Below are 72,089 nucleotides of genomic sequence, written 5' to 3' on the forward strand. Positions count from 1 at the left end.
AATACTACTCAGCAATAAAAATGAATGAACTACTGATATGATGTGAATGAATCTCAAAATAGTTGAAAGGACACATAATGTGTGGTTGAATTTAAATAGAATTACAGGAAATGAGAGCTAATCTGTAATGAGAGAAAAAACATCAATGATTGCCTAGAAAAGGGGGACAGGGTGGGAAGGGGCAGGAGAAGAAAACTATAGAGGCGGGGGAAAATTTTGGCAATGATTGTACACTTATGATCTTGATTGTGGCATTCCCATATCTGAAAACTCATCAAATCATACACTTTAATATGAGCAATTTATTGTGTGTCATCACTATGATAAAACTGTTTTAAAAAAAAAGTGAGAGTTTCCCCTTCTGATTGGCTGCTCTATCATCTTAATATTGCAATATTTGCTGACATTCACCCTTCTTGTACAACTTTTCAATGTTAAATTACTATAAGACTTTCCATGTTTAATTTATTACAAGCATTCTCATTTAAAAAATATTTATCTTATATCGGCTCTACTGTATAAATAAGCTACTATACAAATGGAAGAAACAGTAGCTTACATGTGGCTATGAGGATTAATGAGATTATGTTTTTGTAAACTCTAAAGTGCTACACAAATGAGAAATTGCATTGTGATTACTATAATTAATGACCATTAGCATAATTGTTATCATTTCTAGCCTTTAAACAGTTACAGGTTTTCATTAACCAATAGCAACAACACTATAAATTCTTAGCTGGCAGGAACTATGCTTTATATTTCTTTTTTTTCCTTTTTGAATCTCTCGTGGCACCTCATATAATTCTCAATAAATAGTAAAGATTCAATAAATACTTGAGTGATTAATATTTTTTCCTTTTAATACATAAAAGAGGAAACCAAAGAAGGCCATAGAAGGCTTTTATTACATTTTTTCCCTAAAAATTATAATTATATTGAAATATTGAGTATGGTCAGAAGAACATTAGAATGAGACTATAAAAGCCTGGATAATTTTTCTTATAACAGACTTGGTGGCATTTTATAAAAGCCTGCCTTGGGCTCTTTAGATTTCAAAAATTCCTCACCTGAAACAGTGTATAAATCTCTCAAACTTAAATGCATAAATTTCTTATCATTACAAACTTTCATCACTTGTTCACTAATAAGAGGATGCTAGAGTGTTAATTTTATAACCAACATTTTGCCACCTTGAATTCTGAAAAACTGCATGTTTATAGGGCACTAGCAGAAATTAATTTTAAAAATCAAATAAAAAAATACATCTTGGCCAGAACCATCATCCTCCAGTAATTCACCAAAATGACAAACACAGAGGGAAAGAAGAGAGGGACCCGATGTGTGTTCTCTAGGCCTTTTAAAACATAGAGCTGTTTCTTTGGCCACATGCATAGGAATCGATAAGAAAGGTGATATTATAGACATCAAGAGAATGGATACTGTTTAAAAAGGAATGTCCTGCAAGTGTTTCCATGGCAAAACTGGAAGAGTTTACAATGTTACCCAGCATGCTGTTGGCATTGCTATAAACAACAAAGCTAAGGGCAAGATTCTTGCCAAGAGAATTAATGTGTGTATTGAGCACATTAGACATTCTAAGACCTGGGATAGCTTCCTGAAATGAATGAAGAAATTGATAAGAAAAAGAAGGACGCCAAAGAGAAAGGTACCTGGGTTCAAGTGAAGTACCAGCCTGCTCCACCTAGAGAAGCACACTTTGAGAGCCAGTGGAATGGAGCCTAGCCTGCTGGAACCTATTCCCTATGGATTCATAGCAGAATAGCATGATAAATAAATAAATAACCTCTGGGCTGTGAAAAAAAGAGAAGGAGAGGAGAGAAAGAAGAAAGAAAGAAAGAGAAAGAAAGAAAAAGAAAGAAAGAAAGAAAAAAAGAAAGAAAGAAAGAAAGGAAGGAAGGAAGGAAGGAAGGAGAGAGAGAGAAAGAAAGAAAGGAGAGAGGGAAAGAAAGAAAAAGAAAAGAGGAAAAGAAAGAAAGGAGAGAGAAAGAAAGAAAAGACAGAGAGAAAGAAAGAAAAAGAAAGAAAGAAAAAAAAGGAAGGAAGGAAGAAAGAGAAAAAAGGAAGGAAGGAAAGAGAGAGAGAGGGAGAGAGGGAGGGAGAGAGAAAAGAAGGAAGAGAAAGAGCAAGAAAGGAAAGAAGGAGAAAGAAAGAAAGAAAGAAGGAAGGAAAGAAAGAAGAAAAAGAAAGAAAGAAAGAAAGAGAGAGAGAAAGAAAGAAAGGAGAGAGAGAAAGAAAAAGAGAAAGAAAGAAAGAGAGAGAAAGAAAGAAAATACAGAGAGAGAAAGAAAGAAAGAAAGGGAGGGAGGGAGGGAGGGAAAAGAAGGAAGGAAGGAGAGAGAGAGGGAGAGAGGGAAGAAGAGAGAAAGGAAGGAAGGAAGAGAAAGAGCAAGAAAGGAAAGAAGGAGAAAGAAAGAAGGAAGGAAAGAAAGAGAAAGAAAGAAAAGAAAGAAAGAAGAAAATACATTTTAAACAGATTTTTATACCTGATAGTTTTTTTTTAAATTGAAATATACGTAACAGGAAAAAGCAGAACTTTGCTTCCTTTTGTTCTTCAGTTTAGTCCTTTAAAAAAAATTTGAACTATGTTTCTGTGGAAAGGGCCACTTCAAACTTTTTAGCGCGTAAGGCCTCTACCGACTTGACTGGAGAGCCCAGTCACATAACAGAGCTACTTCTTGGATAGAGAGAGCAGGATGTCATGTAGCAGATACTTGTAACAGTTAGATTTAACTGGCCCAAGATCAGACAATCTCATATATCTCTCCCTAAATCTCCTATTGTAATTGTTTATTATGGCATACATGCGTAGTGTTAAATCATATTAGAAAATCCCTTCATTTATTTTCTACTAAAATTAGCAGCAATTAAATGGCATTAAGCAAGGAGAAATTTCAAATGAAGTGTTGATGGTATTAAAAATTCAAACACTTCAGGCTTGGTAAAGGGCAGAGCTCTACAGTTTTGGAAAACTCATGACTTCCCCATTTGTTATAAGAAATACTTCTAGTCTTTAGTCCTACAAATATGTATTAAATACCTACTGTGAGCTAAGAACTGAAGATACAGAAATTAATGGCATTTTTCCTGCCCAAGGAACATACAGAAGACATCAGAGAGATGAATAAACAAAATGTAACCCTATGAAAATCATAATCGCATGTGGTCCAGTCTCAGAGTAGTTACAGAAGCATAATGAAATATACACATTTGAAGTGAGTCGACTTGTGTATCTCAGGGTCTAAGAAATGAAGTATAACCCTCCTTTTAAAAATCCCTTTCTCATCCATTTCACCCTCACTGCGGCTGTTCTTGCCTTTTCCTCAAACTCCCTGAACATTTCTTTCTCACCTTCCCTCCACTCTATAACCCTTACTAAATTTTTGCTTCAAAAAATTTATCCCTGGCCAGGCGCGGTGGCTTACGCCTGTAATTCCAGCACTTTGGGAGGCGGAGGCGGGCAGATCAAAAGGTCAAGAGATCAAGACTATCCTGGCCAACATGGTGAAACCCCATCTCTACTAAAAATACAAAAATTAGCCAGACATGGTGGCACACGCCTACAGTCCCAGCTACTTGGGAGTCTGAGCCAGAAGAATTGTTTGAATCCGGGTGGCAGAGGTTGCAGTGAGTGGAGATCATGCCATTGCACTCCAGCCTGGTGACAAAGCAAGACTGTCCCCCCCCAAAATTTCTCATCTCCTCAGTTATCAAATCTACCAGAAAAAAATTCTTAGCAATAAGGGAAGAAAAAGATCTGGCTAGGCGGATAATCTCTTTAGCAACCAGAAGTAGAGAAAAGGCTGAATTGTTTTCATGGTACTATTGTCTGATGCAAGGGTATCACAAAATAGTGTGAAAGGTCTTGTATTAGAAATACGTACGAGGAAGAGTACCAGTCCCAAGGCAGTACAAGAGACACTTTGCCAAGGAAAGCTTAGGTTCTGATGGGTCTTAAGTTTTTCAGGCAGGTGAGGAGGGATAATAGAATATGTTGTAGGAAAGGATAAATTTCATTTATATGAATCTTTGGATTTGGGTAAGTTAAGAAGAACCAATAAAAGATCTTGAAGATAATCCATTTCTTCCAATATGAATTTTTCTTCCTGGCTGAGGACATGTCAGAAACATACAAGATAGCAAATGGGACATTCCCTTTGGAACAGAAATTTTGTAGGGTTTTGTATGGTTTCATAGAAAATATGATGATATGAAGATGTTTTGAACATAATAGGATGAAAAGAAAAACAGGAACAAATAAGAAAATCTCTCTAATTCTAATATGTCATATTTATTTATGTGATTCTGAATGTCATTGTAACCCACATGACATAACTGGAAGGAGATTAAATGTAGTGGCATTGAGAGACTTCAGTTATCAGGGGAGCTGCTAGGAAAATCAGTCTGCTAAAAGTGGAATGTCTGATAAATTCTTGACTTGCCTTCTGACAGTGTCATTTCACAGAAGCAGGAGGTAGTGACAGAGAGGGAGTTGCATGCCTGAAATGAATTCTGAATACCAGGGAGAACTATTTGATCGGGTGGGCATCACAGGGAATTTAGGAGAAAATAATTATGTCATTTAGAACTCATGGCAACCAAATAATGTGGCGTATTATTTATATTTATGTCTACCAGTTGAATTTTTTTACTAATTCAATAATTTTTATTAAACACCTACTACGTGCTATACTTGCCTATTTACCAGTGATGTGTATGTGCATGTTTAAAATGAGTCTTTATCCTTGAAAACTTTTGACAAGGTCAAAGAAAAAAACAGATGACCCCTCTCAACCCGAGATTCACCATGCTGTTAAATCAAAGGTATCACATTAATAATAATAACTCGTATTTTCCCTGGATCTGGCCTTTAAGCTGCTTGCTGAAGACTTTGGACTGGGCAATCCATCCCCTCCAAACACATTTAGGCACACACACACACACACACACACATACACGCACACTCTTCTTGGAGTGTTCAGAAATGACCCAATTCTAAGAATCTGCAGAAATCAAAAGAGGATTTGGGTTTGGATGTTCTCATATCATGGAACTGGGAGTTTGAGGCAAGTTTATTTATATGTCTGATAGCCTCAGCTAAGAACTCTCTCTCTCTCTCTCTCTCTCTCTCCCTGTCACACACACACACACACACACACACACGGGGAGGGGGAGAGAGAGAGAGAGAGAGCGCGCACTAGACAAAGGACAGGAATCAATTCAAGTGACAGCCACCACCCTACACATACTCAGGCATATCTCCTTTCCTGAACAGGGTTTTCACCTTTGGGCCAAGCTGACATGCATGCCTGCCTTCATCTCCTCATAGGTAACATTCAGTGCCATAAAGCTCCTCAATCCCTCCCTCAATAGACTTCTAGCAGTCCTGCCACACCAGCTTACTAGATTTGTTCCAATGGCAGTTTAAGCTCAGGATGAAGGTCTCACCACAAAGAAATCAGCTCCGTGGCTCAAGTTGGTGAGGATGTGGGCACTCTCAAATATGAAGATCTCAAATTCAATTTTTAATTATAAAAACATATGACAAAAGGGAGGGAGGGATTGAAGGAAACTACTTAGGCTGCTGGGGAGTTTTGTTGAGTTTGTGTTTAAAAAGAACACATGTAAAGATAGTGATACATAACCAAGAATGAAAACAGAATAAAAAAATAAAGCTAGAGAATTTGATCAAAACTGAACCTCAGGATAAGCTTAGGTATGCAAAAAGGCCAAAGACCAGGTGGAAAAAAACTTTTAAAGCTATCTTAGAATGAAAAAAGAACAAGGAAAAACAGATTCAGTATTTGATTTTTCACCTTATTATGCTAACAAATTACACAAAGAAAGATGAACTACTCATCTCCTAATTTGCTTCTATTTTCTCTATCGAGGAAAAAGGATCTTCAAGCAGAAAAGAGTAGAATAAACATGGTTAAGAGGAAAATGAAGCTCAAATTAGGTGAAGAGATGATGAGACAGCTCCTGGTGTTTTGAATAAATTTAAGTCCCCAGATTAGAAAAATTATTCCCAGGGGCCTGGGGGCTGCACAGGTGTGACCTCAGAAACACTGGCAGAAGTAGTCATTGAGTATTTAGGGAGAAAAGATGTGATGGCAGAAGACTGGAAATAGGTAAATGTCCTAATTTTCTACACGTGGAAAATGGTATACTACAAAAACAACAGAATACTGCCCCCAACAACAATCCTCAGAAAAGTGATAGAGAATATTATTAAAAAGCTCTTTTGAAAGTACATAGCCATTTTGGGGAATCGGCAAGGATTCACTGAGACCAGAGCATACCAAATGACACTGGGATGTTGTTTGGAACATGAAGAGGAGAGGGAAGTGGTGAGATTTAGGATGATTTAAAGAAGTGAAAAAAAGAAGAGGTAGAGGAGAAAATAGAAGATCAAATTTGTACCTGCTCCAAGGTTGTGTGCATCTGTCTGCTAAAGACAAAATTGTTCTCTTATAAGCAGGAGCTAAATCATGTGTACATAAGGCCATGTGGTGGAATAATAGACACTGGAGACTTTGAAAGGCAGGAGGGTGGGGAGGATGGTGAAGGATGAGAAATCATCTAACAGGTAAAATGTCCACGATTTGGGTGATGGTTACACTAAAAGCCCAGACTTCACCATTACAAAATATATGCATGTAAGAAATCTACACTTACACTCGCTAAATCTATAAGAATAAAAAAAAAAATCAACAAAAATCAAAGTTGGGATAGGAGTAGAAAAAGGGAACTGCAAAGCAAGCAGCCAACTTGAGTGATGGAAAGGCAAGAGTCTGGGTGAGCGCTAGCAGAAAATGCTAAAATAAGCAAAGGCATGCTAATGCCAGATTGGAAACAGAGTGGATAGAGTATTTATCAGTAATTCCTGAGAACCGAGAATCATTTCGTACATATGCCCCACCCCTGGCTATTATCATGTGTTAATAATGTGGGGGAGGTCCTCATATTTCTCTGGACTATTTATGGGGATAATAAATAATAATCAATTAGACCAGAGCAGTAAATTATCTTAACCTACAATTTTTGTGCTAAAAGAGGTCTTTGTACTACATGAAGTAGCAGAAGCAAATCAGGGCAAGTTTCAATTAAGATCACACAGGCCGAGGGCTAAATTCATTTAGTTTGTTGATTGATTGATTGATTAATTGACACAGAGTCTCACTGCATTACCCAGGCTGGAGTGCAGTGGTGCGAACTTGGCTGTCTGCAACCTCCATCTCTCAGGTTCAAGTGATTCTTCTGTCTCAGCCTCCCAAGTAGCTGGGATTACAGGTGTGTTCCACCACATCCAGCTAATTTTTGTATTAACCAAATACAAACATGGTGGTGAAACTGGTCTCGAACTCCTGACTCCACCCGCCTTGGCCTCCCAAAGTGCTGGATTACAGGAGTGAGCCACCACACCCAGCCAAAACTCATTTAGTTTTTTCTGATGTGCTTACCAGCTGAAGTTCAGGCTGATGCTTTAGCATTATCTAGATTTCAGGAGGGCATTTTAAAAATCTCTCATGCTTTGCATTTATAAATTATTGTCATTTTTCTAGGTCTTCTGTATGTCACACACTGGGCTAACCTCTTTGTGATTATCTCCAACACTTATGAGAGTCCTATAAAAATACAGTATCTCCAAATTACAGATGAGAAAAATGAGACTCAGAAAAGTCAAGTGATTTGCCGAGGTTTTCAGCTATCAAGAAGTGGAGATGGGATTTGAATTGAAGTTCCCCGGCTCTAAACCTATGCTCCTCCACTAGACTGTATGATCTCCATCATGAAATACATGTGTAAATTTGGACAAGTTGATAATATGGTCAGGAGAATTTCTAAATAAATAAATGATTATACTAAAATAATTTTGATAAATTTCAGGTATGAAATAAAAAATAGAGTCATTGTGGCTTTCAGGTATATATATATATGTATATAAGACATAAAGATTTTAATTAACAGCAACTAAAGAGAGTTAGCAGAGTGATATGTAGGCAAAAGAAAGCAAGAGAAAAATCTTAAGGCTTCATGAACACTCATTCATTAATTCATTTCTATTTATTGTGTACTAATCAAAGGAAATAAAAGACAACTATACTCTGCACTCTTAATACCATATCTCATACATGGCTCACAGTGTTCCAGATGTATCATGGTTTAAAATTAACTTTTTAATAATTGGAATGGGTCTTGGTGACAAGACATGAAGAAAGGTCTGGATAACATACCCATTGAGAAAGAGTATATAAACTTAGGATGTTTAGCCTGAAAACTTTTCAAATATTCGAAGTGGGTAGATTTTATTAAACTGCTCATTCATTCATTCATTCATTTTGGATTCACAGTATAAATACATATTTAGCTTTTACAAGGTACTAAATATGCCAGGCACTGTCCTTGGTACTAAGCAGAAAAAAAACCAAAGAGATGATTCCAACTCTGAAAGATTTTTCAGTGTAGTGAGAGACAAATTCAAGGAAAATCAAGCATCAGAGTATGTGCTATGTTAGAAGTATTCCCAGGGCACAGAGAAAGGGTATTCAGACCATACAGTGGGGTCAGGGAAGGTTCCACAGAGAAAACTACATTTGAGTCAATAAGGGCAATAGTAGGCAATAAGGGCAATTAGGGCAATAAGTAGGCATTAACTAACTGAAGGACAGGGAAGAAGAGAGAACATTCCAAGAAGAGGAAACTGAATGTGTTACTATACAGAAAAAGCACAAGAGCATAAAATAAGTGGTAAAAATACAACTGCAATCATGTATTGCTTAATGACAGAGATACATTCTGAAAAAAGTTTTGTTAGGTGATTTCATGGTTGTGCAAACATGGTAGTGTGTACATACACAAGCCTTGATGGGATAGCCTGCTACACATATGCATTTTCACTATAAGGCACATCACAGCCTTCTTGTACTTGGGAACACCAGGCAGCACTTTGGCACTATGCTTGGGGCCATTTTAAACAGTGGAACCACCAAACACACACACACACATGCAGGATATGTGGCACTAGCATTAAGTAGACCTGGAAAGGAACGTTTTTTTTTTTTTTTTCAGTATGAGAGCTAAAACAAGAAGGCAGGGCATTGCCTTGTCCAACCACAGCTAAAAATGGGCCTATTGGGTGACAATTTTTTACCATCTTTCTGCTCATGTCCAGGAATAACTGTGAAAGCATGGCAAATATTGATCTTTGGGGTTACAAATGCATTTTAGTGAGTAGACAAATTAGCAAGCATGGAATATGCAAGCAATGGGGACTGACTGTAGTTATAGTAGTCTAAGTTATGGTTGATGAACACCTGAATTAAGGCAGCAGCAATGGGGAAAGAGTGAAGGGGACAGGTCCACTCATTGAAAATATTGAATTTTGACAATGTACAAAGTTTAGTGTCAAGAATCAAAGATATGGTGTAGCCTCTCAACCCTGAGGTATGTTGGTGATAAAGAGAACAGGGTAGGTGGAAAATTGTGGGGAATTGACAAAAGAAGCATAAGAAATATTACCAGAAGAGACTGGTGATATCATGAAGTTTGATATTCATGGAACTCAGTTCCAGTGGGCATACTGGGAGGGTTCAGAAGATAAGGGATAGGTGGAAAACTAGGTTAGCTCAAGGAAGCATAAAACAATATGAGTGATGATAAGGTAGAGGACCAAAATCCAGAGATATCTACACTGAGTCTTTAAAAATGCAGTTTTTTTCTAGTTTTTATTTTTACTTTTAAAAATATTTTATTTTAATGTTTGTGGGTACATAGTAGGTATATATATTTATGGGGTACATGAGATATTTTGATAGAAGCATAAAATATATAATAATCACTTCTGGGTAAATGGGTTATCCATCCACTCAAGCATTTATTCTTTGTGTTACAAACAATCCAGTTATATTCTTTAAGTTATTATATTTTAAAAGGTACAATTAAATTATTATTGACTGTGGTCACTCCCTGTTGTGCTATTAAATACTAGATATTATTCACTCTTTCTAAATATATTTTTATACCTATTAATGATCCCCAATTCCCCCTCACCTTCCCAATCTCTGGCAACCATCCTTCTACTCTCTATGTCCATGAGTTCAATTGTTTTTATTTTTAGATCCCACAAATAAGTGAGAACATGCGACGTTTGTCTTTCCATGCCTGACTTATTTCACTTAGCATAATGACCTCTGGTTCCATCCATGTTATTGCAAATGATAGGATCTCATTTTTTTTTATACTTTAAGTTCTGGGATACATGTGCAGAATGTGCAGTTTTGTTACATATGTATAAATGTGCCATGGCAGTTTGCTGCACCCATCAACCCGTTATCTATATTAGGTATTTCTCCTAATGTGAGAACATGCCATGTTTGGTTTTCTGTTCCTGTGTTAGTTTGCTGAGAATGATGGTTTCCAGCTTCATCCATGTCCCTACAAAGGACATGAACTCATCCTTCTTTATGGTTGCTTAGTATTCCATGGTGCATATGTGCCACATTTTCTTTATCCAGTCTATCATTGATGGGCATTTGGGTTGGTTCCAAGTCTTTGCTATTGTGAACAGTGCTGCAATAAATGTACATGTGCATGCGTCTTTATACTAGAATGATGTATAATCCTTTGGGTATATACCCAGTAATGGGATTGCTGGGTCAAATGTTATTTCTGGTTCTAGATCCTTGAGGAATTGCCACAATGGCTGAACTAATTTACACTCCCACCAACAGTGTAAAAGCATTCCTATTTCTCCACATCCTCTCCAGCATGTTTTCCCTGACTTTTTAATGATTACCATTCTAACTGACACGAGATGGTATCTCATTGTGGTTTTGATTTATGTTTCTCTAATGATCGATGATGATGAACTTTTTTTCATATATTTTTTGGCCACGTAAATGTTTTTCATGTCTCTGTCTCTTTCAGTTCTGCTCTGATATTAGTTATTTCTTGTCTTCTGCTAGCTTTTGGATTTGTTTGTTCTTGCTTCTCTAGTTCTTTTCATTGTGATGTTAGGGTGTCGAGTTTAGATCTTTCCCACTTTCTTCTGTGGGCATTTAGTGCTATAAATTTCCCTCTAAACACTGCTTTAGCTGTGTCCCAGAGATTCTGGTACATTGTGTCTTTGTTCTCATTAGTTTCAAAGAACATATTTATATCTGCCTTAATTTCATTATTTACCCAGTAATCATTCAGGAGCAGGTTGTTCAGTTTCCATGTAATCATGTGGTGTCGAGTGAGTTTCTTAATCCTGAGTTCTAATTTGATTGCACTGTGGTCTGAGAGACTATTTTTTATGATTTCCTTTCTTTTGCATTTGTTAAGGAGTGTTTTACTTCCAATTATGTGGTCAATTTTAGAATAAGTGTGATGTGGTGCTGAGAAGAATGTATATTCTGTTGATTTGGGGTGGAGAGTTCTGTAGATGTCTATTAGGTCCACTTGGTCCAGAGCTGAGTTCAAGTCCTGAATATCCTTGTTAATTTTATGTCTCATTGATCTATCAAATATTGACAGTGGGGTGTTAAAGTCTCCCATTATTATTGTGTGGGTGTCTAAGTCTCTTTGTAGGTCTCTAAGAACTTGCTTTATGAATGTGGGTGCTCCTGTATTGGGTGCATATATAGTTAGGATAGTTGACTCTTCTTATTGAATTGATCCCTTTACCATTATAGAATGCCCTTCTTTGTCTCTTTTGGTCTTTGTTGGTTTAAAGTCTGTTTTATGAGAGAGTAGGATTGCAACCCCTGCTTTTTTTTTTTTGTTTTTTGGCTTTCCATTTGCTTGGTAAATATTCCTCCATTCCTTTATTTTGAGTCCATGTGCATCTTTGCATGTGAGATGTGTCTCCTGAATACAGCACACTGATGGGTCTTGGCTCTTTATCCAATTTGCCAGTCTGTGTCTTTTAATTGGGGCATTTATTCCATTTACATTTGAGGTTACTATTGTTATGTGTGAATTTGATACTGTCATTATGATGCTAGCTGGCTATTTTGCCGGTTACTTGATGTGGTTTCTTCATAGTGTTGATGGTCTTTACAATTTACTTCATTTTTGCGGTGGGTGGTACTGGTTTTTCCTTTCCATATTTAGTACTTCCTTCAGGAGTTCTTGTAAGGCAGGCCTGGTGATGACAAAAATCTCTCAGCATTTGCTTGTCTATAAAGGATTTTATTGCTCCTTTGCTTATGAAGCTTAGTTTGGCTGGATATGAAATTCTGGTTTGAAAATTCTTTTCTTTAAGAATGTTGAATATTGGCCCCCACTCTCTTCTGACTTGTAGGGTTTCTGCCAAGAGAACCACTGTTAGTCTGATGGGCTTCCCTTTGTAGGTAACCCGACCTTTCTCTCTGGCTGCTCTTAACATTTTTTCCTTCATTTCAACCTTGGTGAATCTGACGATTATGTGTCTTGGGGTTGCTATTCTTGAGGAGTATCTTTGTGGTATTCTCTGTATTTCCTGAATTTGAATGTTGGCCTGTCTTGCTAGGTTGGGGAAGTCCTCCTGGGTAATATCCTGAAGAGTGTTTTCCAACTTGGCTCCATTCTCCCTGTCACTTTCAGGTACACCAATCAAACATAGGTTTAGTCTTTTCACATAGTCCCATATTTCTTGGAGGCTTTGTTCATTCCTTTTCATTCTTTTTTCTCTAATCTTGTCTTCACACTTTATTTCATTAAGTTTATCTTCAGTCTCTGATACCCTTTCTTCTGATTGATTGATTCAGCTATTGATACTTGTGTTTGCTTCACGGCGTTCTTGTGCTGGGTTTTTCAGCTCCATCAGGTCATTAATGTTCTTCTCTAAACTTGTTATTCTAGTGAGCAATTCGTTTTTTTCCAAGGTTCTTGGCTTCCTTGCATTGGGTTAGAACATGCTCCTTTAGCTCAGAGGAGTTTGTTATTACCCACCTTCGGAAGTCTACTTCTATCAGTTCATCAAACTCATTCTCTATCCAGTTTTGTTTCCTTGCTGATGAGGAGCTGCGATCCTTTGGAGGAGAAGAGGAGTGCTTGTTTTTGGAATTTTCAGTCCTTTTGCGCTGGTTTTTCCTCATCTTCATGGATTTATCTACCTTTGGTCTTTGATGTTGGTGACCTTTGGATGGGGTTTCTCAGTGGATGTCCTTTTTGTTGATGTTGATGCTGTTCCTTTCTGTTTGTTAGTTTTCCTTCTGACAGACCCCTCTGCTGCAGGTCTGCTAGAGTTTGCTGGGGGATCACCTGATCCTGTTTGCCTGGGTATCACCAGCAAAGGCTGCAGAACAGCAGTGATTGCTCCCTGTTCCTTCCTCAGGAAGCTTCATCCCAGAGGGGCACCCGCCAGATGCCAGCCAGAGCTCTCCTGTATGAGGTGTCTGTCGACCCCTGCTGGGAGGTGTCTCCCAATCAGGAGGCCCAGGGATCAGGGACTCACTTGAGGAGGCAGTCTGTCCCTTAGCAGAGATCAAGCACTGTGCTAGGAGATCCACTGCTCTCTTCAGAAGCAGCAGGCAGGAACGTTTAAGTCTGCTGAAGCTGCCCCCACAGCCGTCTCTTCCTCCAGGTGATCTGTCCCAGAGAGATGGGAGTTTCATCTATAAGCCCCTGACTGGGTCTGGCATCTCATTCTTTTTACGGCTGAACAGTACTCCATTGTGTATATGTACCACATTTTCTTTATCCATTCATCTGTTTGGTGAACACTTAGGTTGCTTCCAAATCTTGGCTATTGTGAATAGTGCTGCAATAAACATGAGAGTGCAGATATAGCTTTGATATACTGATTTCCTTTCTTTTGGGTATATTCTTAGCAGTAGGGTTACTATCATATGGTAGCTCTATTTTTAGCTTTTGGAGGAACCTCCAAACTGTTCTCCATAGTGGTTGTACTAATTTACATTAGCAACAAGAGTGTACGAGATTTCTCTTTTCTCCACATCCTTGCCAGCATTTGTTATTGCCTGTCTTTGGATAAAAGCCATTTTAACTAAGGTTGTATTATCTCATTGTAGTTTTGATTTTCATTTATCTGAGGATCAATGATGTTAAGCACCTTTTCATACACCTGTTTGCCATTTGTATGTCTTCTTGTGAGAAATATCTATTAAGATTTTTTGCCCATTTTAAAAATTGTATTATTAGATTTTTTTATAGAGCTGTTTGAACTCCTTATACATTCAGATTATTCGTCCCTTGTCAGATAGATAATTTGCAAATATTTTCTCCCATTCTGTGGGTTGTCTTATCCCTGTGTTGATTGTATCCTTTGCTGTGCAGAATCTTTTTAATTGATGTGATCACATGTGTCCATCTTTTCTTTGGTTGCCTATGCTTGTGGGATGTTACTCAAGAAATCCTTGCCTAAATGAATGTCCTAGAGTATTTCCCCAGTGTTTTCTTGTAGCAGTATCATAGTGTGAAGTGTTAGATTTAAGCCTTTGATCTATTTTGGTTTGATTTCTGTATATACTGAGAGAGAGAGAGGGGTCTAGTTTCATTCTTCTGCACAGCACCAATTATTTGAAGGCACCATCCTTTCCTCAATGTATGTTCTTGGCACCTTTGTCAAAAATGAGTTAACTATAGACATATGGATTTTTTTTCTGGGTTCTCTATTCTGTTTCATTTGTCTATGTGTCTGACTTTATACCAGTATCATGCCATTTTAATTATTATAGCTCTGTAGTGTAATATGAAGTCAGTTAGTGTGATTCATTCAGTTTTGTTCTTTTGCTTGGATAGATTTGGCTATTCTGGGTATTTTTTTGGGGGGGGTCCATATAAATTTTAGGATTTTTTTTCTATTTCTGTGAAAAATGTCATTGGTATTTTGATGGATATTGCATTGAATCTGTAGATTGCTTTGGGTAGTATGGCCATTTTAACAATGTTTATTCTTTTAATACATGAACATGGAATATCTTTCCATTTTTTGTGTCCTTTTCAATTTTTTACATCAATGTTTTATAGTTTTCATTGTAGAGATCTTTCACTTCTTTGGTTAAGTTTATTCCTAGGTACTTATTTTATTTATAGCCATTATAAATTCTTTTTTATATCTTTTGAAGATTATTTGCTGTTAGCAAAAAGAAATTCTATTTTTGTATGTTCATTTTGTATCCTGCAACTTTACTGAATTTGTTGTTTTAATAGTTTCTTGGTGAAGTCTTTAGGTTTTTCTCAATATAAGATTATATTATCTGCAAGCAGGATAATTGACTCTTCCTTTTCAGTTTGGATGCCCTTTATTTGTTTCTTTTGTCTAATTGTTCTAGCTAGGATTTCCAAAACTCTGTTGAATAACAGTGGTGAAAGTGGGCATCCTTGTCTTCTTAAAGATCTTAAAGGAAAGGCTTTCAGTTTTTCCCCATTCAGTATTATACTCGCTGTGGATCTGTCAAATATGGCTTTTATTATGTTGAAGTATGCTCTTTAATATCTAGTTTTTTGAGGGCCTTTATCATGAAGGGATGTTGAATTTCATCACATGCTTTTTCAGCATCAATTGAAATGATCATATGGTTTTTGTCCTTCATTCTGTGGATATGAGCTATCACACTGATTGATTTGCATATGTTGAACCATCATTGTATCCCTAGGATAAATGCCACTTGGCCATCAGGAATGATCTTTTTAATGAGTTGTTGAATTTGATTTGCTAGTATTTTGTTGAGGATTTTTGCATCAATATTCATCAGTGATACTGGCCTGTAGTTTTCCTTTTTTGACATATCTTTGTCTGGTTTTTATATCAGGGTAATACTGACCTTATAGGATAAGTTTGGAAATTTTCCTTTCTCCTCTATTTTTTGGAATAATTTAAATAGAATTGGTATTAGTTATTAACTGTTTGGTAGAATTCAGCAGTGATGCCACCAGGTCCTGGGCTTTTTATTGCTGAGAGATTATTATGGCTTCGATTTTTTTACTTATTATTTGTCTGTTCAGGTTTTGGATTTCTTCAGGGCTCAATCTTGGTAGGTTGAATTTTTCTAGGAACTTATCAATTTCTTCTAGATTTTCTAATTTATTACATATAATGGCTCATAGTGGCCCCTAATTATCCTTTGAGTTTCTGTGTTATCAGTTGCAATGTGTCCTTTTTCATCTCTTATTTTATTTATTTGTGCCTTCTGTCTTTTTTAAGTCTCACTAAAGGTTTGTCAACTTTGTTTATCTTTCCAAAAAACCCACTTTTCATTTTGTTGATCTTTTATATTGTTTTCCTTGTTTCAATTTCATTTATTTCTGCTCTAATCTTTATTCTTTTCTTCTACTAATTTTAAATTTGCTTTGCTCTTGCTTTTCTAGTCATTTAAGATGGTTGTTTACTTGAAGTTTTTCTACTTTTTTAATGTAGGCACTTAAAGGTGTAAACTTGCCTCTTAGTACTGTTTTGCTGTGTCTCATAGGTTTTGGTATGTGTATTTCCATTATCAGTTGTTTCAAGGATTTTTTTTTTTCTTTCTTCTTCTTTTTTTTTTTTTCTTTTTTTTTTTTTGACAGTGTTTCACTCTTGTTGCCCAGGCTAGAGTGCAATGGTGCAATCTCAGCTCACTGCAACCTCCGCCTCTCAGTTCAAGTGATTCTCCTGCCTCAGCGTCCCAAGTAGTAGCCTTCTGAGTAATCCCAAGTAGCTGGGATTACAGGCACCTGCTGCAATGCTTGGCAAATTTTGTATTTTTAGTAGATATGGGGTTTCACCATGTTAGCCAGGCTGGTCTTGAACTCTTGACCTCTGGTGATCCACCCCACCTCACCCTCCCAAAGTGCTGGGATTATAGGCAGGAGCCATTACACCTGGCCTATTTCAAGAAATTTTTTAATTTTCTGATTAATTTCTTTATTGACCCACTGGTCATTTAGGAGCATACTGTTTAATTTCCATGTGTTTGTATAGTTTACAAAACTTTTCTTGTTATTGATTTCTAGTTTTATCCCCTTGTGTTTAGAGAAGATACTTGTTATTATTTGAAAATTTTAAAATGTTTTAAGGTTTGTTTGTGGCCTAATATATGATCTATCTTTGAGAATAATCCATATGTTGAGGAGAATGTGTATTCTGTAGCTCTTGGATGAAATATTTGGTAAATGTCTATTAGGTCCATTTGGTCTACAGTGCAAATTAAGCCTGATGTTTCCTTGTTGATTTTCTGTCTAGATAATCTGTCCAATGCTGAAAGTGAGGTGTTGAAATCTCCAGCTATTATTGTATTGGGACCTATCTCTCTCCTTTGCTCTAATAATATTTGTTTTATACATCTGGGTACTCCAGTGTTGGGTGCATATACATTTAAATTGTTATATCCTCTTGTTGAATTGACCATGTTGTCATTATATGATGAACTTCTTTGTCTCTTTTTATAGTTTTTGTCTTGAAATCTGTTTTTGTCTTATGTAAGTGTAGCTACTTCTGCTCTTTTTTGGTTTCTACTTGCATGGGATATCTTTTTCCATCCCTTTATTTTCAGTCTACGTATGTCTTTATGGGTTAAGTGTTTTTCTTCTAGGCAGCAGATCACTGGGTCTTTTTTTTTTAATTCATTCAGTCACTTTATGTCTTTTGATTGGCGAATTTAGCCCATTTACATTTGATGTTATTACTGATAAGTAATGACTTACTCCTGCCATTTTGTTATTTGTTTCCTGGTTGTTTTGTGGTCTTTTCTTAATTCTTTTCTTTCTTCCTGTCGTCCAATTAATGAAGGTGATTTTTTTCTGGCAGTATATTTTAATTTCTTGCTTTTGATATTTTGTGTATCCATTGTATGTTTTTTGATTGAGGTTGCCATAGGCTTGCAGATACTATCTCATAATCCATTATTTTAAACCAATGACAACTTAACACTGATGGCACGAATGAAGTAACAAACAAGCAAAGAGAAAACAAAATCTGTACACTTTAACTTTGTCACCCTTGCCTTTTAACATTTGCCTACTTCTGTTTATATCTTACTGTACTATGTCTTGAAAAGTTGTAGTTATTATTTTTGATTGGTTGATTTTTTAGTTTGTTTACTTGGGATTCAAGTTTACACACCACAGTTACAGCGTTACAACATTCTGTGCTTTTCTGTGTACTTACTGTCACCAGTGACGAAAGTACCTTCGGATGATTTCTTATTGCTCATTAACATCCTTTTCTTTCAGATTGCAGAACTCTCATTAGCATTTCTTGTAGGACATGTCCGCTGTTTTTGTTTGTCTGGAAAAGTCTTTCTTTCTTTCTCACATTTGAAGGATGTTTTCACTGGATATATTATTCCAGGGTAAAATTTTTTTTCCTTTGGCACTTATGTCATGCCACTCTCTCTTGGCCTTTAAGGTTTCCACTGAAAAGTCTGCCGCCAGATGTATTGGAGCTCCATTGTATCTTATTTGTTTCTTTATTCTTGCTGCTTTTTGGATCCTTTCTTTTTGCTTGATCTTTGGGAGTTTGATTATTAAATATCTTGAGGTAGTCTTCTTTGGGTTAAATCTCCTTGGTTTTCTATAACCTTCTTGTACTTGAATATTGATATCTTTCACCAGGTTTGAGAAGTTCTTTGTCATTATCCCTTTGGATAAACTTTCTACCCCTATCTCTCTCTACCTCCTCCTTAAGGTCAATAATTCTTAGATTTGCTTTTTTGAGGCTATTCTCTAGATTTTGTAGGTATGCTTCATTTCTTAAAATTCTTGTTTCTTTTGGCTCCTTTGACCCTATATTTTCAAATAGCCTACCTTTAAGCTTACTCATTCTTTCTTCTACTTGATCTATCCTGCTATTGAGAGACTCTGAGGCATTCTTCAGGATGTCAATTGCATTTTTTTTCAACTCCTGAATTTCTGCTTGATTCTTTTAATTATTTTAATCTCTTTGCTAAATTTATCTGATAGGATTCTGAATTCCTTCTTTGTGTTATCTTGAATGTCTTTGAGTTTCCTCAACACAGCAATTTTGAATTCTCTGTCTGAAAGGTCACAAATCTCTCTCTTTCTGGGATTGGTCCTCAGTACCTTATTTACTTCATTTGGTTAGATCATACTTTTCTGGACAGTCTTGATGCTTGTGGATGTTCATTGGTGTCTGGGCATAGAATAGTTAGGTATTTATTGTCACCTTTGCAGTCTGGGCTTGTCTGTACCCATCTTTTGGGGAAAAGGGGTTTTTAGACATTCAAAGTGACTTGGGTGTTGTGATCTGAGTTTCCGGTCACTGCGGTTGTATCTGTATTACCGCCAAGCCCATAATGCTGTGCTTCTTGCAGACTTGTAGAAGTACTGTTTTGGTGATCTTGGATAAGTGCCAGAGGAAACAAAAAATTTACCCTAGAATAGTATATCCAGTGAAAACATCCTTCAAATGTGAGAAAGAAATACTTTTCCAGACACAAAATATCCAGATCTTGGATAAGATCTGGAATACTCTGAATTACCAGGCAGAGAGTCTTGTCCTTTTTTTATGTTTGCACAAAACAATGGAGTTTCTCTCTGTGCTGAGCTGCCTGGAGCTGGTGGAGGAATGACACAAGCACCACTTTGGCCACCACCACTGGGATTATGCTGGGTAAGACCTGAAGCCAGCACAGCACTGAATCTTGCCCAAGGCCTGCTATAACCACTACCTGGCTACCACCTATGTTTGCTTAAAGCCTTAGGGCTCTACAATCAGCAGATGGCAAAACCAGTCAGATTTGTGTCCTTCCCTTAAGGATGGTGAGATCCCTTGGGCCCTGGGCAGGTCCAAAGATGCCATCTGGGAGCCAGGGCCTGGAGTCAGAAACCTTAGAAATCTGCTGGTACTCTATTCTACTGCATCTGAGCTGGCATGCAAAGCACAAGACAAGGTCCTTTCCATTCCTCCCTCCCCTTTCCACAGGCAGAGGAGTCTCGCCCCATGGCCACCACCAAAGGCCCGTGGGGAGTACTGCCAGGCTACCACCAATGTTCACTTAAGGCCCAAGGGTTCTTCAGCAAGCTGTGATGAATGCTTCCAGCCCTAAAACTCGCCCTTCAGGGCAGTGGGCTCTCCTCTGGCCCGGGGAAAGGTCCAGAAATGCTGTCCAATAGCCTAGGCCTAGAACTGGGGACTCCAAGATCCCACTTAGTTCTCTATGCCACTGTGACCGAGCTGGCACCTAAGGTGCAAGACAAAGTGCCCTTTACTCTGCTTTTCTCAAGCAGAAGGAGTCTGTCTCCCTAGCCACCAGAGCTGGCAATGTGCTGGGTTACACCTGAAGCCAGCATGCTCATTTTCAGGGCCCAAGGGCTCTTTAGTCAGCAGGTGATGAATCCCTTGAGGATTGGCTCCTTTCCTTTAAGGCAGCAGGTTCCCTTCTGGCCCAGGGTATTTCTAGAAACGTCATCCAGGAGCGAGGGCCTGGAATGTGGGGGCTTCAGGACTCTGAATGGTGTACTGTCCTACTGTGGCTGAGCTTGTATCCAAGTTGCAAGACAAAGTCCTCTTAACTCTCCCTTCTGCTCTCTTCAAGTGGGAAGAAGGAGTCCCTTTCAGAGCCATGAGCTGTGCTGCCTGGGGTTGAGGGAGGAGGGTGGTGCAAGCACTCCCTTGGCCGCCCAGGCTGCTGTCTCACTAGGTCATGCCGTGCAAGTCCACTGCCTCTGAGCCCAGAACAGCCGTAGAATTTGCCTAGGTGTTGCAATCCTTATGGCCTAGACTGCCTTTCAAGTTTACTTAGGACCCCAGAGCCTTTTAGCTCATGGTGGTGAGGCTTACCAGAACTCAAGTTGCAACTGCTGGGGTGGGCGATTTTCCTGTGGCTAAACCTGGTCTAAATGCTCCCTCCATGGGCATTGGCTGAGTTCTGCCCAGTGTTGCTTTCTGCTGTGACAGGGTAGTGCTGAGTTCCAATGCAAAATGGCACAATCGCTGTGCTCTCCTTCCCCCAAAGGCACAGATTCTGTCTCAGCACCACACTGCCACTGCTGTGGGATGGAGAGGAGTGGCACTGGCAATACAAAACTGTCTTTCTTTGCTCCTTCAGTGCCTCTTTCAGTGATATGAAGTTAAAACTTGGTACAGTGATCACTCACCTGCTTTTTTGTTCTTACAAAGGTGCTTTCTTCTGTAGACGGTTGTTAAATTTAGCGTTCCTGCAGGGAGGACAATTGGTAGAGGCGGCTATTTGGCAATCTGGTTCCACCTCCACTCCCCAAAAACAGGGTTTTGAGGCATAATAAATTTACTACTAAAAGTCTGTCTGAGCACTTACCTAATTGAGTAGAAATATTTTTAAGAATTTAGAATCCATTCAGGGTGTACACAGAAGGCAGACTTGTGAAGGAAGAAAGTCATCTAGGCTTTGTTATAAAATTTTGGCTTGGGTAAATGTCTTAGTTTATTTGTGCAGCTATACCAAGACATTGCAGAATGCATAATTTATAAATAATGGAGGCCGGGCGCGGTGGCTCACGCCTGTAATCCCAGCACTTTGGGAGGCCGAGGCGGGCAGATCTTGAGGTCAGGAGATCGAGACCATCCTGGCTAACACGGTAAAACCCCGTCTCTACTAAAAAATACAAAAAACTAGCCGGGCATGATGGCAGACGCCTGTAGTCCCAGCTACTCGGAAGGCTGAGGCAGGAGAATGGCGTGAACCCCGGGGGCGGAGCTTGCAGTGAACCGAGATTGCGCCACTGCACTCCAGCCTGGGTGACAGAGCAAGACTCCATCTCAAAGAAATAATAAAATAAAATAAATATAAATAATGGAAACGTATGGTTCTGGAGGCTGAGACATCCAAGATAAAGGTGCTTGCATTCAGTAGCTGGTGAGGGTCTTCTTGCTGCATCTTCTTATTGCAGAAGGGGAGAAGGCTTTGTTCTTACCTGGCAGAAGGGCTGAAGAGCAAACAGGGTCCGAGCTAGTTCCCTTCAGCCCTTTTACAAGGCACTAATCCATTCCTGAAGGCAGAGCCCTCATGACTTAATCACTTCTCAAAGGTTCCACCTCTTAAAACCACCACAATGGGGATTAATTTTAACATGAATTTTGAGGAGAACATGTTCAAACTGTAGCAGTAGATAATTGCCTGGTAGTCCCATTCACCAGGATAGGGGAATAGCAGAAGAAGCAGATTGGGCACAAAAAGAATCTGAGTCCTGTTTGGAACACTTTCGACTCGTGGAGCCTATGGAACATCCGAGTGAAGATATTCAGCAGAGATTGAAAACTCAAAGCTTGGACTATCTGAGTGCTCTGTGTCAGACATGAAGAACCAGGAGTTGGAAGCTGAAGTTAGATATTTATATGAGGACACACAGGATGTATGTGTTGGTGGAGAAAACCGGGTGACCAAAGAAGCAGCCTGGGAAATATGGTCATTTAGGGACAAATTCAGGAGAACCTGACAAAGGAGACTTGATACAAAATACCTATAGCTATAAAAGTAAAAATAGAGAATCATAAAAGCTGGGAGAAGATAGGCTTCTAAGAAAAAAAAAAATTCTTCCAGGCGTAATATACAAAGCTGAAGAGAAGTCAAATAAACAAAGAATAGAGAAGACAAATTAAAGATACTTGAAAATTATAGGTGGATTGATTTTTTTGACCAACAGAAAGAAGAATTATCTATTAGGAATAATGAGAATATGGAATAGGTGTCCTTATGAGGTGGTAAACACCTTGTCACTGAATTATGCAAACAATGACTGCCGCTGAACAGTATTTCAGGAAGAATTCTTCCACTAGATAGGAGATAGTATTAAATATTCCATCCTGCCAACTCTAAAATAGTATGTCTGACTCAGATGGGGACAGAGGACATGCAGTATAAGGCTACAGAGGGGAGATTTTATTGACATGAGAACACCATAACCCACACCCGGGAGGAGAGGACCTAATTAATTAGGCATAATACTGCTTAGCACTTACCATTTTCTATAAATATTACTACATGAATGAAAGAATCCTCAAAAGACTCCCATAAAGCAGGAACTGTTTTTGACATGAAACACACACTTTTGTCAAGAATTCCTGGAACCAGTCATAGTAACTTCTTGGAATGGCCCCTTGAAACTTGCATACAATGATGATCCAACAGTAAATGACATCAAGACAGAATTTCCTTGGCAGAGTGTGAAAGGGTTGGAAGGCTCAGGAAGGTGGGGATCTTTGAATGAATACATAAGATGTAAGTCCTGAGATTCAGCAATTTTACGATGTCTTCTAAGAAAGGACAGAAGGATGTGTTCCCACGCATTGAGTCATCACTTGCATGTAGCAATGGCCAGCTTGGTAACCCATTCTAGTATCGGCTCCCCCTCTGCAATGGTTTGAATGTGTCCCTGGAAGTTCATAGTTCATGTGTTGGAAACCTGATCCCCAGTTTGGAGGTATTGGAAAGTGGGGCCCAATGGGATGTCTTTGGGTCATGGGGCATCATCCTCATGAATGGATTAATGCTATGGGAATGGCCTTTTTTTAAAGGATGAGTTCAGCCCCCTCTTGCTCTTCTGCCTTCCACTGCGGGATGACACAGCACATGACTCTTACCAGATGCTGGTCCCTTGATCTTGGACTTCCTAGTCTCCAGAACCGTGAGTCAATACGTTTTCGTTCATTGTAAATTATCCAGTCTGTGTCATTCTCTTATAGCAGCACAAAATGAACGAAGACACCTCCTTCTCTGCTTCACTTTGTGTATGCCTCATGCCTGCTTTTTAGGATTGCATGTTATTGTAAAATAATAGCAGATAGGTTCTGCTTTCTGGGGTACCCAGATTAAAATAGTTTTATTGTAAGTATATTCTCAGGAAAAAAAAAATCTTTTCTTGTGTTGTGATATAACATTAATATAAATATGATTCATTACTGGTGTCTTATCCTACATCCTTTTATAATTCCCCCTACAATGTAGTCCATGGCACCTAGTTATAATATAGCTTATTATTTGACTATTATCTCACTCCCACTTGAATTTTTCAGAAGAGGTGTTAGGATTCCCATTGGTGTTATCTGGCCAATTTCAAATTGAGACTTAGTTTTATTTCCTGGTTTTATTGCTAACCACCCTGGGATCCTCTGTAGTATTTCTTTCTTAACTGGTGTTTTCAGCACCTTCCAATTTTGTATTGTCTGAGAACTAAACAAATGTGAGCGTGGTAGAACTCAAGCAGCTGTATATATTTAACTACAAGGTTGGATGCTCAATTCGTGCACTGAGTATGCAGCCATCAGGAAAGCTCTGAAAGCAAAATCTGCAAAGCTTCCAGCATATTTTATTAATGACCAGCCAGACACCATAGCCCACACCAGGGAGATGAGGACCTAATTAATTAGGCATAATACTACTTAGCACTTACCATTTTCAATAAATATTACTACATGAATGAAAGAATCCTCAAAAGACTCCTGTGAAGCAGGAACTATTAATCCTATTTTACAGCTGGGGAAACAGAAGCAGAAAGGTTCTTGGATTCGTAGCTAAAGCTACGAAAAGAGGTGGCATCAGTTCCCAGTTTGGCTTTCTCAGAGCTGGCTCCCTAGGCTATTTTTAGAGGCTGATTTTCACAAAGGTCAAAGGGCCATGTAGTCATAACAATACACTAGATGCATGGAAGCACAAGACTAGCGTCAAAAGCTTTGGATGAGCAAATTGCTCATTTGCCTCTCCCACTTCCTTTGAGGGCGAGGATTTTATGTTATATACATGTACTAGAAAGCAGCACAGTCCCTGGCACATAGTAGGTGCTCAGTAAGTATTTGTTCATTCATTCTCTAAACAACATATTAAATTTCTGATGTGTTCTTGTCCTCATGGAACTAAGAGTCTAGTGACAAAGAATATATACTAAACCAATAAATAAGGAAATTATGTGGGATGATAGATAATGATAAATGCTACAGAGAAGGTGCCCAAAAGGAGGAGAAGAATGAGGCATGAAAATATCTGGAAGAAGAGTACTCCTGGTCCTGGCCGTAGCAAGTACAAACTCCCAAGGGAGGAGCATCCTTGGCATGCTCAAGATATAAAAAGGAGGACAGTCTGGCTGGTGTAGAGGGAGTGAGGGGAGAATAAAAGAAGGTAAAGTCAGAGGAGGTGAAAATATAAGTCATGTAGAGTCTTGTGAGCCATTTGAATAATGTTTTTTTTTCCCTCCAAAGATAGGCGATTTCAAAGGATTTGGGGTGGTGCTATAATATGACATGACTTACATTTTAACGAGATTATTCTGGCTGAGGCTTCATAGGTAAGTCTGGCAATAGGGTGATGAGATAGGAGACTATTGCAATAATGCAGTCAGGAAATAATGGTGGCTGATTACAGGACTGTAATGATGGAAGTTGTGAGAAGTCAAGTCCTAGATATAGTTTGAAGGTGGAGCCAAGAGAATTAGATTCAATGGATAGAATCTAAGGTCTGGAAAAAAGAGGGGCGTCAAGACTTGTTCCAAGATTCGTCCCTGAGAAACTGGAAGGGTAAAGTTACTACTTATTGTGATGAAAAATACTATGTAAAAAGAAAATTTCAGTGGAGAAATCAAGGGGGTGTGTGTGGACATGTTAACTATGAGATACCTTTGGGCTATCCAAGTGGAGACACTGAGTAGAAAATGATGATATCCTGGGATGATAAAGGAATAAAGCAATTCAGAAGAGGGAGAGGGATCAACTGTGTCAAAGGCCACTGATAGGTCAAAAACATAAAAGACTGAGAATTGACCAAGGGATTTAGAAAACAGAAGGACATTGGTGGTCTTCATAATAAAAGTTCTGGTATAGAGATTGTGTAAAAACCTGATGTATCCAGTTTCAGGTTGGTCAAAGATCAGATGGTTGCAGATGTGTGGTATTATTTCTGAGGGCTCTGTTCTGTTCCATTGGAGAATACTATGCAGCCATAAAAAAGGATGAGTTCGTGTCCTTTGTAGGGACATGGATGAAGCTGGAAACCATCATTCTGAGCAAACTATCGCAAGGACAGAAAACCAAACACCATATGTTCTCACTCTTATGTAGGAATTGAACAGTGAGAACACTTGGACACAGGGCGGGGAACACCACACACTGGCAATTCTGAGAGGTCAGGAAATGCACAAGTCCTGGAGAGCTGGCAGTCTGAACACATCTAGGAGACATTCGAGTTTTGACCAACCAAAGTGGAGAATAGGCTAGTCATTCAGTACAGATCCCAAAATGTCCAAACTTTAGAAATAGGGCAAATCTCATCCTAGAATAAATGCTACTTCTGACATACATTAGAAGGAAACTGGTAAATAAAAGAACATCCAGCTGTTTCTGGTATTTCCTATCCAAATTGTACCGAAATGTATATGTTGGGAAGTTTACACTTTCTAAAACTCACTAGCTGGAAATGAAGGAATAAGAATACTGCTGTTTTGAGAACTGTAACAAGCTAAAAGATCTGGACATTGAGCATTAATGACTCCTAATGTCACAAAGAGGAAGCCATCAGACATTATGTGCCTGCCGATGGAAGAATATTATCACTATCTATGAAATATTTTTATCAAAAATCTTAAAATGTATAAACTTGAATCTGATTAATCTTCTAAATACAAGGGCCAATGTATGACAGATACAGAAGAAAGAACATGATTAATGATACCATAAGGATACAATTGGAAATACCCAGATTCTTAGAAAATGCAGAACAAAAGATCTGATTTCTTTTGTAGATATATTGAAGAAAAAAAAGATAAAGGGGGAGCCTATAGATGACAAGAGACACATGAACCAATTGCAATGCACGAACCTTACTGAATATAGTTCTCTTATTCAAATAGCCAAATTGATAAATATAGTCAGGTACTGCATAGTGACTTTTCAGTCAATGATGGACCATATATATGATGGTGGTCTCATAGATTATAATGGAGATGAAAAATTCTTATCACGCAGTGATGTCGTAGCTGTTGTAAGATAGTACAATGCATTACTCACATGTTTGTGGTGATGCTGGTGTAAACAAACCTACTGCACTGTTAGTTGTATAATAGGGTAGCACATCCAATTATGTACAGTACATAACACTTGATAATGATAATAAGTGATGAGGTTACTGGGTTACATATTTACTGTAGTATACTTTTTATCATTAGTTTAGTGTGTACTCTTTCTCCTTATCAAAAGAAGCTAATTGAAAACAGCCTCAGGCAAATATTTCAGGAGGTATTGCAGAAGAAGGAATTATCATAGGAAGTGACAGCTCCACACACGTGATTCCTCCTGAAGATCTCTCGGTGGGACAAGATGTAGAGTGATATTGATGATCCTGACCCTGTATAGGACTAGGCTAATGTGTACTTTTGTGTCTGGTTTTTTTTTTTTAAGTTTGAAAAGTAAACAAAAATATATTAAAAATTAAAAACAGAAAAAAGCATATAGAATAAGGATACAAAAAATATTTTTGAACAGCTGTACAATGTGTGTTTTAAGCTAAGTGTTATTATAAAAAAGTCAAATAGTTTAAAAAATTTAGAAGTTTAGCAAGTAAAAAAGTTACAGCAAGCTGTTAATTTACTACTGAAGAAAAGAATTAATAAAATTAATGTAAACAAAGTCACAGCAATTATAAAATCTACAGTAGTGTACAGTAACGTGCTGGACCTTCACATTCACTCTGCACTCACTCGCTGACTCACTGAGAGCAACTTCCAGTCCTGCAAGCTACAAGCGTCATTCATGGTAAGTGCCTTATACAGGTGTGCCATTTTAAATCTTCTGTATTATATTTTTACAGTACCTATTCTAAGTTTAGATATGTTTGAATACACAGTTACCATGCCAATTATAATTGCCTACTGTATTCAGTACAGGATCATGCTGTACAGGTTTGTAGCCTGGGAGTAAGGCTCTACCATATCACCTAGGTGTGCAGTGGGCTGTACCATTTACGTTCATGTAAGTCTACTCTATGATGCTCACACCGTGACGAAACCACCCAGTGATGCATTTCTCAGAACATATCTCTGTTATTAAGTGACACTTGGCTTTAATTTAACAAAAAGAGACATGTGCTGAGAAATGCATCATTAGGTGATTTCATCACAATGTATGTACGTATATATTTCCAATGACATATAATTGGAAATTTGAACACTGACCAGATACTAGACATTAAGAAAGTATTGACATATTGCTTTAGGGTTTTTAGGGTATTGTGGACTGATTTTTGAAAAGGGTCCTTATCTTTGAGTAAAACATCTGAAATGTTTATATATGCAATGCTGTGGTGTCTGAGCTTTTGCTTCAAAATTACATTGTGGTGATACGAATGAAATTGGGTGGAGATAAAGATGAAACAACATCATTCGGCAATAAGTTCATAATTGTAAAAGTTGGGTGATCAGTAATAGAGGTTTATTTTACTCTTCTATTTATCAGTTCTTAAATTTCTATTAGGTTCTTTTTAATGGTTTATTTTTCCCTACTGAGGTTTTCTATGTTTTCATTAATTATGAGCATATTTTCATTTCTATCCTTGAGCTTTATTATAATAGCTGCTTCTCCCACATCTAAGTCTTCTCAGGGTTGGTCTCCATTGATTTTTTTCTCTTGATATGAGTCACATTTTCCCCTTTCACTTTAATCCTGGACATCGTGAATAATACATCAAGGGACTCTAGATTCTGTAATGTTCCTCCAAAGTGTACTGGTCTTTTTGGTTTGTTTGTTTTGCTTTGCTTTGCTTTGGCAGGTAGTTAACTCGGCTGAACAGAAACTTCAAACAGTGAAATATCGGTTCAATTCTTTTAGTCTTAGTTGGGTTTGTTTGGTGCCCAGTCCATGCATGTGTAGTTCATCCAGAGATTTGGACAAAGTTTATATGCAGATTTGAGATTCCTATCTGTGGCTCTCTTCTTTCTCTTACATCCTGCCTCCCTTACAAGTTATCCTGATCTCTGTTCTCTAATTTTTTGTGCCAGTAAGACAGTCAGGTTTCTGTCTGAGCTTTAGCTACCCTATGTGGTGCCAACTTGCAGGTTAAAAGCTGTAAAAATTAGACAGCTTCCCTCATGTCACACTTTTCTTACATGTATCAACTCCCATTCAATCTCTGCATGACTCTTTTCACTCTTCAGAGTTTTCAGGTAGTTGTTTTTCATATTTTGTTCAGAATGTATAGCTGTCATTTGTCTGATAAGAACTACTTGGCCATTACTGAAAGTGGAAACTATTCTGTTTACTTTTGTACATGCTGACAAATTTTCCGAAATGCAAAAGTTGGCTAGTGGGTAGAGAATGGGCAGGAGGATTGGAGTCAGGGCCTACAAACAACTCCTTTACGGACATTTTCTGAAAAAGAGGGAGAACTAGAGTTGTAGCTGGAGAGCTATGTGGGACCCAGAGGTCTTCATTTTTAACGATTATACACATTATTGCACATTCGTAGGCTGTTGGGAATAATCTAATAACTAGGAAAGCATTGATGAAGTAACAGAGCTGCAGAGAATTGCTGAAGCAATATACGTAGGTAGAGTAGAGGGGATGAGATTTGGTACATGAATGAATGAAGGGACTGGCCTTAGATCATCTGTGTAATAATTAGGGGCAAGATGGGGTACATGGCAATGATGGAGGTTAGTTACTAGATGAGTAATGAGAGCATATAAAAGATCTCCTGACTTAGGCTATTTTCTCAGAAAGACTGAATATTACACATTAAATGAAGAAATTTCTTCTAAATCCCTCACTTGGGTAGTAGTAAAATTATCTTAGCTTCAGAAAGATAGTCCAAGTCTCAGGATAAGTAAGAAAAAACTAAAAGAGTAAAGAAGTGCAAAAATATTGAGTAACTAGGGACTGATCTTTTTCATAGATTCAACATAACATAGAACCTGCTTATTAAAGAAACAAAATCTGTAAACATACATTTTAAAATAATTATATTTTACTCCATCCACTTGCATTTCCATTCCTCTTTTGTTTCTCTAAATTTTGCTGCCACTGTTTTCAGGTCTGATCATAACAGTGATGGCTACCCCAGAAGTGAGATTGTTTGTGATGCAGAACATTACAAAACTAAGGCATAATTTGAAAAAAAATACTCGCATACTTCTAATCAACCAATGGGTACACGATGTAATAATAAAAAATGTAAGGTATGCTTAAATTGAAGAAATCAAGGCTGGGCGCGGTGGCTCAAGCCTGTAATCCCAGCACTTTGGGAGGCCGAGACGGGCGGATCACGAGGTCAGGAGATCGAGACCATCCTGGCTAACACGGTGAAACCTCATCTCTACTAAAAAGTACCAAAAACTAGCCAGTCGAGGTGGCGGGCGCCTGTAGTCCCAGCTACTCGGAAGGCTGAGGCAGGAGAACGGCGTAAACCTGGGAGGCGGAGCTTGCAGTGAGCTGAGATCCCATCACTGCACTCCAGCCTGGGTGACAGAGTGAGACTCCGTCTCAGAAAAAAAAAAGAAATCAGAAATGAAACACAAATAAAGACCCACTTATCAAAATGTAAAATGTAGCAAAAGCAGTAAAGAGAAGTGTAGTCTTTGATGTGTAGATCCAAAAAGAGCAACACTATGATAAATAAGCTAAGCATCCTACCAAGAAAGTAGAAAAACAAAAACAGAATATGCCCAAGGAAAGCAAAATGAAGGAAATAATATAGGAGCAGAAATCAATGAAATAGTTTTTAAAAACACAATGGAGAGAATACAAGACAAAAGTTGATTTTTAGAAAAGATGTTTAAGAATATCTTCTAGCGAATATCATACCAGAGTCCCTGACTAGCTAATAAGACAAGAAAAAAAAACCAAATTGTCAAGGAAAATAACTATTATTCACATATGATCTGATTGTCCGCATGGAAGGCCTAAAATACTTCTGGATAATTTATTAGAACTAATAAGAGAACTTGGCAAATTTGCCAGAAATAAAACTGACACATAGAAGTCAACTACTTTGCTATAATTATGCAAAAATACCTAGAAAATGTAACAATATAAGAGACTACTTAAAATAGTAAGAAAATTGTAAGTAATCAAGTAATAAATCTAAGTAAAATGTCTAAGAATTTTAAGTAGATAAAACTTACATTTTATTTAAAGACATTAAAGAAGATCTAAATAAATGCCGAGATACATGAAATCTCCCTTTAATAGGGAGATTTAATATTTTCTTTTCTTTTATGTTATTTATTTATTATTAACACAGGCTGGAGTTCAGTGGCATCGTCATCACTTACTATAATCTCTAACTCCTGAGCTCAAGCAGTCCTCCCACTTCAGCTTCCCAAGTAGCTGGGGCTACAGGTGTGCACCACCATACCTGGCTAATCTTTAAAATTTTTGTAGAGATGGGGTTCTCACTGCATTGCCCAGGTTGGTCTCAAACTCCTAGCCTCAAGTAATGCTCCCACCTCTGCCACCCAGAGTGCTGGGATCACAGGTGTGAGCCACCATGCCCAGCCAGATTTAGTATTTTAATATTGTTATATGGGTCCAATAGTATTCCAAACATCCTGTTTTTTATAAACATTGATTAACTGATTCTAACATTTATATGTAAAAGCAAAGGGCCAAGGATAGCCAAAACACTTTTGAAATGGCTTTCTGCACCAATAAGAAATCAAAAGTTATTGTAAATCTGTAGCATGAAGAAAGCATATTATCAGCAAAAGGATAGCCAAACAAAACAGAGGAACACACTTACATATACATGGAAATTTGCACATGACAGAGCTGGACTGTTGAAAGGACCATGTGAGGAAAGAATGAACTAAAAAATATATGGAAAGAACTGGATATCCATATAAGAAAACAAAATTATTCCTATCTTATATTACGTACAAAAATGAAGTCCATGTGATTTAAGATCTTTCATGAAAGGGGAATTTCTTTTTTCTTTTCTTTTCTTTTCTTTGTTTTTTTTTTGAGACAGGATCTCACTCTCTCACTCTATTGTCCAGGCTGGGTGCAGCAGGGCAATCTTGGCTCACTGCAACTTCCACCTCCTGCGCCCAAGCAATTTTCCCACCTCAGTCTCCCGAGTAGAGTAGCTGGGATCACAGGCATGCATCACCACATCCAGCTGATTTTCATATTTTTTTGTTGAGATGGGGTTTCGCCATCTTGACCAGGCTAGACTCCAACTCCCAGGGCTCAAACAATCTGCCTGCCGTGGCCTCCCAAAGTTCTGGGATTACAGGCGTGAGCCACTGCTCTCACCAAACAGGAAACATTTTTAAATGTTTAGAAGAAAATTAGGGAAAATATCTCAAGATTGAGAAGGAATTCTTTTTTTTTTTTTTTTTTTTTTTTTTTTTTTGAGACGGAGTCTTGCTCTGCCGCCCAGGCTGGAGTACAGTGGCCGGATCTCAGCTCACTGCAAGCTCCGCCTCCCGGGTTCACGCCATTCTCCTGCCTCAGCCTCCCGAGTAGCTGGGACTACAGGCGCCTGCCACCTCGCCCGGCTAGTTTTTTGTATTTTTAGTAGAGACGGGGTTTCACCGTGTTAGCCAGGATGGTCTCGATCTCCTGACCTCGTGATCCGCCCATCTCGGCCTCCCAAAGTGCTGGGATTACAGGCTTGAGCCACCGCGCCCGGCCGAGAAGGAATTCTTAATAAGATGGGAAAATCAAAACCTATAAAAGATTGATGAATGTAAAAAATGAATATAAATGCAAATATTAAGAATCAGAATTTATATTCATCAAAAGACACCATAAAGAAAGTGGAAAGATAAACTGTGGACCAGGAAATGATATTTGCAACACATGCAACTGACAAATGGTTAGTTTCCAGATTATGTAAAGAACTCTTATAACTCAATCAGAAAAAAGATGTGCAGTCTTTGAAAAGTTGTCAATAAGCTGAAGAATTTCACAGGAAAGTAAACATGCCTGAGCCATAAACATATAATGACATCCAACTTCACTATTAATCAGAGACATACATATTCAAACCAAAATAAGGCTCTACTTCATAATCATTACATTGTCAAAAATTCTGACAAAAATGTTGCCAAGCGCCGGGCGCGGTGGCTCAAGCCTGTAATCCCAGCACTTTGGGAGAACGAGACGGGCGAATCACGAGGTCAGGAGATCAAGACCATCCTGGCTAACATGGTGAAACCCCGTCTCTACTAAAAATACAAAAAACTAGCCGAGCGAGGTGGCGGGAGCCTGTAGTCCCAGCTACTTGGGAGGCTGAGGCAGGAGAATGGCGTAAACCCAGGAGGCAGAGCTTGCAGTGAGCTGAGATCTGGCCACTGCACTCCAGCCTGGGCGACAGAGCGAGACTCTGCCTCAAAAAAAAAAAAAAAAAAAAAAAAAAACTGTTGCCAAGCATGTGGAGCAAGGGCAACTATCATAGATTGCTAGTAGAAACGTACATTGCTGCTGGGCGCGGTGGCTCACACCTGTAATCCCAGCACTTTGGGAGGCTGAGGAGGGTGGATCACAAGGTCAGGAGTTTGAGTTGAGTCCAGCCTGACCAACATGGTGAAACCCCATCTCTACTAAAAATACCAAAAATTAGCTGGGTGTAGTGGTGGGCACCTGTAACCCGAGCTACTCAGGAGACTGAGACAGGAGGATCGCTTGAACATGGGAGGCAGAGGTTGCAGTGAGCTGAGATCAAGCCACCACACTCCAGCCTGGCAACAGAGTGACACTCCATCTCAAAAAAAATAAAAAAAAAAAAAGAAATGTACATTGGTGCAACCACTTTGAAAAACAGACTGATGTTGAACATGCACATATTCTATGATCTGCAATTGCACTTAAAAACTATTTCCTAAGGAATTTTTGCACGAATGCATCAGGAAGTCTGATAACTAATTTTGTGTGTTAACTTGACTAGGCCACAGGGTGACCAGATATTTGGTCAACATTATTCTGGGTGTGTCTGTGAGGGTGTATTTGGATCAAATTAACATCTGAAACGGTAGACTGTGTAAAAAGATTAGCCTACCTAAGGAAGGTAGCCCTCATCTAACAACACTAAATAGAACAAAAGAATGACCCTCCCTTGAGTAGAAGGGAACTCCTCCTGCTTGACTGCTTTGAGCTGAGACATAGGTCTCATAACCTTTGGACTCGAACTAAAATACTGACTTTTATTCACTGGAACTACACATTGGTTCTCGTGGGTCTCCAGTTTACTGGCTGTAATCTGGTGGCTTCTCTGCCTCCATAATTATATGAGCCAATTCTTTATAATAGATATATATAGCCTCTTGGTATATGTCAGATGAATATGTAGCCTACTGATTCTGTTTCTCTAAAGAATCCTCATTAATCCAGGAAGCATGGATAAAAATGTGGATAACAGCATGGTTCAAGACAGCAAAAAAACCAGAAACTCCCCAAATAATATTTAACAGTAGAATGGATATACACATTCCATAATACAATGGAATAAATAAGTACATAGCAATGAGAATATGTTAAGTATATTTATAAATATCAATATGGATGAACTTAAAAATACTGTTGAACCAAAAAAACAGCAAGTTAGAAAAATTTATAGAGTGTAATTCCCTTTGTATAGAATTCAAATATGGAAAAAACTAAACAGCTATAAAAAGCGATGTTAACAAATATACCGTATACATAGAATACTATACTATGTACACATTGAGCATCTCTCATTCAAAAATCTGAACTCCAAAATCCAAAACATGAACTGTAAGTAGAAAATTTCATACCTGATCACATGTGACAGGTGCACAAAATTAGACTATTGAATAAAATTATTTTCAAGCTATGTGTATAAGATGTATAAAAAACATAAATGACTTTCGTGTTTAAACTTGAGTCCTATACCTAGGATATTTCATTATGTATGTGCAAATACTCCAAAGTTAAAAAAAAATTTTAAACATTTCTGGTCAAGGGATTCTCAACCTGAAATATGAATACATTATTTATAATAAGTATGCATATATTCTAGTTTGTACATATATACAACTATGGTAGAATTAATCATGTATAAACAAATGAAAACAACTAGATTAAACTATAAAAACTAACAAAAATAAAACAAGGAAGCTATATATACAAAATAGAAAATAGTGATTATAGTCAGTCCATTTTGTGCTGCTAAAGCAGAATACCTGAGACTAGGTAACTTACGCAAAACAAAAATGTATTTCCCAGTGTTCTAAAGTCTGGGAAGTCCAAGATCAAGGCTCAAGCAGGTTCAGTCATCCAGTGAGGGCTGCTTTCTGCTTCCAAGATCGTACCTGGTCACTACATCCTCCAAAGGGAAGCAATGCTGTGTCCTTACATGGAGGAAGGAAGGAGGGCACGTGAGCTCAAGGCTGTGTGAAGCCTCTTTTGTAAGAGCCTTAATCCCATTCATGATGGGAGGAGCCTTCATGACCTAAACACCTCTTAAAGACCCCACCTCTTCATACTATCACATTGACCATTAAGTTTTAATACCTGAATTTTGGAGAAGACACATTCAAATCACAGCATCTGGGCATGAAAGAAGGAAGCAATTTGGAAAGAACATACAACAAGCCAAAAGTCCACATAATAGTCTGTCTGTTAAAGTGGGAGGTAGATAGATGGGTGTTCATTTTATTACTGTTCTTTAAATGTTATGTTTGTGCTACATATAATCCTATACATGTAAATATGTATAATCCGATATTTTTTGTCATTTGTTAAGAAAATTATATCACAAAACCAAAAAATTAGAGAACCAAGTGGCCTAGGAAAGTTTATTTGGCATATTTTCTGACATAGAACAGGCACTCAATAAATATTTATGGAATATTAAAATATGAAACCCAAAGCATCTGTTTTCTACCTCAAGCCCTGGAGACTGGTGATCCTAGTTCTTTCAGGTTTCGTACTACCTCCCCTCCGCTGCCCATCTTCATCTCTAGAGTCTCTCATCTCTGGTCACTTCCTTGTTACTATTGGCTCTTGCTCCAGAGATATAAGAATGAGTTTAGCCTCATACTCTGGAAGTCAGGAACTGGTGATCTATGACCTAAAAGTAATTTTTAGGTTTTGTTTGTTTGTTTCTTGTTTTTGTTTTGTTTTGTTTTGTTTTTTTGAGACAGAGTTTCACTCTGTCATCCGGGCTGGAGTGCAGTGGTATGATCTCAACTCACTGCAACTTCTGCCCCCGGGTTCAAGTGATTCTCCTGCCTCAGCCTCCCGAGTAGCTGAGATTATAGGTGCCCACCACTGCGCCTGGCTAATTTTAGTGTCTTTAGCGGAGACTGGGTTTCACCATGTTGGCCAGACTGGCTCGAACTCCTGACCTCAAGTGATTCACCTGCCTCGGCTTCCAAAGTGTTGGGATTACAGGCGTGAGCCACTGCGCCCAGCCATTTTTAGGTTTGACCTGTGTTGTTTTAAAATCTTTGAGCATACCTAAAACATCAAAAGATTTCATGTAAAAACCCTGACTTTCAGCTTCTCTTGAAAAATAGGAAGATCAGGCAACAGTGAGCTCATGTTTCTTCTTGCCAGAAACTAGCTGGGATCGAGCGGTAGTTGCCCATCTTATGCATCCGCTCACCATGGTGCATCTCTGTGTTCTCTGACAGAACTGTGTGGGTCACCATTTATCACCTCTCTTTCGTTGTTCTTTCTATTATTATTATTTAGAGAAACATTTCTCAAGACACTCAGCAAAAAGAAAAGTAGGACAAGGTAGCTGAGTGATTTTTCTTTACTGGAGGTCATTTGACTGTAGTGTGACTGTTACTTGCCTTGCACAGTTTACATTCACCTTTGCTAACTCTGCTCTATGCCCTTATCTAGCCATATCAGAGGGCTTTCTCCTTTGTCCTACGCATAAATGTTGATGATCCAGAGGGCTGTTTTCCCCTTCTTGGTACTGAAATGAACTGAAGAAATTGACTAAAGTTGCTGAAAAAGGACGAATTTTAATGTCTAAAATTCTTAGGAGGCCCAAGAAGGTGAGATTGTCTCGGACCATTTTATTCCTGCACCTCCACATGAGAGAATTTGGAAATCAACACCTTAATCTGTTTTCTTTTCCTTTGCCTTGACTTTCCCCTGTTTTCCCCACCCTGTGTTCTCTTCTTGGCAGGAAACTCAAGCCTTAGAAATCTAAGTCTATTCATAAATGCACTTCTCTCAGTTACTATGGCAATGCTGAAGGAATCTGTCACGGCCAAACAGGATCACAAAAGGATCACTTTTATTTTTATTCTCAGTGTTTCCACCAACAAACAAATAAATAAAATGTTACAACTAGCCAGAGTCACATTTGGTTCTTGGAAAACAGCTCCCAAGGACTGACTCCTTACCTTCATTTCTTACTTAATGTTTTTCCTCCTATTTTTTACTGAGTTTTATTTGTTTTTACATTTCATTAGAAAGGACCACAGTAAGAAGTATTCTCTGTAGCCAGAAGGTTTTTCTTTACCTTTTGCTGTTATAAATGTGGCATAAGAGTTGCAATTATTTTTAAAAGGAGCAGTATAGCTTCCCAAGATTATGCTGTTAGAATTCATTTAATAAAAATATAGGTTGCAAATGCTCTCATCTCCATCAGCTATGGATAGCTACCCCCAGAAAGCTGCTGTTTTGTCTATAGCCTTTGTCTTTGTATTTCATCATTGACAGTTGGGAATGAAATAATTCAAATGTCCTTATTTAAAGAAAGCCAAACAAGACAAACTTCCCGCCCTATCCTTAGGGCAGGGATGACAAGTTAAGTTGACATCAAGATTAGCAGATGAGCATTCAGCCACTTTGCCAGTCATTGCTACTGCATGGACTCCGTGCAGCAACAGAACATTTGCTCTGAACAACCTACAGTCTGTCAAATTCCATAGCAGTTTCCAAGGCAATGATATGTTCTTGGTCTTTTCTTTATGTATTGCACAATGCTTTAGAAATTGCACAACAAAGAAGAGGGAAGCCCTTTGAACCCAGTGGGGGAAGATCCCCTGATTACCAGAAAGAGGTTACTTCACAGATGGATTCAAATTCTTTCTGCTTACAAGAGGGTACCAGCTCTACACCGTCTAGATGAGGGGGTGACACTCAAATCTCTAACCTCAGTGCACATTTCCAGAGAAGAAATTTTATTTGAAATTTCACTGGCAATTGGATTGCATTGACTGCCCTATGTTTATGGGTGAAGGAGGAGGTGAAGATTTAACATAAGAAACAAACATGGGTATCTTTGATTGGATATAGGACCCCCACTGGTCATGCTAATGACCAGCAACTTCACACACAAACACAGGGACCACAGAGCAAAATGAAGAATAAAGGCATAGGGTGAGATATACTTAAGTCTGAATCCTTATCCTGCGACTTATCACCCGTCACCTTGGTCATGTTACTGAATTTTCATAAACTTCAGTGTTTTTCTCTGAAAAAAGGGGCTAACAGTAGTACCTATAGCATAGGATGATTGTTGGAATTAAGTTGGAAATTGCATATAAAGCACTTAACACAGTGCATTGTCAACAATTGGCAGTTCTAAATAAATATTAACAACCATTATTACTATTTTTGCTATTATATGCTCAACAGTAAAATGCATACTCCTGTCTTCTGTGTTCCCTGTCTGTGTGTGTGCATGGGTATGTGTGTATATCTATGTTTGTATGTTATTTATTTACTTATATTTTAGCAACTCACAGTGTGCCCTAGAATATTCTGAAAGAAAAAAAAAAAAAGGAAAGCAATTCTTCCCTTCACTCGAAGTGGTATTTAAAGATGCTTAATATAATTTAGAAATAGCCCCTTACCTCCTCACATACTCAGGCTATACTAGGTAGAAGGTGGTATACTCATTTTTTAGACCAAAAATGACACTAACTCTGAATCCACCTAAATAAATCTAAAAATATGAATGAAAATATTTCTGACATAAGATTTGTCAGCATAAATACTGATATCCAATCTTATCCCCAAATCAGAAGCCGTATAACGAATCCATTCATTATTGGGGGAATAGTTGTGATCTGATTTGAAACATGTTTAAAATAGCACCCTAAAGAAAATATCAGGAAGCTAATATAACATGCATTCATTTATCTTTTGTTTTATTCATTCTGCGGATATGTATTGATTTTATTTCATGCCAGGTGTTGTGAGACACAGGATCAGTGATAGATACATAAGCGAGTTCCCATTCCTTCTTACAGAAGTTCAGGGGAGGTATGCATTTGTATACTGGGCCAGGTAGAAAGTGGCAAGTGCTCTAAGGAAAGCACATAATAAGTGCTGTAAGAGTCAGTATATGGAAATGTTAATATTAGTTTAATTATGCCTTAAGATTCAGGTAGTTTCGTATGTGACAAGTAAATTTGAATCTGCAACTTTTACTGCTACCAGCTGCCTTGTAATGAATGATTAGGTATATCATAATTTAAGCACAGAGAAAGTATCAAGATATTAGGTAGTTCAAAAGCAACTAGTGCATTTTTAACATATTCTAAAAAGAAAGTGAACATGAAAGCAGTAAAATACATAAAATGATGGAAACAGCTTAGTTCTGATCTTAATGACTGATTTCTGCTTAGTAGATCTGTGCAGCTGAGAGGAACTCAATTATTTTCTTCAAAAATTTAACCTTGAATTTTCTTCTCCTGTTAAAAAAAAAAATCAGCGGAAAGTTGACATTTATGTGAATTTTGAATAAAAATGTGAAACAAACTGAGTCAGTAGCACTCTAGTCCGCCATCTGGGATTTCACACTACTCAGTGAATTCCAGAAATTAGATTAATATGGAAGAACTCAGAAAGGGGAATTTCCTTTCCGAGGTAATTACAAGGCTCACCTATTATCAGCGGAAAATCTGCAGCCACTAATTGCTCTCCTCAAGTCGCATGGAAGACCTCAAATGAAATACAAGCCCAGAATGTGTTTTCAAAATGAGAGTTCTATTCCAACGATCAATGGGTATAACTATTAACATTATTTGGAAATATCAAAGTATAAAGATATTTTTATTGTGAGAATTTAAAAAGTATTGCAAAAGCACAGGTCAAAATATTCATCTGCTCTTCCTGAAAACATTTTGAAGTTAGGGTTTTGCTTCAATACTTTCACTTGCTCCAACCAGCTTTCTTTATCCCCCAAATGGCTTCCTCCGAATTGTGTACAATTTGAGTTCAGAAAATTTGGCTCTGGTTTAAGATTTGCACACTATGGAGAACCAGCACTGCTCTCAGACTGAGAGGATTCCAAACAGCTTCTCTGGACAGCAGGTGCTGTGGCTGAATAGTGAGGCCCCTTTGTGGAGCTGGGACCGGTCAGACACTAATGGACTGGCTGACGGTCGTCAAGACCAGGCACCCCCAGTATCTGCCCCTCCCCTCACTCCCACTGCCATCCCCATGAGGTGAAGTGTATTAGAACACCTATAGTAGTTTCAGAGACAGAGCTCCCTCTTAAAATAAATAATGTGCACAATCTTTGACAAGAAACAAAGAATGCAATTATTTCTTTAGAAAATGTAGAAGTAAACAATGTGATGTATGGGAGAATATTTTCATTCCTTCTGAAACTTTGGAAATTATAGTCAAACAATTTAGAATGTATGTGTTAATAGAAGATCTTTTGTCTAATTTATGTACATCACTTTACCACAGATCTATGGAATTTAGGTTACATTTGTATAATTCCATAAGGGGTTTTTGATTGCTTAAGCGCCACCTGTTCTTTATAAATGCTGTGACTGACATCAAGTTTCCCTCCATATGGTGATGACATTTTTGATTACTATTTGTCTTCTTACATTTTAATAGTGAATTGAGTTAAAATAATTTAAAGTCTGTTTCCCAATAGCTTCATATAACTGAACAGTACTGTTTATGAGTTTTATCTTTCTGTATTTTGAGTCGACATAATTTTTTAAAAGAGCTTAAACTAGCTACAGAATACAGCTTTATAGGCTTAAATGAGTAATTTTTCAGTTGCGAGCTAAAATCAAGAGTAGAATCAATACAGGCATCTCTGTAATTGAAAACCAGTGGGTGATAATTCTGTACTGAAAACAAGATAATAAGAAGAAAGATGAGCTATTGGTGAGAAAAAGATAAGGTTAAAGTTGTGATCTCAATTAAATATCAACGATTATTAACATTGCAATAAAACTTCCACTTATAATTTACCCTTTATTTTCTTCTTTTGAGATATAATTATGAAGATATGCAAAATAATTTAAGCAAATCATGGTAGAATCCATTTAATTTATTATTTCTGCTAATTTAATATTTACAGCACTGTTAATATGCAAATATTTTGGAGAGTAGAAATAGTTCCTTTTTTTTTTGGTATGTAAAGATTTATTTCTCCATATTTCTGATATATTATTTTTCACTTGATATGCATATAGTTTGGAGATAACAAAAGGGGACAAAGCAAAGCATGTGACATTGAGATGCACAATGAAGGAAAAGTGAATTTCTCTCACCTTCATGCCTGACAGTGATTTCCTTACACTAATTTAAAGGCCTACATGTTTTTGCATTTAAAAGTGAAAAAAAAAAGGTCACATTCCTGTTTATGATGACTTTCTATATTTTTCTATTTCTTTATATTATACAAGCTTCCCAATTACTTTCTAGCCATTTATTTGATTCTGATACACTCTTTGAAGCTGTTTTCCATCTCTCTCTCATTTTGAGGGAACCCAATAACTTTTCCTGTTTCTTCTGTTTCCTACATTTATTCTTCCAAACTTCAATTTTTTTTATTATTCAAGCCCATGAGCTTCTGATAAACTCATATTATCTCTAAGCAAATAGCCTACAAATATCTTAAGCTAGTATAACAAGGACAAAATGCCTTGCATTATTCCACTATTAATAACTGAACAGAAAAATAAAAATTAGAAAACAAATTCTGATTGAACCTTATATATATTAACTTAAATATAATGAAGAATAAGAAATTTGCCCTGCCTTAATGTGATACACATTGATAATTTATGCAAACGAATCTTTAAAATCAGTCAACCGTACGATATTGTTCAAAGTTATTTAGTAGTCTGTTAGAAAACGGACTCTTGGTTATCTATAGAATATAAGTGCATTAGATAATGTACAAATTCTAGTCTAGTTTTCAAAATTCTGATCTTTCAGAATTGAATAACTTTACCTTCTTGCTATACAATCTTTCAGAGTGGCCATCTGGCAAAAATTTTATTTCACAAATATTTATCAGGTAAGTTTGGCTTTGCCATATATAAAGTCTAGTTTGGGGTGGTCAAGAAGAAGACAGCTGAATGCAAACAAATGTGCTATATTGAAAACAACGATTATTACCACCAATTTAAATTCTATCAGAGTCTTGGTTCCGGCTAATATTTTATATATTTTGCCTTAAACATATTTTTTTTAAATTATACTTTAAGTTCTGGGATACATGGAGAGAACCTGCAGGTTTCTTACGTAGGTGTACATGTGCCATGGTGGTTTGCTGCACCCGTCAGCCCATCATCTACATTAGATATTTCTCCTAATGCTATCCTTCCCCTAGCCCTCCACCCCTCAACAGGCCCCAGTGTGTGATGTTGCCCTCCCTGTGTCCATGTGTTCTCATTGTTCAACTCCCACTTATGAGTGAGAACATGCCGTGTTTGGTTTTCTGTTCCTGTGTTAGTATGCTGAGAATGATGGTTTCCAGCTTTGTCCATGTCCCTGCAAAGGATATGAAGTCATCCTTTTTTATGGCTGCATAGTATTCCATAGTGTATATGTGCCACATTTTCTTTATCCAATCTATCATTGATAGGCATTTGGTTGGTTCCAAGTCTTTGCTATTGTGAGTAGTGCTGCAATAAACATATGTGTGCATGTGTCTTTATAGTAGAATGATTTATAATCCTTTGGGTATATACCCAGTAATGGGATTGCTGGGTCAAATGTTATTTCTGGTTGTAGATCCTTGAGGAATTGCCACACTGTCTTCCATGATGGTTGAACTAATTTACACTCCCACCAACAGTGTAAAAGCATTCCTATTTCTCCACATCCTCTCCAGTATCTGTTGTTTCCTGACTTTTTAATGATCACCATTCTAACTGGCACGAGATGGTATCTCATTGTGGTTTTCATTTGCATTTCTCTGATGATGAGTGATGATGAGCTTTTTTTCATGTTTGTTGGCCACATAAATGTCTTCTTTTGAGAAGTGTCTGTTCATATCCTTTGCCCACTTTTTGATAGGGTTGTTTGCTTTTTTCTTGTAAATTTGTTTAAGTTCCTTACAGATTCTGGATATTAGCCCTTTGTCAGATAGGTAGATTGCAAAACTTTTCTGCCATTCTGTAGGTTGCCTGTTCAGTCTGATGATAGTTTCTTTTGCTGTGCAGAAGCTCTTTAGTTTAATTAGATCCCATTTGTCAATTTTGGCTTTTGTTGCCATTGCTTTTGGTGTTTTAGTCATGAACTCTTTGCCCATGAGTATGCCCTGAATGGTATTGTCTAGGTTTTCTTCGGTTTTAAGTCTTACATTTAAGACATTTAAGTCTTTAATCCATCTAGAGATAGTTTTTGTATAAGGTATAAGGAAGGGGTCCAGATTCAGTTTTCTGCATATGGCTAGCCAGTTTTCCCAACACCATTTATTAAATAAGGAATCCTTTCCCCATTGCTTGCTTTTGTCAGGTTTGTCAAAGGTTGTAGATGTGTGGCGTTGTTTCTGAGGCCTCTGTTCTGTTCCATTGGTCTATATCTCTGTTTTAGCACCAGTACCATGCTGTTTTGGTTATCGTAGCCTTGTAGTATAGTTTGAAATCAGGTAGCGTGATGTCTCCGGCTTTGTTCTTTTTGCTTAGGATTGTCTTGGCTATATGGGCTCTTTTTTGGTTCCATATGAAATGTAAAGTAGTTTTTCTAATTCTGTGAAGAAAGAAGGTATTTCTCCTAATGCTCAATGGTAGCTTGATGGGGATAGCATTGAATCTATAAATTACTTTGGGCAGTATGGCCATTTTCACAATATTGATTCTTCCTATCCATAAGCATGGAATGTTTTTCCATTTGTTTGTGTCCTCTCTTATTTCCTTGAGCAGTGGTTTGTAGTTCTCCTTGAAAAGGTCCTTTACATCCCTTGTCAGTTGTATTCCTAAGTATTTTATTCTCTTCGTAGCAATTGTGAATGGGAGTTCACTCATGATTTGGCTCTCTGTTTGTCTGTTACTGGTGTATAGGAATGCTTGTGATTTTTGCACATTGATTTTGTATCCTGAGACTTTGTGGAACTTGTTTATCAGCTTAAGGAGATTTTGTGCCAAGATGATGGGTTTTTCTAAATATACAACCATGTCATCTGCAAACAGAGACAATTTAACGTCCTGTCTTCCTATTTGAATACGCTTTATTTCTTTCTCCTGCCTGATTGTCCTGGGGTTCTGGCCAGTATTCTGCACAAACACAACACTTTAAACATATAGTAAAGCCTAAAATTAAGTTGCATTATACAAAGAGAAAGTTATATTTCTATAAAGAAATTGGAAGGACACTTCCCCAAGTGATGAAAACAGTAACTCTTAAACCAATATCTGATATGGTAGTTAGTAGTGAGAAAGAAGAGTTACTTCCTTTAGAAATTTTAGAATGGCAGGAGAGTCATTCCTTATTATGGGATATTGCACATTTCAGTTGTTTGCGTATTGTCCTCACAATTTTTACTCTATTCACATATCACCAACAAAATTAATTACTTCAAATCTTTCTTTAAAACAGGTTCTATATACTACATAATAACTTTACATAAGAAGAAACAGCATAACTAGAAAGCCAGCACTTTTTGTCTTTAGTAGGATATAATTATATAAATTAAAATAAAATTATTTATATTAAAAACTTTTAGTAGCTTAATCATGTTAAAATTATATAAAAGTTATAAAATTTTTCAAATAAAATGTTGTCATTAAATTCTATCTATCTACTAGCCTATCAAAATTTCTGAAACAGAATCTCATTCTTTTTTGTTAAAAGGGTAATAGAGACAAACAGGAACCAGACAGACTTTCTGCTGACATAATTAGAAAGATGGAAAGAGAACTGAAAGGGAAATAACATTCATACTGCTTGATTCCACATCTTTTATTTCTGGGTCTAAAATAGCCTCAGTATCTTCAGAACTGTGTAGTCTACATTTTTGAAAACACTGATTCAACAGACAATAAAACAAATTGCAAAGATTTTAAAAATAAAAATAGGTCAAAGATATATACACAGATCACCGAAACAATGCCTGACATATAGTAAGCATCAAATAGAGGTTTACTGAATGAATTAACTCATGCATTTAACTAAATATATAGTGAAGAATACTGGCTGTTCCAGTTTCTTTTGTATACATAAAATAACTCAGATTATTCAATAAATGGTCCTGAGAAGTTGGTGAAAAATTCAGAAACAACAACCCAGTTTTTCCTTTGGAAAAAATGCTTCCTTATACAAATCCAAATTTCTGCTAGGTTTGCTAGGCTCATAGGGTGTAGCGCTAAGGATGGAGCCAATACTAAGGAAAGCAAATTCTAGAGACAGAGAAAGATTCTCTGAACACTTAAATTCAGCTCTGCCTATAATAATTTCCTGGGCTTTACAATTATTTAAGTCAACAATATTCCCCCTAAACTTGTATGAAATGCTTTGTAGATCAGGCTGAAGAAATAAATTCTACCATTTAGTAGAATGGTAAATAGGGAAGCACTGAAGATACTGTAGACAAACATCCTGTGATCTAGACCTATGTACCTGCAAGTACCAAAGCCCCTTGCTTTGATTTCTACAGCTTCTAAAGTCCGTTCCAGACTTCTCTACCTAATTTTCTCTTTTCTTCATCCTCCATCCAACACCTGATTACCCTTCAACACTTACTTCAAATGTTACCTGTTGTCATGAAATATTTTCTAACAGGAAATTAAGTCATTTTGTTCTTTCTGCTTCCATTGCACTTTGTATAGAACTCATTCATAAGTTTTCCCTATTTTACCAAAATTACTTGTATGTTTACATGTATGTTTCATCTCTTTGAGCTGAATTCATATTTGAATTGCCAGCATCTAGTATACTGTCTAACACAAAGTAGGAGACTAATAAATGTTTGATAAATGAACAAGTGAATTAATGAATAAAGGTAATACTAATAATGGTTTGAAAAAATCAGTTGATCTATCTGCTAAAAATTTACTGCTCGAGTGTTACCCATTTCTTGCACTCTAAATGACATGGTGTGTTTTACATATCTGGGAAAACTGCAAGACCTCTTTATTTCTTGCTTTTGCATGAATTTCATGGTCCATTTTCAGGTAAATTCCTGAGAAGATGAATTTTGTTTCAATACCTCTGAAAGCAAAGCCCAATGCATTCGCCTCTGAATGTTGATGGCAGATCCCATTGTCTCTTTTGCTCCTTCCAACAAAATCTAGAAGAAAATGAGCATGGAGTTCTGTTCACGCCTCAATCTTCCTAATAGTAACAAGTCTTTCCGCCAACACAACTGTTTCTTTTCTTTTTAACAATGGCATATGGTTCATATGTTTACAGCAAATTTCCACAAAATACTTTTTCTTTTTAGAGAAAGATAGGTTGGGTTACGAACTCTTAATCTGCACCTCACTTCCTACACACAAAAACAGAGTCCTTGGCTCTGTACAAGCTGTGGACATATTTGCAATGAAAGCACAGCAAAGGCGAATGGAAATTTATTTCAATGAGTTTACTGTAAGCACACTGTTTTTTTTTTAATTGGTAGGTTTTTAAATTGGTATTGGTAGGTTTTAAATGCCTAATTATCTTCATATAAATGGCACCCTATCATCCTAAAAGTGTTGTACTCGGTGCCCTGTGCTGTTTATTATTTTGCATTACAATTATCATGCAAAGCAGAGAAGGTGACTTTAAGCAGCTCATTTAAAGTGCTTTTTTTCTTAAGTGTAAAATCTTTGGGAGGCTATTTACATAGATGTTTATCATTGGGTGTTAAAAATCAGTCCAATTATAAGTACACAAAAGTTTTTATTATGGGTTTAATTTTGAAATGTAAATGACCATTGTAAAGTGCCTGTTGAAATTTTAATTTGTGCTTGTATTTTTGTCTATGGATTCACAAGCCATCCTGTATTGAAATTAATTATAGAGATACACAAAATGTTCAAAGATAACAGAACCTGTGTGGCAAAATTGCCTAAAGGTATGCAATGCAATCCCCTCTTTGGAATTGGACATTAACAATGTTGTAAGAGAGTGCTCGTCTGCCACCCAAACCACTAACAACGCTGTGTAGATGATAGGATTCCACTTCATGTTGCATTCTGTTGCCATGGCTATGATGGCCTTAATATTGTATGCTCACAGCAAGGTTGCAATTAGTATTTGGATTTAGAAGAGAAACATAATGATCTCATATTGAAGAAACACTTGTTTAATACTATTTTGGATCTAGGCATCCTTTCAAGTTGCTAACGAGCAGCTCTGTTGGTCAGAAAAAAAATCACTCAGCCATTTTGTACCTGCATCCTCAGTTTCTTTCAAACAAACTTCACTGGGATAGAGAGCCGATGATGCTTCTGGTATGTCTTCATGCCTCCTCTGCCAGTCATCAGAAGCCACATTCCTTGTGTACTTTTAAAGTTATAATAGACTTTCATATGATTTCTTATGTAGTGAGCACTGATGAAGCTCCATTGCCTTAATAATAAGATTGAAATATATACTACATACCCCTGAAAATGCAGTCGGGGTATGAGTTGTGAGAGTTTTAGGATTTGATATATGCACAGTCAGCCTCACGAAATACGGTTTTGGATCACCAGACATGAGAAGGGCTTATCATTTATGAAAAAGGAGGCTTAATTTCTCCATAGTGTTCAGTAATCATCTATTGTGAGCCTTTTACTCTTTCACCCACTTATAAAACATTCAGTTTCATGTTATTCACCTGGAAGTGGCAACGGGTGAGAAGAGCAGGACATGGCTGGGTCCAGGGAGTAGGAGGTGGGAAAAGCCTGCCTAGGATAATAAACGAGGATGAGGAATTGGGAAAAGTCAGTGGCTTTTCCCAATGTTCTCCCATGTTCATTGGCTGTCCCATGTTCTCCGACTATGAAATGTAGACAGATTGTCAGAGCCAAGACTCCTGCAAGACTCCAGACATGCAGCGTAGAGAGAAGGTCCTAAGCTGAAGTTGAAGCTGAGAGCTCCAGGAGGGGAGAAAGCACTGAATAAATGGGCCAAAGTGTCTTTGATAGCAGCTCAAACAGTGGAAGAAGCAACATTGTGGGTATCAGTTTTGTTTTATTACAAAAGTGAGGTTTTTTTTTTTTTTTTAGGATTCATTGACCTATGATATGTGGGTTGGCAATTGCAGATATAAAAGACACAATAGCTACCTCCTTTTGCATGCAAGAACCTCAAGTCATACTTTCAGCTTTATCATATTATAAACAATGAAATATGATCCTCTAACCTACTTATTTTCATGGAATTGTGTTATTGGAACCCGGGGTCATTATTATATTAAACTTGCAAATAAGCTTTGGGGAGCTACAGAAAGCTCACAGAGTCTCCTGAACTCAGTATTGTTTGGGGTCTGAAGATGAACTCCAGAAAGAGACGAGAAACTGTCCTTCTGGGAGAATCAGGAGATACCCTGGGAGCCAGGCCATATTAGTTTGGACAGTATCAAGAAGGTATTATGTAAAACCACCAAACTGCAGAGGGAGGCTGGAAAGAAACTAAGAGACACCAAACAGATCGAACTGAAGGAAAGAGGTGGAGCCATAGATAAAAGCTAGAATTAGTGTTATGGTACAAAATAGGAGAAGGAAAAAAAAAGGATGTTGATGATAATAATAATTACGATTTACTGAGTTATTTTGCACCAACCATGTATGACATACCATATGTCATCTCATTTAACGTCTCATTTGTGAGCAAGATACAATCTTCCCCGGATTGGAAGGAAGACTTTTGTGTTTCCATCTTCACCTTTCTCTCCAATTCTTTACAGCAGTCATTTCAAAGAATCTCCACTCTCCTCAAACTGCCAACCTCAACCTCAGTCTCAAAAGATGCTGTCACCTCCTACTCCAAAAGGAAAATAGCCAGGAGATAAGAACTCCCTTACCTGACTGTGACGAAACTTGGAAACGTAGCTGTAGCCAGAGCCATCCTCTCTGCTTCCCTCCAGGTACAATGGGAGAAGTATTGCTCTTAAAATGTAAAGTTAATCTCTCCAGCTATACACTGAATTCCATTCCTGCGTGTTTCTTGGAGCAAGTCCTTCTTTCCTTCCATTTCTCCAGATCTTCTCCCTTTCTCCTTAAAACTATCAGTAAAACCAAAGAAACTTTCCTTGAGCCTGTGTCTCTTTCCAGCTTTTCTCCTTTCTCTCCTTCCTTTCAAAGCCCAGTTTCTTGAAAGAGCTACCTATATTTGTTCTCTTCACTTCTTTGCTTTTCTTGTACTCATCGACTTACCGCAGTATACTTTTTCCTACTGTGGTCCATGGACACTGTTTGCTCCAATGGGAATCTCCTGGTTATTAAATTCAATAGAAAGGTTTTGATTACCAAATACTGCTTATTCTCATTCATAAGCAGAAGCTAAGCACTGGGTACACATGGACATAAGGATAGAAACAATAGACTCTGGGAACTACTTGGGGGGAAGTATGGGGAGGGCAGAAAAACTACCTACTGGGTACAATGCTTGCTACCTAGGTGACAGGATCATTTGTGCCCCAAACCTCAGCATCATGCAATACACCCATGTAACAAACCTCCTTGTATCAGTCCATTTTGTATTGCTATAAGGAAATATTGAGGCTGGGTAATTTATGGCAAGAGGTTTATTTGGCTTATGGGCTGTACAGGAAGCATGACGTTGGCATCTGCTTCTGGTGAGGGCCTCCGGAAGCTTACAATCATGGTCGAAAAGTGAAGAGGGTGCCAGCATATCATATGGCAAAAGAGAGAGCAAGGAAGAGGGGGAGTTGCCACACACTTTTAAACAATCAGATCTCACATGGGTTCATTACCATTCATTACTGTGGGGAGGGCACCAAGCCATTCATGAGGGATCTGCTGCCATGGCCCCAAACCTACTACCAGGCCCCACCTCGAACACTAGAGATTACATCTCAACATGACATATGGAGGAGACAAAACATTCAAACCATATCTATAATAAAAATTGACATTATAAAAAATAAAAATTCAGTTAAAGATTACTAAAGAAAATGATATGTAAGGAAAAAATTAAATTAAAAATTTTAAAAATTGTTGAATGAAAACAAAAAGATTTTGGTTCCTAATATGTGTAACTCTTAACAATACTACTTTTGTTTTACACTACTTTTTTTTCTTTTTTTAATTGAGATGGAGTTATACTCTGTTGCCCAGGCTGGAGTGCAGTGGCACAATCTTGGCTCATTGCAACCTCTGACGCCTGGGTTCAAGCGATTCTCCTGCCTCAGCCTCCCGAGTAGCTGGGACTACAGGCGCCCGCCACCACGCCCAGCTAATTTTTTGTATTTTTAGTAGAGACGGGGTTTCATCGTGTTAGCCAGGGTTGTCTCTATCTCCTGACCTCGTTATCCACCTGCCTCAGCCTCTCAAGTGCTGGGATTACAGGTGTGAGCCACAGCGCCTGGCCAACAACACTACTTTTAAAAATAATGTCGCCTCTAGGCTTCGTGATACTACACGTTCCTGGTATACGTATTTCCTGATACTCCTCAGTTTCCTTTGCCAGCTCTTTTTTCAGTCAGGCCTTTGAAGACTGATATTCCCCTTGGGTCTATCCTTGAGCATGTTCTTTCCATACATTCCCTGTGGCCTCTCAATCCCTCATGTGGCTGCAAAACACTTACCTCTATATTGACTCCCAAGTTGGTACCTCCATACTAAATCTCCCACCTGATCCAGTCAAAGCCTCCACTCTCTCACCTGAATGTCTAAAGCAGCTTTCTTACTTGTATCTTTATACCAAGTCTTGACCCCACCATCTTGCACTATAAGCAGAATGATCATGTAAAATGCAAATCTTACCATGTTACCCGATCTTTTAATGACTTCATTGTCCTCATGATAAAGCCAAACTTTCTAACATGTCTTAAAAATCCTTCGTGGTCATGTCCCCATAAAACTTTCTGGCCTTATTTCTTCCCTCTTTTGTGCAATATAGTGGCTTAATTGCTTATATTAAGCACTTATTAATTTCTTTTCTGGTGCCTCCAGAGAAAAAATTTCTCCAATGTACTCATTAATGTTGCATAAGGTCTAAATGTTGCTAAAAGACAAAGTATCTCACTTCAGTATTTCCTGCTTTAGAGCTTTAGATGTGAGCTGGGGTGTCTTTTTGTGTCTTGGGGGTAATTTTTCCAAGCACCTAATCCAGACTAACATGTGGGATGGGTGGTTTATGAAGTAGATTTTCTGGTTGAGATCAGGCCTCTTTCTTTGAGTCCAGGTCCAGCCATGAGAAAATGTTGGGATATAAACTCCAGTCCCCTGGAATAATATCTCAGAAAGATTTGGACAGTGAGCTTGGGGATGAGAAAGAACCTGTCGGACATTGGGCCCACATTTCATTTTAGGGCAGAACAGAGATATTATTAGATTGCATGGTAATAAAAGCAAGAAGACAATTTGCTTTTTCCATTAGCTCAACTAGACCTAAACTTGCAGCGAGAGCAACACTATAGGCAGTTGTCTGAAATGAATACTCTTTTAAAGACTGTCAAATTGCCTCCAGTGGGCTCAGCTGGGTCTTGTGACTGACTGAGAGTAAGAAAGGCAGTATGATTTCTAAAGGATTACTGCCGAGACTTTGCTGAGAATCATGACCAGGAAATGGTTCATCAAGGAACCACTGTTAACAGTAACCACTGCCCTCTACATCTATCTGCCTCAAGCTGCCTCCGGGAACCACTACTGGGCAACTCTATAGAGATCCAAGTTGGGATTAAGCATATCGAGTGTTGGGTGGAGTTTGAACATCTTGCCAAGTAATATTTATTTTTTTCTGGGTCAGTTCTCCATTTCTCTTGTAGGAATAAAGGCATAAATTCTTATTGTTTGCTTACCATCTGGTGAGAAGTGTAGAGATTGTAGGTGTTTTATTATTCTTCTCATTTATCAGAGAGAATAACATGAACCTGATGGAATTACTAGTGGTAGTTCCAGACAATAGAAGGCTCACATTAGCTTAGTCTTCAAAATATTATGTGGCCGGGCATATACTGAGAGGAGAAGGCTGCACTAGGAAACTGGATTACTTCTGATTTATACAACAAATCAACATATTTTGAACACAGTAGGTGAAATAAAGGTTCACACCAGTCGGGGTGTAATAGTGAAAAACAACATGTAAACCGTGATAGGTTGAGTCAGCAGAGGGATTACTTCTCACAAATGCCGCATACCCAACTTAAGTTGGCCAGGAGGCTCTAGGTTGCAGCCAGTGAACAGCTAAAACTTAAAGCATGGGTTCTAGAAGGTCTTACATCAGCATTTAAACACTTTAGTACAGAAATAACATGTCCATTTTGCTCACCACTCATTGGCCAGCCCCCTGATACCCCTTACCATCTAAACTCAAACAAGGCTAAGAAGTGACATCCTACCATGTGACCTGAAGACAGAGAGTTCAAAAGAATTGGGAGACAGCACTAATGATAACCACAGTAAATATGTGGTGAATAACAGATAATTTTGCATCATGAACATTTCTATTATGACCTACAACGCATATATGCTGAATGTTCTAAAATAATAGTTTTCAGTCTTGAAAAATTGTAAACTCCCAAGAATATATGGAATCTCAGATTGAGAAACTAAAGTTAAACATGGTCATGTCAGGCGATCACCTAAAGCAACTGTAAGTGCAAGTAGAACTGAAATTGTTTAGTAGATATTCCAAAATAAGCTAATTTTAATATTTAAAAATTTTTCATCAAAATGAAAACATAACACATAACATTTGTACACAGAATAGAAGATTCCTGAGTATATTCCCAAGAACTCCCATTTGGTTATAGACCCCTATTTGAAAAATAGTTCTCAGTTAAAGAAAAATAACAATTATATATTAAGTGCTTGCCACGAACCAGACATTGTTCCAAGTGCTCTGCATGAAATATCTGCTTCGATCTGCATGAGAACTATGTTACACAGGTATTTGTTATTCATATTTACTTGTGGGGGAACTGAGGCACAGAGATGGTAAGTCATACTGCTAGTAACCAGTTTTACTTCAATTGGAACTCAGGACGTCTGGGTGTAGGGCACTCATTGTTCTTAACCTTTGCACTACACTGCCTCTTTAAATCTCAAGAAGTTTTCAAATTTTGTAAATCATATGCTTAATAAAATATTCCTATAAAGCAATAAACCATTCTAAATATATAGACAGGCTAGAGATTTTCTTACATTTTTTCCTTTATTTATTCAATAGATATATGTTTCCTAATATACACAATAGTGATATTGACACAGAAGAGAGTATAAGATACTGCGCATCTTTCCATCTACAGGCAAAACTGAGCTATGTACACGATGATCCGGAAAACAAAATAGAAAGAGATTATAATATACATGCAAATATTTAGCTTATTTATTTATTTCTGGTTTATTAGGACCCCTCCCCTCCAGAGTGTAAGCCTCATGTGATGAGATGCTATGTCTACCTGGCCCGCCATTATTTCCTCCATGCCCAAGGGCCTAGGAAATTGTTGGTGCTCCATAAGTATTTGTTGGAGTGAAGGAATGAATGATTAGCAACTTCACTCCTGGCTAGATGTCAAGCACAGTAGTGGGTGCTTTATGTGGTTTTTCTCATTTAATTTTCAAAACACATTTTACAAATAGGAAATTTTAAAGTTCAATCAATTAGAAATGACAAAGCCAGAATTTGAACCCAAGTCTTTACAATTTTGCATTTGATACTTCTTCTGACTCAAAAACACTGTCTCTCATTGTGGCCTAGAGGAATACAAAGCTAAATGAGAAATTGTTTTCTTCTGAGCTCATGCATGACAATGAACAAATCACATATACAAAGCAACATTTCCAATGACTCCCACCATTTTTGTCTAAAGCAAGGACAAGAGGATATATTGCAAAGCCAGATGACTAGATATTTACCAGTCAGAAATGTCTGAAAAAAATACAGCTTGATTAGTGAATTGCAGTATGTTCAGTAATTAATTAAGAGTTTGATTTGTAAAAACAAAGCATGATGGCTCCTACACACACCATGTGTCCCCTGAGCAAATGAAGATAGAGCTTAATGCTGAGGCTCCCAATTCAGCTAAGCAGTCACAGATGTGACTCAAATTAGAAGAATGAACTCTGAATAACAATAACGCCATCCAAATTAGCAAGAAGTATGTAAAATCTCTCCCAGAAAAGCTGGAGACTGAGTCTAGGTCCAGGTTTGTGAGCTTTATATTCTGCTAAAGCTGATTTTTGGATTTGCTTGAGCCAGTACCACATATCATGGGCACTCTTGCAGAAATGAGAAAAGCGTTCTAGTTGTTCAGCAGAACACACTTAAAGTCTACAGCTCATATTAGAAAAACTGCCCATTACCATTCTAGGAAATGTGTGTGTGTGGGTGTAACAGAAGTGCACTATCAAACAGTCCCAGTATCTGGAAACAGGGAGATAAACCCTCTGTTGGAAGTGGTTGCCTTTGTAGAAAGCAGAGTTTGAAAGAGCATGGTAGTAACATTTTGCTTGGTTTTGTTTAAGCTTTGTTATAAGCCTGTGTGTCTTTTTAGAGTACACTAAGTATTTCACATTGACAAAAAATCAAAACTCTATTTTTCAAAATGGTCATGTGAGAAAAGGTCACAATATAAAACTCAGATAAATTGTAATAAGAAATACAAAGATTACGTCTCTGCAACCAAAGGTGAATTGTCCCTTAGGGAATTTATGTAATAAGTACAACCAGAATTATAACATATTTAAGGGATAAGGACAAAACATACTTCGTTACCAAGACACGCATAGCATGCATTTTAGACATTCAGCAAACAGAGCTGTCATGGGTGGTCATTTCCTTTTCATTAGAAAAACAATTTAATAATATCATTTTACTTTTTACTGTGATGGAATGCAGAAAAAAGGAAAGAAAGGGTCTATACCAACTCATCTCTGTCTCCTATTACCTGTTACTAATGTTACTCAATTCCATCTCAGTAAATGTTTGGTGTCTTCTATATGCCGATCCCTTATTTCATGACTACTTCTCTGTCCTTGGCCATGCATTCTCCACACTCTCAACTTCTCCCCATCTTGCCTTAACTACTCTCTAGCTCTACTTTTGCAACTTGCTGTGCTTTTGCTCACTGCTGTCTACTCCTCCCTTGCTACTTTTATAGTCATTTTCCTCATATCCATGGAAGACTAATGACCTTTGCTTTTAGCTGCTTCATCATGTTGGCATTTAAACACTAAAATGGTGTGGCAGGCCTGCCATTGCACAAGGTATCATGAGGACTGCCTTCATTTCTTCACTTTTTGCATTGTGTTTTTCAATAATCATGTGGCCTCAGCTGACTTCGTAGGCATTTAGTTCACCACATTTTTGATAGACACATAAACTCAAAATATTCAGCTGGGGTCGATGTGACCATTTTGTGAAGAAAAGGAAGTTCATAGACTTCTGGAATTTGTAAATAACATTTAGTCTCAACTGTGCCTTTGAAATTTTCAGCTGTATGAAACACTTTTGAAAATAGAAGACAAAAGTCCACCAGAGAGTTGCATTCCATTCTTGGAAGTTAAAAAAATTCCACAATCTCAGTTGTAGGAAAAAATGCTTATTTTTAGTGCTTTCTGTCATTTTCTGCTTGGAAAGAGACACACCTTTCATGACAGTGTCGTCATTTCATGGCCCTCAAAGTTTTTGATCAGACTTGTTGACTTAAGCCTGGACTACCCAGGGTTAAGTGTGTGACACATGATCAGATCAGTCATCTGGAAGTACTCTTTCTGCAGGTATCGACAGCAAGTTACCTGGAGGAGGCAATTTTGCTTTGTTTTATAATAAAGATCTCAACATTAACTGATGCTTTGCCCTCTGAATCTCCTTTCACCTTTGGATGGGAGCTGAGAGTCTCAGTAATCTCCAAAACATCTTTCTTGGGTTGATTTTTTAAATTGACAAGCCTTGATATGATTGTGCATGTTCTCATTTCTAACTTATTTTTAATGATAGAGATGGGCTGATAGCATATGTATGTGTTCTCCATTAGGCCAAGGAAATTAAGAGAGAATCTTATCCTCACTCCTTAGTCATTTAAAAATTAGTTTCCTTATTTTCTCGCCCCAGATGAATTCTGCATTGTTTTAATGAATTCATTCACAGTGTGAGGGCACACAGCATTGAAGAGACCTCAAGCAGTTTCACATTACAGACACTGACATAGCTTGCTAGAGATCTTCAAAGGCTTTTGTACTCTATTGCTTCATCATTTCTTGAGAAAATTATTTTTAGGCTGTCACACTCCCCCATTCTTTTTTAAACAGCTACCAAAAAAAAAAAAAAAAAAAAAGGAATTAAGGGCAGAGGACATGATCTGAACTATATCTGTTGTTTGAAAGATTAAATAATGTGTAACTGATACAGTTTGCTGAAAAATAGATTTGCCTTATTTGTAAAATGACAGGAATTTTAATGTAAAATGAGGCAATTGAATTATCAGTGGTTTTCCAAATTTCTTTAGGAGCAGATACATCTTAATAAAAACCAAAATGTTATACAGGTGCCTAGTAAATAAAACGGAGGCTATACTAATTAAAATATAAGTTGGGGACTCGCAGAAATCTGCCTTCTCATCCTGCCTTTTGGCAATCTCTGGGCACCTCTATGAACCTCTTAGACTAGACACTAGACTAGATGATCTTTCATATGCATTTCCAAAACAAACACTCTATGATTCTACTCAATTCAATTAAAAAAAATGCATGTGGGTGCCTAAAATATAACTGGAGATACAAAGATAAATGCAGTATCCTCCCTGCCTCAAGAAGCAACACACAATTCTGTTTTGAACACAGTGGCTCATTGTACCCCCATCCCATTAGCATATTAAGCCCAAAAATAATCCACTGGTCTTTCTCCCAGAGAGTATTATGGATCCCAGTGCCTGGTGCTGGTTACTACTCAATTAATTCTTATTGAGCAAACTTATTGAGAGAATGCAAATATTTGAATTAAGTAAGTGAGTTGCATGATTAAATAAAATAATGGGTAATATACTAACAGTAAATGAAAATACAGTCCTAGGGAAATATTATATTCAATACAAAGGCTTAAAATAAATGTCATCCTTATAAACTATTAAATCAAGTTCCTATATGGTTAAAAAAAACGTAATGAATGCCCTTCCTTGTCAGCTCCCCTACAACAAGCAGCGATCAGATACTTCAAAGGAAACCCTATCTTTTACTTAACTGTGGAATAGTACTCCATGAGAGGAAATACCTGATTCCATTGATGATTAGCATATGCCTCAAAAAATAGGGAAAAGGACTCTCAATGTTTCTTAACTGTTCACTGTTTTTAATATCTTACTTGCGGCTTTTAAGACCTCTCAACCTCAGCTAATATCCTGTAACAAGAAATTCTCTAATATTGACAAAGCAAATAAGCAAATGTCTTGCATATTTTAAGTTGAGAGCTTAAGTATTTCTTTACCCCTTTTTTTCCCCTTGTATTAGGCAGCTGCATTGCTTTCTTTCTATGGGAATAGATTCACACAGCAACCTGTCCCAACACCTATGATTTGCATTATGGACCAAAGACCAGTGGGAAGGCCAGTGCCACAGAAGAGCCCACCAGAAAGTGTGTGAGAATACGCAATCGTATGTTGAGGCAATTTTCAAAAAAAAATCGTGATTTTATATTCACTGGTTGCTGCCTTGTCCAGATAAACAATATCTCTAGGTCCCTTTGCCAAGTACACAAGTCATTTTTTGTTCTTTTAGGCTAAAAGGCCAATTTTAATAGAATTTTTTCATTTGGTTAATTCACTCTGGAAAGTAAGAATATAAATGACTTAAATGAAACAATATAGAAACTTACATTTAGAGAAATAAATTTTATAAATGGTTCTTTGAACATAACTGAATATCCTTTGGGTATATAATAGTTACTTATTATAAGGAGCATTACAAATTGGTCACAAGAGAAAGAGAAAACTAACACTTTCATAGCTCTAGTCAATAAGCTTGGCTAGAGCTAACCCAAATGTTAGGTATACTTGTACAGGATAAGATAAATCCATTTAGAATCCACTTAAAGGATAGGATTTTGAAACAAAAAAAATGTATAGTACAGTATATCCATCCACTTGATTTAATATAATAGTCATTTAAAAAGATCTTTATTAAAACATTTGGAAAAAAGTATTTTTGCTAAAGGAAGATATTTCCACAAAGCCATTTTTGTATAGCTATGGTAAAACAGCTAATTTAAAATAACTCATTTAAGCATCTTCAAGGACTGCCTAAATCAGACACTAATAACCTTGTCTATTCATCCTTCACATCTACCACGATTAAAGGAGGTTTGACTTTAATTATCTGACTTGTATAGGTATACAAATAACCTCTGTATCCAGAAAATAAAATGTGTATAATAGTCTTCTGAAGCTGGGTTCTAAAAATATTATCGCATCTGTCTTACAATCAAGTACTAAGAGAGCTATTTAAAATTTAAATGAACATTCACCTAATTGAACTAAGAAACAGATCAAGGTCAGACTTACTATCTAGCATATAGCCCTAAAAGAAAAATGGAAAAAGAGAAAGCTTAAAAAATACAGAATTGCTGCCCTCCATATTTTTAAGGACAGAGGACAATATATTGATTATTAGATAGACAAATACATGTGTTAACTGACACTAAAGTAATATAAGCTTCATAATTTTATGAGAGAAATCAGAGTGTTTAAGATGAAGACCATTCAAAATACAGCAATTATCAAAATAGTTTGAGAATACATCACACCATATATAAAAATGAACTCAAAATAAATCAAAGGCCAAAATGTAAGAGCTAAAAGCATACAACTTTTAGAAAAAGCATAGGCATAAATCTTTATGACCTTGGATTAGGCAATTGTTTCTTAGACATAACACCAAAAACACAGGTAACGAGAAAAAAAGATAAATTAGTCTTCATCAAAATTAAAAACTTCTGTGCTTCAAAGTAAACCATCAAGAAAGTGAAAAAACAACCCACAGAATGGGGGAAAGTATTTATAAATCATATATCTGATAAGAAACTAATATCCAGAATACATAAAGTACTTTCACAACTCAACAATTTTAAAAAATTTAAAAAGGAACAAAGGATTTCAATGGACATTTCTCCAAGGAAGATGTACAAATAACCAATAAATAAAAAGATGCTCAACATCATTATTCATTAGTGAAATGTAAATGAAAACCTCAGTGAGGTTCATACCCATTAGCATGGCTATAACCAGAGAGACAGACAATGACAAGTGTTGATAAGGATGTGGAGAAACTGGAACTCTCATACATTGCTGGTGGGAATATAAAACAATGTAGCTGCTTTGGAAAACAGTTTGGCAGTTTCTCAAAAAAGTTAACCATAGTTGCCGTATAACTCAGCAATTTCACTCCTAAGTATCTACTCAAGATAAATAAAAATGTGTCCACACAGAAAGTTGTACATTAAGATTTATAGCACCATTATTCATAATTTTAAAAGTAAAAACAGCCCAAATGTCTATCAATTGAGTGGATAAATAAAATGTGGTTTATCCATACAATAGAATATTTTTCAGCCGTAAAAAGGAATGAAGTACTGATATGTGTTATAACATGGATTAACCTTGAAAACGTTGTGACAAATGAAAAAAGACAGATGCAAAAGGCCACATGTCATATGACTCTATTTAACTGAAAAACCCAGACTAGACAAACTCATAGAAACAGAAAGTAGATTGGTAGTTTCCAGGGGCTGGAACAGGGAGGGGAAATGAGACATGAATATTAATGGGTTTGGTGTTTCCTTTTGGAGTGATAAAAATTGTCTATAATTAAGAAACTATAGGTGGTGGTTATACAACTTTGTGAAAATACTAAAAACTACCTAGTGGTACACTTTAAAAATGTGAATTTTGTCATATATTAATTATAACTCAATTAACAAAAAATGCTTAGAGAAACTGATGACCTTTTCTTAAATGAGAAAAATTGACAAATAACTAATTTTTTGCAAATATCACTTGTCAGTCAGATATTCCTTAAGTCCTACACCACTGTCCTCATTGTCTCTGATCTCCATCCTGTTTTTCAAGCCATTGGCATCTTATTCTTCAGCAGAAAGGGGTTATGGGAGGAGGAGGTCTAGGATGAGGAAAGGATGTCTATTTTTTCTTGTTGGTAATTTAAAAAATAATGATCATAACCTGTAACTTTGATGATTTAGTTTTTTATCATGTTGAAAGAGCTGTGTCAAAATAGCTTCTTCAGCCAGGCACGGAGGCTCATGCCTGTAATCCCAGCACTTTGGGAGGCCAAGGCAGGCAGATCACCTGAGGTCAGGAGTTTAAGACTAACCTGGCCAATGTAGCGAAACCCCATCTCTACAAAAAATACAAAAATTAGCAGGGCATGGTGGCACGTGCCTGTAATCCCAGCTACTTGGGAGCCTGAGGCAGGAGAATTGCTTAAGCCCAGGAGGTGGAGGTTGCAGTGAAGTGAGATCGCATCACTGCACTCCAGCCTGGGTGACAGAGTGGGACTCCATCTCAAAAATAAAAAATAAATAAATAAACAAAATAAAAATAAATGTTGAAGATAGTTTTTTAAGTGTAAGGAAAATAATACCACGTGGAAACAAATCTACACAAAGGAATGAAGAGGGCTATCAGTAATGAATAGGTGTTTAAATGTAAAGAAAAACACCTTTTTGTAGTAATAGAATTGTTCCATACCTTGATTGTGGTGAAGGTTATATTAGTGTAAATATTTGGTAAAACTTACAAACTGTCAAGTAGGTGCTTAAATGCCTGTAATCCATTGGATGTAAATGCTTTTCAAATCCTCTAATGTCTTTACTCCTTGGATGTGTGATTGATCGTTGATATGGTTTTGATATTTGTCCTGCCCAAATCTCATGCTAAAATGGAATCCCAGTGTTGAAGGTGGGCCTGTTGGGAGGTGTTTGGGTTATAGGGGTAGATCTTTCATGGCTTCGTGCTGTCCTCACAATGAATAGTGAGTTCTTGAGGGATCTGGTTGTTTAAAATTCTGTGGCATCTTCCCCCTTCTCTTGCTCCTGCTCTTGCCATGTGATTTACCTGCTCCTACCTTGCCTTCCGCCATGACTAAAAGCTTCCTGGGGCCTCCCGAGAAACTGAGCAGATGCCGGCACCATGGCTGTGTAGCCTGCAGAACTGTGAGCCAGTAAAGCCTCTTTTCTTAATTGAAATACCTAATCTCTACTATTTCTTTAAGCAATACAAGAATGGTCTAGCACAATCTTCTAAATTTCTCTCTTTTAGTGTACCTTCCATGTACCAAATTCTTCTCAGGAAAATGCTGGATCAATAATGTGAATTTTATTCTCCTGGTCAAATAAGCATAACTGAATTACCATGCAGGTGTGAACCACTACAAATATGTTTTTCCAGCTTCAACTGGTTCCTCAGTGCTGTGCATGAATTCTTGATATGTTCTTAGCTATGGTCTCTTCACCTCAAATCAGTTCCTTTCATTTCAAATATGAGGGCTGGTATTTGTGAGGTTTCTCTCACTTTCTGCAGAACATCTTGCCTTGTCACTTACTTATAAAAGGGAAAGAATCTGGCATAAATTGTCCCAACTGTTGCCCCCACATATCAACAGGTCTATATTCACCCATCCTTCCCTCTTCTGTCTACTCTCAGAGAATGAGGTGCCTGGCTGCTTAAGGCCTGCCCCTCCATCTGTCCCCTTGACCCAGGCCTCCCATAACTCCTCTGGGATTTCACTCCATCAGTTCTTTCACCCTCTCATTTTTAGTCATCCTCATCACTGACCCTGCATTCAGCTAATAAATATGCTCAAGTTATCTCCCGTCCTAAAAATAAAGTCAAAAATCTATTTCAGTTGGCTACCATATTCTCTCTTCCAAATTTCTGTAAATTAAAAGTAGTCTGTGTTTCTCCCCCAAACCACTCTCTTTAATCTCTGGATCTTCTGATCCATCATTTTGCTGAAAATTTGGCCATAAATAACTCCCCTTCTTACAGTCTTTTTGAATATTTCCTATCCTTAGTGAATCATTCTGCTGTACTTGATACTTGTTGCTCCTTCTTCCCTTCTCCCTTGGTAACTGAGGTAACAGCAGGGAAAAAGTTTGCCCAAGGAGAATGTCAATTGAGAAGAGAAGAAACCCAAAGGTGCAAACTTAGGTGAAGTGAACATTTTTAAAAAGCAGGAGCCTGTGACTGAAGAACTTTAAATTTAGAGGGAATGGTCAGATGACAAGAGGAAAACCAAGGGGTGATGTCGTGGAAGCTAGAGGAGAAAAGGAGAGGGATCAATGTGTCCAGCAATTTCTTCAAGGCAATAGGTTGAGCAAGAGACTGGCAGTTAGGAGCCTCATACTCTTGGTTCACTTCATAGCCATCTAGTTCGGTGGTCTACCTGTTCTCCTCTGAATTTTCAGGTTAGACAACAAGATATCTGAGATCTCTAAATCTTCAGGTTTAAACGTGATGTCTTTCACTACACCAGAGTAAATAGCTTATTCAATATTCATTTTACAATCATTACTGGACTTTGGCTTCCTACTGCCTTTCAAATAGGCCATTGCAAGATTTTGTCCAGTAGTAACAGTGAGCATTGCAGCATAGTTACTTATCTTCCGTGCTCAAACAACCCGGCCATCTGGGCATTCTCAGCCATAGAGCCTCTTACTGTTTTGAGTCACTACCTTCTAAAGGTTGTACTGGTTTTATCCCAATCTCTATCAAAATAAATGCATGAGCCAAAGAAACTGGCTCATGTGTTATGAATAGATTTGTTCTCTGTAAATACAACTTCAAAAATACTATGAAAAAAGTGTATGTATTTAGGTTCAGGAAATCCAGAACTGGGTACTTTGCTTTTCACCCTTCATTTTTCTTTTTCCTGAAAGATTTTATCCCACACTTATAAATGGAAACAAAACACCTTGGGAAAAGAAAGAAGTTGTATGGATTAATTTCTTCTATATAATATTCTAGTCCCCTTTAGTCAGAAAATAGCTAAGAGTACTGTTCTTTTGGCATCTGGAGCAAAACTAGTTCCTAACATCCTTTTTTGAGTGAACTTATATCTCAAACACCAAGGAACAAATGAGAAGTGTAAAAACAGCACTGCCTCTACCAACTCCCACTAGTTTTCTGTCTTGAAACACTTTTTAAAAGTTCAATATAAATTGCCTGACAATGGCATTTGCAGCTGTGGCAAGGTGATGGGAAGTGGATTTCTTTTGCCAAGTTTCCTTTGAGGGGTGCTGGTAGCAGTCCTTTCTAACTCTGTGGTTATACCCAGTGCAGCACAGATAGTCTCCAGGAACTTGAAATCCTTTCCTTGCAGCAAATTTACAGCGGCAGCCAAAGAAAACAGAAATCACTGTGACTTGATGGGAAGAAGGAGATGATTGCCAACTGGAAGATGGCAGTGGAAGGATAAACTTTTACGAAAGAAATAGATCTAACTTGTCAGGAAAGCATGCACCTGTATGAAAATTCATGAAGCAACGTGTAGAAATACGATGATGAGTTGGGTGATGATAAAAGGGGAGAGAAATAGAATTGATATTGTCATGGAAGTCAGCTTTACACTAAATGGCCAGAGAGGAGATGCATAGTGTTTTCTGAATACAGCCAATAATACTGACACAGAACAGGATCCAGAAGTGATGGGGGTAGGGCTGAGGTTTTATCTAGACAGCTGCTGAAAGTTTCATTCTGCTAAAAGCATGTATCTAGTAAATTCTTGACTTGCTTTACTAACAGTTTCATCTCTCAGATGTTTGAGGAAGTGATAAGGGGAACTGCGACTTAACTATGAATTTCAGGGAAGGGCTAGATGATGATGCATCAGGGACAGGAAATTTATGAGATATTTACCCCTATATTTTGGAGATTTGTAAGAGTGAGGGGTGGGAATTCTGGGAAGAGTCAGAAAGCTACTTCGGCCTTCAGGAAAACAGATTTCAAAGAAACCAGACAGAGATTTTTCACATTTTTTAAAAGGAATGTAGCTCAAGAGGGAAGGGCAATTCTAAAAGTGAGGAGAAAAGAGAAAGTCTAACAAAGCAGTTATAACTTCCAATATAAAAAAAGAATCTTTAAAATTTTGAGCTTTAAAGAAATGGTAGGTATTTATTTATTAGTGAACTCCCCAGTCACTGGAAACAAACTATTTCTACACAGTTGCCTCCAAATAATGGAATCAAGGGGATTTTTATATAGCATGCGAATTTGAACTATATCTAATGTGTGTGTACCTTGATTCTTTTGGCAGACTGGAGAAGCCTGTGGATCTCTTCTCCTAATAATGATTTTACATGTAGAGAATTACAAAAAAAAATTACATTGAAATACAGCTATCTAAATTTTAAAAGCAAATTCGTGATATAATAATGTATGCACATCCTCATTAATGCATGAAATAATAAGATCTAGTATCAGGTATAATAACTATTGTAATTTTGAGTAGCACAGAGTGTAAATGTCATTTCAAGATACCCGAAACAAATTTGATGAGATGTGAAAATATTTCAGTCACAGGTACCGTGGATACTACTGATATTTGTTACCTAAATTCATAGTTTAAGAAAACGCTATGGTACACTTAGACATTTGGATAAAGATGTAGCTGGGCATGATGGCACATGCCTCTAGTCACAGCTACTTGGGAGCCTGAAGCAGGAGGAACGCTTGAACCCAAAAGTTCTGGGCTGTAGTGAGCAATGCCAATTGAGTGTCCACACTAAGTTCAGCATCAATATGGTAACCTCCTGTTAGCGGGACCTCCTGGGCTGGCAAAAGAGGGGTGAATGGACCCAGGTCGGAAGCAGAGCAGGTCATAACTCCGGTGCTGATCAGTAGTTGGATCGCCTGTGAATAGCTACTGTGCTCCAGCCGGGGCAACATAGCAAGACCCTATTTTAAAAATATAGATATTAAATTTTTTTCTATCCAAGCTCATAGATAGCCTGAATTCTATTCAGAAAAGCCTGAATTCTACCAAAGGAACCATGGGATTCTATGAAAGTGACTGCATATGAAATTTCACTGGATTCCCATTTCCTATAGAGAAAAAAAACAAACTTTAGAACTGCAAAATAGGTCTTCAATGTGGTGCTTGAGGAATAGAACTCTGGAACCAGTTTGCCTAGGTTCAAATCTCATTTCAGCTGCCTAGCTTTGTGATCTAGAGCAAATTACTTAAATTCTTAATGCCTCAGTTTTCACATATGTAAAATGGGAGAAATTGTAGTGTTTATCTCCTTGGGTTTGTCTGAAATTTCAATGAAATAATTCTTGCACTGTCGTTAGCTATTACTAATAATCTCATTTATCACTTTACCTACCCTCTGTCTCTAGCCCGTGCTCAGCCACGCTAAGCTAACTGCAGTTGCACAAACACACCGACCTTGTTTCACCCCTCCATGCCCTTACTCATGTTACTCCTTCTGCCTGAAGAATTGGTTCTAAATCTTTTGCAACCTTCCCTTCATTGCATCTACCCCTGTACCTTAAAATTCATCAATCCAATCTGGCAACACTTCAGTGAAGTCATTTTACCTCATTCAGAGCAAACTGACCAATTCCTTCTTTGGGTTTTATCATGCTTCTTCTGACTGGCACATTTCAGTACGCATTAACCCTGGCAGATAACAGATTAACAGATGGGTCTAGCACCTGGGAGAGCAGTCAGGGCTGGACATATACATTTGGGAGTTATTAGCATGTTAGCTTATAGGTGGTAAAGACTTGGGACTGAATGTGATATCTTAGCAGTAATGCAGAAAAGAGAAGAGAGTGAAGTGCCTGGCGTGTAAGGCACCATACACGTCTGTATGTTGATCACAGCCAATGCTGTCTTTATGTACTTTTGTTACTTTTTCTTCTCAACAAACATACACTTCTCAAGGATTAGAACCATGATTTGAAAGTGAAGACCTTATGACAAGGCTAAAACCAGGTGTGCATTGCAGTTCTCACAAATGGATGGATAGGTAGATGGGTGGATGAATGAGTGGATGAATAGAGGAGTGCATAGTGTACATAGTACAGGGTTTTCAGTATTCATATCACAACAGAGGTCAAACTAGCTATGCTGACTGAAAACCAAACAAAAATGATTTGAACTCTCAAATGATTCACATGTAACTGGAATCTTTGCCCTGCCGTTCTCATGAATTGCCATTCAGGTATATGCCTTTTTGTTAGAACTATTTCTAACTTACTGGGTTGCTGTGGAAATCAAATGAGAGAATGTATAATATAATGCTTTATGAAATGTAAAGAGTTATACATATGTAAATAATTAAACTATGTAATTTGAAAGATGCTCTCTCAAAATATCTCCTACCATATTGCCTTTCCTGGCACAATCTGCCCCACACTGCCTATCTGGTCAGAGTTACACAGCCCTTCTCTAGATCAGAGAACATCCACAGTTCATTGGCTTTCTAATGTCACTGAACACTGGTTACTCATAAAAGAAAGGATAGGGATAACTGGGTGTCACCTTTATCCTTTTCCCAGACACAGAGATAAGTTTATTAGTCTAGCTTTGAAATCAGACTCCCTGGGTTCAAATCTTGAATTTGGTTCAAACTCTGAACAAGTGACTCTATCTGTCTATGCCTCTGTCTAGTTCTGCTTCCCCAATTCTCATTTCTGTCTGTTCAAGCTTCACTTTCCTTGGCTTCCATGTCATTCCATGGTCACTCTCTGTTGTTATCTTGTTCAACCTGTCAATGTCAACTGACATGAGAGATCACTCTTTCCTTCTAAAAATACTTTCATCTCTTGGCATCTGGTGACTCCACTCTCTCCTGGTTTTCTACCTACTTTACTGGCCTTCCCTTTTAACCTCCTCTGCCAGATCCTCTCTCCCTACCTAACTTTTAAGTCTTGAAGTGACTTAGAACTCAGGCCTGAACTCTCTTTTCTTCCTTTTCTGCATTATTCCTAGAATATCACATTCAGTCCCAAGTCTTTACCTAAAAGTTAAGATGCTAATAACTCCCAAGTTTATATGTCCAGCCCTGACTGCTCTCCCAGGTGCTAGACCCATCTGTCCAACTTGGCATCCTTATCGAATGCCAAAAATCCATGTCAAACAAAACTGGATTTCCCTCAACCCAATCCCCACCAAAAAGAGCACACAAAAAAACCCACTCTTCCCCCACTCATTCCCCTCTCAATTATGACACACTCTAACTGCTCAAGCTGAAAACTATGAGTCATCCTCCATTTTCTTCCCATCATCTTCACCCACATTTATCTTAATGCCTAACAGCTCCACCTCCAAAACTTCTCCTGCATCTGTCCTGAATATGCAATCATTTTCATGTCTACCACCAGAATCCTAAACCACCATGATCTTTCTCCTGAACTATTCAATAGTCCTGTGACTTATCTCTCTGTTTATAATCTCAGATGCCTACAATTCATTTTCCATGGTGATCTTTTAAAATGGTAAATCAGACCACGCCACTCTCCTTTTCTGATCCTCAGAATACAATCTAATTCCTTCCATAGCCTACAAAGCCTTGTAAGTACTGGCACTAATCTATGATCTTATCCCTAATCTAATATTCTCTCATTTGCTAACTATGGTCTGGTCAGACTAGGTTTCTTCCTCTTTCTCTTAATTTTATTTACAATTTCAGGATCTCTGTGCTTTTTTTTTTTATTTTTTAATTTTTTTAAGAGTGTTCTTCTCCTAGATAAAAGTACATCTGACTTTATCCTATCACTTAGGTCTGGCACAGCCTCAAAGAGTTCTTTCCTGATTACCCTATTTAATGTCAATCTTTATTGCACCATCCCATTTTATTTTCTTTATGCTACTGATTACTACCTGAAATGATCTTCTTTACCTTCTTGTTTGCTATCTGCTTTCATGGCTAGATTTTAACTCAATCAGACCCATGTCTTTTTTTTTTTTTTTTTTTTTTTGAGATGGAGTCTTGCTCTATCGCTCAGGCTGGAGTATAGTGGCACAATCTCGGCTCACTGTAACCTCCACCTCCCAGGTTCAAGCGATTCTCCTGCCTCAGCCTCCCAAGTAGTGGGGACTACAGGCACGTGCCACCACTCCCGGCTAATTTTTGTAATTTTAGTAGAGATGGGGTGGTCAGGCTGGTCTTGAACTCCTGGCCTTGTGATCTGCCCGCCTTGACCTCCAGAAGTGCTGGGATTACAGGCATGAGCCACCACACCTGGCCTAGACCTGTGTCTTATTCAAAACTGTATTCCCAAGACCTAGAATAGTACCTCACATGTAGTAAATGCTAAGGGCATGTTTGTTGAATGACTGACTGACTGGATGAATGAATGGCTGAATTTTGTTATGGTATAGGAGTTTTTCTAAGGGTTAAATGAGATGTACATAAATTGCTTAGCATACTGTCTAGCTCATACTAAGTATTCAAAAATACTCAACAGGAACTAAATAAATTTTAGCTCTTATTTTTATAATTAGATTTTTCCCTTAATCTCCCATAGCTTTCTAAATACACAAAAATTAATTATTAATTGAATTCTTCACTTGTGGCTTCAAGAAAGATTTGACTTTGCTCATAGAGAGGTACTTTGATGGTGGGAAATGTGTAGGGGAGAACAGAGACCATGGAAGGAGAAGCATCTACCTTTGATGTCATCAAACCCAGTGTTTCACTCTCTGGGAGCTTGCTTTTAAACTGGTCTTTGCAGTATGGTTTGCAACTGGCATGGCCATTATACTATTGGGCACACAGTGGTGGGCATTGTGACCTTGTTCCCACTTATTTCTCAACAATCTTTGAAAATAGCATGGAGCGATGTTGAAGCTGGTGGCCACCAGCCATAAGAGTCCCATTCAAGCTAAAATATCTGAGAGGTGTGAGAAGGGAAGATATTTTTCTTATTAATTGCCCTGAAGTAGGCCACAGGGAGCCATGAAGGGGAGGGTTGGGTGTAGTAGAGTATGAAGGAAAGAAAAGTTTATTCAAGGCATCCGTGGAGCCTATATTTGTCACAGAAATAACTAACATGCGTTTTATAATCGCTCTATCAAAACTTAGGACATATTAAAGTCCCAGTAACAACATAACTAAAAGTGTGGGGAATTAAATCCCGCCCACTGAAAGCTTCTACAGATGCATGCTGCCCACATAGAGAACTGTGCACAAGACTGAATTAGACTGCCTGCAGCTTCAGCAGACTTGGTGTTAAAATGCTGGGAGCTTTAGGTGAGATGCTATCTGAACCCTGTAAGTTTGAAAATATTGCACTAACACAGTGTCCCCAAAAGTCACTGTTTTACTAATACAATGGAAATCTTGCTCCAAAGCTGCAACTGAGTAGGCTGAAAAAGGAAAATTGTGTAGTGAAAAGATCAGAATCTTTCGACCTATAGACTGATAGGAGTTCAGAACCCACGTCTGCTGAGTGGCTTTCAAAAAGGTGCTGAACTAGCACAGTGTCTGGTATCTAATAGGGACCCAATAAATGTCTGGTGAATGAAAAAACTAATTGTTAACTTTAGAGAACCTATCTGTAAAATGGGAATAAAAATTGCATCTACCCTACCTGACCGTAATGAGCATTAAAGATAAGCTATCTGGCCCCAAAAGTACATGCCAGTAAATTGTAACTGTTCTGATTTTCCTTTACCCTCCTAGCAACTGTCTCCTTGTGATACATCCTTCCACCACTACATCCTTTGGGATAGCCAGGCCAGCAGCATTACCTCACTGTTTGGATTCTTTCATCTTTTCTTGAGGAATTTTAGGATAGAAGAGCACATATAGCAGATTTGAACCCTTATGCATCGGGCTTTATTGGAGACTGCCTGATCTCATTGGTATATTTTTCAGTGTTTCCTGTGTTCATATGTAAACTGACTATATCCAGGTATCTGAGAAATTAACTGTTGGCCAGGCGCCGTGGCTCACGCCTGTAATCCCAGCACCTTGGGAGACCGAGGCGGGTGGATCACTTGAGGTCAGGAGTTTGAGACCAGCCAGGTCAACACGGTGAAACCCAGTTTCTACTAAAAATACAAAAATTAGCTGGGCATGGTGGCAGGCACCTGTCGTCTCAGCTACTCGGGAGGCTGAGACAGGAGAATCACTTGAACCTGGGAGGTGAAGGTTGCAGTGAGCTGAGATCATGCCTCTGCACTCTAGCCTGGGCAACAGAGTGAGGCTCCATCTCAAAAAAAAAAAAAAAAAAGAAAAAGAAATTAATTATGAATTAATATACCTGGTATACAATAAGTCAATGCTATGTGTCTCTTTACAGTTCACAAATTTCTCCAAAATACCATTTCACTTGATGTTGCTGTTGGATCTTCAGAAGGTAAGAAATAACTGGGGTAAAGGGAATTTTAGAGAACCCAGACATCTGGCTGGGAATTCAGATGCGATGTGATCTGACTGTACTATCTGTCACCCTTTGGAGCCTCGGGGTTGATTCAGTGAATCTGGCCAGTCAGGAGCATGCTCTTTCTCTCTCCAACTCCATCTTTCCAAAAGCTGGGAGCTTAGGCAGAGAAAAGGTCAGAAGTTCAGTTCAATTTAAGGCAGGGAACTTATAAAAAACCTACTGTGAACCAAGATCTGCAGATACAGGGGTACATAAGATGAGACCCCAGCCTCCAAGAACCTCACTTCTCAGTGGGTGGAATAGAGACACGAGCAATTCCTTTCATTGTAATGCTGTAAATGTTAGGACGTAGGGGTTTATTCTCAAGGAGAATCGCTTGAACCTGGGAGTCCTTTGGGAGCCTAGAGAATAGCTTGAACCTGGGAGTCCTTTGGGAGCCTGGAGAATTGCTTGAACCTGGGAGTCCTTTGGGAGCCTGGAGAATAGCTTGAACCTGGGAGTCCTTTGGGAGCCTGGAGAATAGCTTGAACCTGGGAGTCTTTGGCAGCCTGGAGAAGAGCATTCAGCCCAGCCCTAGCAGAGAAGAGACACCAGGGAGGGGAGCTCAAACAAAATTTAGTTTGAGGAGTCCACCGATGGAAAGACACATTCCTTCTTGGCGTGTCACGGGAGTAGGAGCAGCTCACACGGGCAGGGAATGTGCACGTTGTATGGACGCAGACAGGGGAAGCCAGGTATGGGTATGCCTGGCTTAGGAGAGGAGTTCTCTGTGTGTCTCTCTCTTTGCCTCCCACTGACTCTCTCACTGGTAGCTCCTGACTCATCTCCAGGCTCCAATCTCACCTCACCTCAAACCAGCACAGACACTGCCTCATTACTGCGCAGTCTTTGAAAGTGACATTTGGCGGTGTCTCTTGCCTACTAAGACTATCTCAGTGGCTATCTATTGTCCACAGAACGAAGTTCATGCCCAATCACTACTGTCTGTGACCTGGCCCTCGTCCTCTCTTCCGGCTTCACCTCCACCCTCTTGTCCTTTTACCATATGATCCAGTCTTTGCAACATGGAACCAGCCTCTCACTGCTTGGCCTTTGTACAAGCTGTCCCACCTGCTCTCATGTGCGCTCTCTGCTCTCTTCCATCTCTCTATCTGCACCCTGTTGAAGACTGATCACAGGCCATGCCTCTTGGAGGAAGCCTTTGATGACAGTGCTCCCCAGCCTTGTCTCCAACACCCCCTCTGTCTCAGTTTTCCATCTGGTTTCGATACTCTTTTCTGCACCCTCATATTGATGACATATTTTGATCCTCCATTTTTTTTTCTAGCGCCTCTATCAAGAATGTACGATTCCTAAGTAGCAGGGTTTTTTGCCTTTGTTGTATTCATAGCACCAGGGGTACTCCAGTGACCAGTGGGGCTGTATATCCTTGGCTTGTCCCCCACATCCACTTTTCACCCCTCTCCTAGCTCTGTACCTTGGGAGGCCGGACTGCAAGCTCCCTTCTAGTTAGCTTCTGGTCGTGTAGGTCTTTGGGAGGCCCCGCCTGGG

Source organism: Theropithecus gelada, chromosome 11, assembly GCF_003255815.1.
Source record: "Theropithecus gelada isolate Dixy chromosome 11, Tgel_1.0, whole genome shotgun sequence".
NCBI lineage: Eukaryota > Metazoa > Chordata > Mammalia > Primates > Cercopithecidae > Theropithecus > Theropithecus gelada.